Source organism: Lolium rigidum, chromosome 7, assembly GCF_022539505.1.
Source record: "Lolium rigidum isolate FL_2022 chromosome 7, APGP_CSIRO_Lrig_0.1, whole genome shotgun sequence".
NCBI classification, from domain to species: domain Eukaryota; kingdom Viridiplantae; phylum Streptophyta; class Magnoliopsida; order Poales; family Poaceae; genus Lolium; species Lolium rigidum.
The window spans coordinates 209,931,382-210,003,470 of NC_061514.1; the positions used below are offsets into that span (position 1 = coordinate 209,931,382).

The following is a 72,089-nucleotide window of genomic DNA, read 5'->3' on the forward strand; positions in this document are numbered from 1 at the left end:
GCAAAAAGTTCTACAATCAGGTTTCTATTGGCCAACCCTCTTCAAAGATGCAAGGAAGTTTATTTTATCTTGTGATGAATGTCAAAGGGTTGGTAATATCTCCAGACGCAGATCTTACAGGATACAAAATGAAGGCCTTCTACTTAAATACTTACATAAATTTTATAACAGAGTTGACACACCATGGGTACATTTGATATGGAATTCCTACTATACCAACAAAATCCCTCATACCATGGCCCCCTGTGGTTCTCCATGGTGGAGAGATATTCTTAAACTGGTTCCTATATTCAGGGGAATTGCTTGCAGCCAGATTGGAGATGGGAGAGCTACCTTATTTTGGAAGGATAAATGGTTAACCAATATCAACTCGGAAGAATTCCCACGAGCATTCTCATTCACCACCAATGAAGATATCTCAGTCAGGGACTTCCTGTCATCGAACCAGCTATCACAGAATTTCTCTCTGCCCTTGACACCACAAGCCCTTGCTGAAGTGAGATCCCTTCAACACCTCTCTAGCCACATTGATTTTTCAGGGATGAATCATGACTCATGGACTTATGAATGGGGAACAGCAAAATTTTCATCTAGCCTTTACTACAAATTCTGCTTCAAGGACATTACACCCCACATAACATTCAACTGGCTATGGAAGTCCAAATGCACTCCTAAACTGAAGTTTTTTTGGTGGCTAGTACTGGTGGATCGACTCAACACACGAAACATGCTCAGGAGAAGAAACTACTCTATTAACTCATCATATAACTGCCTCATGTGTCCATCTCCACCTGAGGAAACAATTGAGCACATGCTCTTCTTTTGCCCTTTCAGCAGGCAATGTTGGGCAAGACTTCAAATACAATGGCCAGCTACAGGAGACAGACTGAAGATTATTGAAGAACAAAAACAACAGTGGGCGCAGCCAATGTACATGGAAATTATAATACTGGGTTCTTGGAGTATTTGGAAAGAAAGAAATAATATGTTGTTCAACAACATGCAACCAGACACCCAAAGATGGCTGGCGCGCTTCAAAGAAGATTTTGCACTTTTGGTGCATAGAACCAGAGAGGGTTTACACCCTTTTATAAACAACTTTATTTCTACTTTGTAATCTTTTTAGTGAAGCCCCCTGCCCCTGATGGCAAAGTCCATGGGGTGTGTAACATTCATGTAAATCTCTTGTATATATGACCCTGCCAGGGGTCATGCTTCCTTTATTTAATATATAAAGCAGTAGGAGCCTTTCCTACTGTTAAAGGTTCAAAAAAAAAAATATCTCCAGACGCAATGAAATGCCTATGAATTATACTCTTGTTATTGAACCATTCGATTGTTGGGGATTTGACTTCATGGGTCCTTTCCCTTCTTCAGAAGGTAACACTCATATACTTGTCGCTGTTGATTATGTTACTAAATGGGTGGAAGCCATACCCACGAAAAGTGTTGATGGTGAGACCTCTTTAAGAATGCTTTTAGATATTATTTTTCCTAGGTTTGGAGTACCTAGATATATTATGACTGATGGAGGTTCTCATTTTATTCATGGTGGTTTTAGAAAAACTCTTGCTAAGTATGGTATTAATCATAGGATTGCTTCCGCTTATCATCCCCAAACTAGCGGGCAAGTAGAATTATCAAATAGAGAGATTAAATCTATCTTGGGAAAGACTGTTATAAATCTAGAAAGAACTGGGATAGTAAATTAAAGGAAGCACTATGGGCTTATAGAACTGCTTATAAAAATCCTATGGGTATGTCACCTTATAAAATGGTTTATGGGAAAGCTTGTCATTTACCTTTAGAACTAGAGCACAAAGCTTATTGGGCTGTAAGAGAACTAAATAAAGATCCTAAACTTGTCGGTAAGAAGAGATTGCTACAATTGAGTTCTCTAGATGAATGGAGAAGTGAAGGTTGTGAAAATGCTAAACTCTTTAAAGAGAAAGTTAAGAAATGGCATGATAGAAGAATTATCAAAAGATAATTTAATGTGGGAGATAAAGTCCTATTGTATCGCTCTCATCTCAGATTTTTTGCAGGGAAATTACTCTCAAAATGGGAAGGACCATATGTCATTGTGGAGGTGTATCGTTCAGGGGCAATTAAAATTAGTTCTCTGCAAGGTGATGCCACACAAGTAGTGAATGGACAAAGACTCAAGCATTATATCTCTGGTGATTCTTATAATGAAGATGTTGATGTTATCCAAGTGGTGACTCCGGAAGCTTTCATCAAAGGTCAAATTGACAGTTCTGCAGAGTTCGACTTTGAATAGGTAACAGTACTGGTAATAAAAAGTCCGCGTTTAACTTTCCGAACAATGTTTTTGCTATTTTCGGAAAATATGAAAAATTACGAGATCGAAACGGAGTGGAGGAGACGCACGAGGGCGTGCCCCAGCCTGGCCGCACCGCCCTATGAGGAGGGCCCCTCGCTGTCCCTCTCCGACTCTGGTTCGACCTGGTACTTTCCTTTTGTCGTGAAAATTTCTGCTATATAATCCCCCGGACCCTTGGAGGTCCGTATATCGTTTTCTCGTCGTGTTTTGTTTCGAGCTGTTTTCTGCCAGGATCCGTTTTTGATCTAGAAGCACCATGGTCTCCAACAACAAGGACAAGGAGCCTTTGAAGGAGGATATTCAAGACCCCGATTTGAAGGAAGAATTCAAGGAGGAAGTGAAGGAGATGTCATCAATAAAAAGGAAGCGGCAAACTGGGGAGAGTAAGCCAATCTTGGTGGGATCGGTTAACACTGGACGTTCTTTTTCTCATAACTTGCAGGAACGGACCATCACCATCATCACCGAAGGAGTAATTCATCATCGGTATTGGCATCCCCTTGGTTTGTTCCAAGCTTGGGGGAGTGCCGCGGTATCACATCATCACTATCTTTTACCTTTTTACCATCAAGTAGTGTCATATCATGAGTAGGGAAGTTATCATATAAGATAGTTTGCAGTGTGGAAGTATCTCTCTTTAGTTGGTTATCTATGTATCCCTTGGTGTGAGTTATCGTTATGGAATATTAATGAGAAGTTTTATCATTTACATATTGCACATCTTATTTTAGTTTGCATTCTCTATTATGTGATTGATCTTGTTGTTAGTATTGGTATCACTTTGGGAGCATTGAGTAAATCTATTTGGTTTTGGCAAACTTAGCATTGGTCAATAGCAACAACACTTTGAGTTTAAGTAGAGAAGAAGAAATACATGTAGATATGGTGTTTCATTATCTTTCTTTCTTGTTAGCTATGAGCTTAGTATTCTGAAGTTAAAATTGTTTGTGCTTACAAGGAAGATGCATGATTGTTTCTATCACATGTATATTTGTTTGTTTCCCTCAACTCTTATGCTTGCTAATCAACCTTGCTAGCCAAAGACCTGTACTGAGAGGGAATGCTTCTCGTGCATCAAAACCTTTAAACCAAACCTATGCCATCAGTGTCCACCATAACTACCTACTACGTGGTATTCTGCGCCACTCCAAGTAAATACTTCATGTGCTACCTTTAAACAATTCAAAAGTTATCATCCCTTATTTGTGTCAATGTTTTATAGCTCATGAGGAAGTATGTGGTGTTTTATCTTTCAATCTTGTTGGGCAGCTTTCACTAATGGACTAGTGGCTTCATCCACTTATCCTATAATTTTGCAAAAAGAGCTGGCAACGGGGTTCCCAGCCCCAATTAATTAACTCTCATTAATAATCCTCTTCACATGTTTTGCTCTGATTCATCAGTAAGCAACTTAATTTTGCAATAGACACTCCTCCATGGTATGTGAAATGTTGGAAGGCACCCGAGGATTCGGTTAGCCATGGCTTGAGAAAGCAAAGGTTGGGAGGAGTGTCATCCTTAAATAAACTAAAGTACATGTGTAAACAAAAGAGAAGAGGGATGATCTACCTTGCTGGTAGACATAACGTCCTTCATGGGAGCCGCTCTTTGGAAGTCTGTTTGGCAAGGGGGTTAGAGTACCCACTACCATTCGTTGATAACAACAAACACCTCTCAAAACTTTACTTTTATGCTCTCTATATGATTTCAAAACTTAAAAAGCTCTAGCACATGATTTAATCCCCGCTTCCCTCTGCGAAGGGCCTATCTTTTATTTTCATGTTGAGTCAGTAAACCTATTTCCCTCCATCTTAAGCAAGCAATTGAGTTGTTGTGATCCAACCATCTATATTGTGATTTATTTAATCATGCCTTTTATTCTTCCTTGTTTAATACAAGTTTTATCTGAATGAATATAGCTTTGAAGGTTATCAATGATTTTGAGGAGATTATTACGATTGAGTATGCAAGTTTTGCTATAAGCCTTAATATAAGAGCGCTGCTCGATAAATAAGTACAATCTGTTAAATGTTCTCTGACCAAGAATGAAGTTTGCCATCACCAATTATGATTTCCTATGCACCTTTATTTGTGATTTCCTTTTACTTGTTTCAAGTTGAATCATATTGGGAAGTTGTTCACTAGAATATCTTGTGTGAATTAATATGATGCTTCTTGTCCATATTTTATTTATCGACTCTTCACTCCATAAACATGTGGTCTTGTTTACCGAGTTCAGTTTCGCTTGGGGACAAGCGAAGTCTAAGCTTGGGGGGAGTTGATACGTCCATTTTGCATCACTATTTTATATCATAATCTACTGTTATTCATTGATATATTTCATATTTAGAGATGATACTTATGTTATTTCATCTATTTTGCATGTTTCATGATTATTGGAGAATCGCGCACCGGAGTCAGGATTCTGCTGGAAAAAGCACCGTCAGAATGCAATATTTCGGAAGATCAGCAATTGACGGAAATGACACGGAAAATCTTATTTTTCCAGAAGACGGAGACAACCAAAAGGAGGGACCGAGGAGGGCCGCCATGGGCCCCCCCATAGGCCGGCGCGGGCCCTGGCCTGGCCGCGCCGCCTTGTGGGGAGGGGGCCCACAGCCCCCTTCGGCCGCCTCTCCTTCGCGTACTTCTTCGCCCCAAAAACCTAAGATCTAGAGAAGAATCGCAAAGAGACAGAGCCGCCTCTGCGGGGCGTAAAACACTAGAGAGAAAAGAGCTCTCCGGCAGGCTGAAATCCGCCGGGGAAATTCCCTCCCGGAGGGGGAAATCGACGCCATCGTCACCGTCATCGAGCTGGACTTCATTGGGATCATCATCACCATCATCTCCACCATCTACACCGCCATCTCCACCGCTGCACCTCGTCACCGTGTTGCGGTCAGAAACCCACCGGCGAGCAGCGACGGGCAACACAGTAGAGCCGGGAGGCTCCCAGGACTGCGGCTGGCCCTGGTCCCTCGAGCGACGGCCCGCAAAGACTCGGCACGCACGTCCGATGCTGGTGCAAGGGCGTGCCACCTGACCTATACCTGGTCGGAAGGTGATGGATTTGCTTCGCTTAGTTTCCTGCATGGCATACACGTAAACGTTAAATACGAGCCTCGATCGGCTCTCAGGTTGTCCTGTGAATCGGCTCAAGGAGCCGATCCACCCATGATCCGTATGAGGTATACGATCACATGGTGGTCCTGCTTGATCAATATGGAGCTAAAACGACATACGACGATTTAGGGTTTTCACCACATAATCGGAACATCCTACGCGTGATTGAGCCTGGCGGCCACGCACGGTGATAATAAACCGACCCTAGACAAGGCCTAAAAACCAACATAAAGTTGATCCCCGGAACATCTTATCTAGGGTTAGCAAACTACACCCTACGTGCCACTGGATCCTTCAACCCGTTTGTAAGGCCTAACTAAGCAGATATTAAACTAATCCTTGAAGAACAAGGAACAATCATAACGGATCGGATCTACTAAATAATGATCAAGCGAGGTGCCGCCCTTACACCTAAAATAGGTGTAAAGGCGGCTAGACGTCTAAGGGTTGCACGGACGAAAGCATATGATACGATGAAACAATGCTAACCCTAACACGTCTATGATAACTACGTTGCTCGCCATCAACAAGGCTTCAGCACGAGCAACGAATGAATAGCGAATAAACATGTACTGCCTAGATCGCAAGATGCGATCTAGGCAGCATGATGCTTACCCGGAAGAAACCCTCGAAACAAGGGAGTTGGCGATGCGCCTAGATTGGTTTGTGATGAACGTGATTGTTGTTTTTCTCAATAACCCTAGATACATATTTATAGTCCGTAGAGTTTCTAACGTGGGAATAATCCCAACCGTGCACGAGCCAAATTCTATCTAACCGACACATATCCTACTATGTTTACAGATACACGGGCAAACTAGCCCAAACTTTGTATACAAGGCCGATTCATGTATTTCTTCCGTGTATATTCTTCAGGCCCATCTTAATCGCGGCCCACCTCTGATCCGGTCAAATTCTGGTGATAACACATGCCCCACTGGTTTTGGAAATGATAATTCCAAAAACACTCTGATTTTCCTTCGTCGGGTCATGTCGTTACAAAGCAAAACCGTCGCAGTATCCTTCATCATGATGTCTTGCCTTATCAACTTCTCTGCAAGATTTGATAATTCTTTGGCACCAATTCCTCGGAAACTGCTGCAACATTAACTCTCCCCAATATCCCATTATTTAAGCGCGTCGAGCAGTTCGCCCCTTCATCATCTTGCTCCGTACTAGCATCGGCAAAAAAACCCCTTCCTCTATAGCCATGTCTTCTTCCTCCTCCTCCTCCTCTGCCTCCTCAAACCTCTCCTACGTATCGTCTCCCTTCCGTGAGCCGACGCTAGAGTGGGGCTCATTGGCGGCGCACGACATCCTCGCCCCAACGACGTGGGACAAGGAGGACCACGATTCCTCCGTCTGGTCCGAGGATGACATGTCTTTGACCGACGGAGAGGACGACCTCCAATTCCTCGTCGACGGGGAGGAGGAGGCGGAGAGCGAAGACGACCGCTTTTCCTGGGACGACTTCACCTCCTCCGAGGAAGAGGAGGAAGAAGACGACGAAGATGACTCCCTCGAGGGTTACCCGCCGGCGAAACGCCTCCGCGCCTGGTGGGACGACGACGACAGCGATGATGAAGAGGAGGACGAGGCTCCCGTAGAGGGCTACGGGAGCAGCGACGAGGAGCCCGCCAGCAGCTGCGCCGGTGGCAGTGATGACGACGACGAAGGCAGCAACGGCCCTTAGATTAGGGACTACTAGCATAGGACTAGTAGTAGTAATCGGCTTTTGTTCTTTCTTCCTTGAGCCATCGGCTCCCCTCTGTAAAAGCACCTTTATTAATGAAGAAAACATCTCTAAGCCGATTCTGTCCTTTTACCAGTTTTGCCGATCGTCACAGTAAGTCAATACACCAAGAGCCAATGGCAGCGCATCGGCCCTTGCAATAAAACGCGAGCAAGGCCAGCTCTATGGTCTATTCAAATGGTAACCTGAGACTTATCCGAAAGAGCAACACTCAGATCCCCAAATCGCCGCTCAAACAGATTCAACCCACGGCCATACGAACCTCAGATGTTAATCGCGCAGGTTTGCACTTGCCATGGACCCAATGGCGGAATCATCCAATGTCAACGCTATGGTATCCGGCCTGAAGGTAATCCTTAACCGCTCCTCGCTGTCCAAACATAGCGCCAGAATCAACAATAAACATCTGAATTAATGCTTCGTTCCATCATTAGTTTCTAGGTATCAGACATTCTACTGCCCATCCTTCTCTTCCGAATTCCTCCCAACAGCTCCGGTGGTCCTCTTCTGCAACAACTCACCACCTTTGAAGAAGGTTGTGATGCCGAGCCAGCCGATGACACCTAAATCGGCTTCAAAAAGCAGAGTGTCTACTAGGTCAGCTGCCCCCCGAGCCTCAGTCAAGGCGAGAACATTTGTGAGGAAAGTAACTGCCAAGAGGACTCTGAAGCGCCAAAGCCCTACTCCATCTCAAGAAGGCTCGCACGTAAGCTTCACCCATGCTTTGACTGATTTCATCCATCCTTCTAGACTTCGCGAAGCATACTTGTATTTCTTCTACGTACCCCCTGAAGGAAACTCTAGTGAAGACACACAGTCCAGTTGAAGGGACTCGAGCTCGGGCAATTCTGAGACAACCACCACGCAGAGCCAGCCAGACTTGCCACCGTCAGCTTCCAAGAAGAGGTCAGCCCCTGAACATGCCGTTTCCCAAACTCTCATCAAAACGGGGCAGGGCAGCCTACGTATAAAGAGCCGATGAATCAAGAGAGCTCGCAAGGAGCCGCAAGCCTCTCCATTAAACCAGGAGACATCACATGTAACTCCGTCCTCTCCTCGGCTCATTTTGCATGTTGACCCCTTGTCGTTCCCATCGGCTAACTTCTCCCTTTGCAGACTAATGACACCTCCAATGGGGAAGTCGAGAAGGTACCCATGCCATCCGCCACTCTGGCCCTAACAACTTCTACGAGTGTAGTTGAGAAGGTGGCCAACTTGGCCAAACCAACAGCAGAAACACCAGAGCCGATCACCTCTTTTTCCATTGAAAGCCGATATTGCAGACAAAATGCCAACGGCTTAATGAGCAAAAGGCTGCCTTGTACGTCACAACTGACACATCTGACAGCACTGCTGAACTGGCGACCTTGCGCAAAGGGTTGGAGGTTCTCGCAGAGAAAGTTCGGGCACCAAAACAGTTCATTGAAGCCAAGGAAGCTCTCATCATTCACTCCCTCGAGGAAGCAGAAGGCCTCAAAGCTGAACTGAAGACCGTCTTGGCCGAAATCCGCGCCTTGAACACGCAGCTGGTAGATCCTGTAATTTGTACTAGAGTCGATGGCTGTGCATCGGCTTTGTTTCTTAGTTCTAAAGTCGATGTCTGTGCATCGGCTGTACATTATGAAAAAAAAATTTACTGGCCGATTTTTCTATCGGCCCCCAATATTTCACTGCACATGTATCGCACATGTTCATCTGATTAGGTGCCCCCCGAGCCGAATCTGTCAGGTAACTGCAGATATCGGCTCTGTAGTTGGCCAAGGCACTGTACTTGAACATCGGCTCCGTCAGGACCAATGTTGACTTCTTCCAGGTCATCAGCCGACGTAAACCCGTTGCCCGTTAGATCGACGTTGAATACAGGCAGAACGTATGGTGAGGATAATTTTGGCCGATTGCTGGAATCGGCCTCCATGTTGATTGAATCGCTCGATGAAGGTTTACATCTTGGTCTTGCTTTACTATAACCACGTGACATGCTTGATACCAGATTATCCCTTTTATTTTTTGGGGCCGATCACAAGGATCGGCCTTGCCACGTATGTCCATAGGTTTTGCTCTTGTTACACGGTCAGGCCGGTGGATAAAACCAGCCTAACCCCGTCCTTCGTCACGTCGATGCGCTCGCAGTCGTCCAAAGTGATGCCTGAGAGTGGCTCCTGGCCTGTCGTCTCCCAAACGTTCATGCCAGCCGTTGAAATCTCGGCTGAGTCATCTCGCTTGGACGACCTCTACTTCATCTCCATCCCACTCGTATTAAACATTGGTGCATCGTGGATGGAATGCAACAGTTGGCGTGGATCCAATCTCTCCCTAGCAGGACAGCATAAGTGCTCTTGCTATTGACAATAAAGAACGCCGTAGGGATGGTTTTTCTTCCTATGGTCAGATCCACGTTCGGAACACCTTGTGCTTCGTATGCTTGGCCGTTGAAATCGCTCGGTGTAACGTTGGTCTTGATCAGATCCGAGCTAGAGCGTCCCAACCGACGTAGCATGGAGTATGGCATAATGGTTACCGCCGCTCCGGTGTCCACCAAGCATCTTGTTGACGAGCTGCCCATTGATATAACCTCGCAAGTACAGGGCCTTCAGGTGTCTGTAGCTTCTTTCTCGTGGCTTCTCAAAGATAACTGGCCGTGGGCCGCAGTCAAGTTGTGCCACAGGTGCTTCGTCTAATCCTGGAGCACTAGACTCCACCGGAAGGGTGAACACCATGTTTGTGCCAGACGATGTCTCATCATCGGCTTTCCTTTGTCTGGGGCGCCACTCTTTCTTTTGTGGCCGACCTTCTTCGTCCAGAGTCCGATGAATTTTCGCGGCCAGATCAGGCCGCGCCTTCCTTAACGTGTGCAGGTATAACCTTTCGGCTTCCTCCAAACCACGTAGTCGCTGAACCCTACGCTTCTGGGAACGGCTGAGTCCATCAGGGCACCACCTTGGCCGGTGGTACTTATCTTCTTCTTCTTCATCATCGTCTTCTAATTCCTCGAGATCTTCCACCCGAGAGGACTCAGCGTGCTTGTTCCGAGGTGGGAGAGGCCCTAGACGTTTGAACACGGACACGTCACCTACATCCTTCCTCTTTTGTCTACATTCTGGGCAGTTGCCGATTGTAGGCAATCGGCTCATTCCTGAATCCCAGCAGTGTCTGAAGAAGGGACAGTCCCAGTGCCTATCCACGTCGTCTTGCTCTCTTGACTTCTCCTTGGCATGGCGCTCATATCTCTCCTCGTCGTGATCATGCCGACGATGTCTCCTAGCGTCCCTGCTAGCCAGACGATCTCTTTCGCCATCGTTGTCGTATCGTCGGCGTTGGTCGTACCGACTCACGTATTTGTTGAGGAGGTGATCAGAGAGAGGTCGCTGATATCTCACATTCTTCACTTCTCCCTCTGTGATGTAGCGCTTGCCATCGTGCCGGAGCCGATCGCGTGGAACGGCTTCCTCTTCGTCCTTGTTATGAGAGCAGCTGCCCTCGTCTCTCGTCCTTACCAGGGTGGTGCCCAGTGTCCTACCATGTTGATGTTGAACGAGAAACCTGGCTGGCACCTCCCAGGGTAAGTGCACTCCACCATGTTAACGGCGGGGAAGGGATGTGTGTCGACTTTCATGGCGTACTGGCTGAAAATTAGACGCCCTTGCTCTATCGCCATTTGGATCTGCTGACGCCACACCCTGCAGTCGTTGGTGGTATGGGTGAACGTGTTATGCCACTTGCAGTATGGCTTTCCGTTCAGCTCCTGCGCCGTGGGGATTTTGTGGCCTTCGGGTACCTTTAGCTGCTTCTCCTTAAGTAAGAGGTCGAAAATTTGCTCAGCCTTGGTCACGTCGAAGTCAAACCCTCTTGGAGGACCTTGTGGCTTAACCCATTTGCAGGACACGGGGCTTGCCCCCCGAGTCCATTCAGCCACTGCTACCTCTTGATCTCCCGCGGAGCCTTCATCTTCATCTGCCTCAACCAGGACCACCGCACGCTTGAATTTATCATGGTACACCTCTGGGTGGCGCTGTTCATATAACGACAGCCTTCCGCACCATATGCGCCGGTGAAGGGTAGTCTCGCTTGGGAGGCCACATCCTTGATCGGTGATGCGAGACCCACCACCGCCAACTCGATCGCTTCTTTTCGGTCACACGAGCCGAATAGCATCGGTTCCTAACGGTCCTGAAGCGCTGGATGTATTCTGACACTGTTTCTCCGCGCTTCTGTCGTACTTGTGCTAGATCGGCAATGCCAGCCTCGGAAGCCTCTGAGTGGTACTGCATGTGGAACTGTTCCTCCAACAGCTTCCAAGTCCGGATTGAGTCTGGTGGCAACGATGTGTACCACCCGAAAGCCGATCCTGTGAGGGACTGTGCGAAGAACCTCACGCGTAGTTCATCTGATGCTGAGATCGTGCCCAGCTGCGCCAAATATCGGCTCACATGTTCGATTGAGCTGGAGCCATCTGACCCACTAAACTTGGAGAATTCAGGGAGCCGATATTTGGGTGGTAGTGGGATCAAATCGTACTCGTTGGGGTACGGCTTGGAATAGCCGATTGCCCTTCTTTTCGGCACCATGCCGAACTGGTCTCTCAAGATTGTATCGATCTGATCCGCGGTGCCGGCTGCAGGAGTCGAACTCCGAAGATTCGCTAGAGTGGCATACTTAGCCAGCCACGCTTGCTTCTCAAGCTCGAGCCAACCGCAGGAGTTGAGCTCGGAGGTTCGTCGGAGTGGCATACTTAGCTAGCCACGTCTCGCTTCTCAAGTTCCGTTCCCGAAGTTCCTCCTCGCTGTTCCGGAAGTCCCCGCCGTTGCGGTCCGGTTCGTGAGTGCCCGAGCTATCGCAGCCTGGCACGTATGTGCACGTGTATCCGTGAGGGATCTCCTTAGGCGCCTCATACAAGAACTGGTAATCACTAGGGTCACCACCGATCTTGTAGACGACGTATGCCGGTGAACTCGGCACTTCTGGTGCTGCCAACGCGAACGGCAGCGGTGGTCGGGACTGGAGTGGTATCTCTCCATGGTGAGTCCCTAGAGCTGGTCCTGACGGAGAGTGCTGATGCCTCATGATTTCCTGGATCACCCGAAGGGCGACGCGCTCCAAAGTGTTCACCAGGCTCTCAGAATGGCGGTGCAGCGAATGAGCTACCATGAAATTAATCTCCTGACGCAGAGACCTGGTGCGTTCTTCTGACGGGGCAGACAGGTCCACTCCATCGAGCGCGCCTTCGGGTGAGAACCCCTTCCACCTGATGCCGTGTGAGCGGGTTCTCTGGAAAGAGCCGATGAGGTCGGCTTCGAGGATCGCTTTGACCTCGTCATACTTCTTCTTGAGCTCCTCGTCCGGTCTTCGTACGTTATCGGAGTTCCTTCCGCCATCTCGGATGTAGATGGCGATGCGCTTGATGTCGAAGATTGTCCCACCGGGCGTGCCGGAATGTGTTGCGGTCGAAACCCACCGGCGAGCAGCGACGGGCAACACAAGAGAGCCGGGAGGCTCCCGGGACCGCGGCTGGCCCCGGTCCCTCGAGCGACGGCCCGCAAAGACTCGGCACGCACGTCCGATGCCGGTGCAAGGGCGTGCCACCCGACCTATACCTGGTCAGGAAGGTGATGGATTTGCTTCGCTTAGTTTCCTGCATGGCATACACGTAAACATTAAATACGAGCCTCGATCGGCTCTCAGGTTGTCCTGTGAATCGGCTCAAGGAGCCGATCCACCCATGATCCGTATGAGGTATACGATCACATGGTGGTCCTGCTTGATCAATATGGAGCTAAAACGACCTACGACGATTTAGGGTTTTCACCACATAATCGGAACATCCTACGCGTGATTGAGCCTGGCGGCCACGCACGGTGATAATAAACCGACCCTAGACAAGGCCTAAAAACCAACATGAAGTTGATCCCCGGAACATCTTATCTAGGGCTAGCAAACTACACCCTACGTGCCACCGGATCCTTCAACCCGTTTGTAAGGCCTAACTATGCAGATATTAAACTAATCCTTGAAGAACAAGGAGCAATCATAACGGATCGGATCTACTGAATAATGATCAAGCGAGGTGCCGCCCTTACACCTAAGATAGGTGTAAGGGCGGCTAGACGTCTAAGGGTTGCATGGACGAAAGCATATGATACGATGAAACAATGCTAACCCTAACACATCTATGATAACTACGTTGCTCGCCATCAACAAGGCTTCAACGACGAGCAACGCATGAACAACGAATAAACGTGTATCGCCTAGATCGCAAGATGCGATCTAGGCAGCATTATGCTTACCCGGAAGAAACCCTCGAAACAAGGGGTTGGCGATGCGCCTAGATTGGTTTGTGATGAACGTGATTGTTGTTTTTCTCAATGACCCTAGATACATATTTATAGTCCGTAGACTTTCTAACGTGGGAATAATCCCAACCGTGCACGAGCCAAATTCTATCTAACCGACACATATCCTACTATGTTTACAGATACACGGGCAAACTAGCCCAAACTTTGTATACAAGGCCGATTCATGTATTCCTTCCATGTATATTCTTCAAGCCCATCTTAATCGCGGCCCACCTCTGATCCGGTCAAATTCTGGTGATAACACACCGCTGTAACATCTAGGGTTGAATCTTGATTGTTTGATAGGGGAAACTCTCCCGATATTGATTACTACTTGTGATGCTATTGAGTGAAACTATTGAACCAAGGTTTATGTTCAGATTGTTATTCATCATCATATCACCTCTGATCATGTTCCATATGATGTCTCGTGAGTAGTTCGTTCAGTTCTTGAGGACATGGGTGAAGTCTAAATGTTAGTAGTGAACTATGTTGATTGATATTCAATGTTATGATATTTAAGTTGTGGTGTTATTCTTCTAGTGGTGTCATGTGAACGTCGACTACATGATACTTCACCTTTATGGGCCTAGGGGAATACATCTTGTATTCGTTTGCTAATTGTGGGGTTGCCGGAGTGACAACAACCTGAACCCCCGTTGGTATATCGATGCAGGAGGGATAGCAGGATCTCAGAGTTTAAGGCTGTGGTTAGATTTATCTTAATTTCTTTCTTGTATTTGCGGATGCTTGCAAGGGGTATAATCACAAGTATGTATTAGTCCTAGGAAGGGCGGTGCATTAGCATAGGTTCACACACACAACACTTATCAAAACAATGAAGATTAATCGGCTATATGAAGCGAAAGCACTAGACTAAATTCCCGTGTGTCCTCAAGAACGTTTGGTCATTATAAGTAAACAAACCGGCTTGTTCTTTGTGCTAAAAAGGATTGGGCCACTCGCTGCAACTATTACTCTCGCATTTTATTTACTTGTACTTTATTTATCTGCTATATCAAAACCCCCTGAATACTTGTCTGTGAGCATTTACAGTGAATCATTCATCGAAACTGCTTGCCAACACCTTCTGCTCCTCGTTGGGTTCGACACTCTTATTTATCGAAAGTACTACGATACACCCCCTATACTTGTGGGTCATCAACAGCACACCATCCTCGCCCATGCCTCTCGCCGCCCGTAGCATCACTTCACCGTCTGCACCCGTGGCCTCCCGCAGCTCGAGGAGCCTATAAAAGGAGCACTCCCCCGTGCTCATTCTCCACACCATTTCACTCCCCTCCTCTCACTGATCCTCCTCAAGCACCGCCGCGTCCCAATTTAGCCCACTGAGCCCCAATTGCTGGACGGAGACCCGCCGGAGCTGGAGTTGCCGAGCACCCCCGGAGCTGCCGCGACCACCATCTGCTTCCTCTTCGTCCACAACGTTGATCGCCGCCACCCCCGACCATCGCCGGCCACCGGTGAGCCCCCCGACCCCTAGGTCCGCCGCAGTTAGGGTTGGAGCTCGCCGTCGACGACGACGAGCCTCGGCCGTCCGATCCTGTTCTAATCCAACGCTCCCTAGTTAGCGTACCGTTTCGGGTTTTAAAACCCCGCTGACAGGTGGGACCCGCTGTCAGGCCGCCCGCGTGTGCGAGAAGCGCCACTGGGCCGACCGTTAACTTTTTCTCCTGGTCCGTTTAGTTTTCCCGCCTAAGCCCATAAATTCAAAATCAGTTTATTTCTTTTTAGCCTAGACATAATATTGATGCACCGTTCAAAATTCAATAGAAAAATATCTCCTCAGCCAAATCTAGTGTTTCAAATTTCTATGAATAGCTTAGGATGTTATCTAGCCAAATAAATTGGTTGCAACCTCAGAAACTTTGTAGATCACCTACAGTAAAAATGATAGGGCAGTCACTTTGCCAATTTCAAACATTTATTAAAAATCAACCATAATGTATTTTGAGGTGATTCCACCTCTCAAAATTCACATTTCAGCTACTCTATCTGAATATGTAAAATAATAGATTTTTAATTACAGTGATCATGGGCTAGATTCAAATAATGGCTATGTGGCTATTTCTAGCCCATTTAAACTATTTTAAAAATGCTAGCCAAACACTATGAGATGTAGCATCTCATTTAAATCACTTTCCCCAAGTAATTTAATCTGAGGTGATGACTTTAGTTACATGGCCTCATATTTTATTATTTGAGGATATTAAATCTTAGTAATTTTTCAATGAGAGGAAATTACTTTTCAAAAGAAATAAATGGAAACCTAGTATTAATTCTTATGATGATAATAGATCATCTTGTGTGAGCCATTATGGCTAAATAGTCTCTTTAAGTATTGTTTGGTGATTATATACCTCGTATCCGTTTATAGACGCTAGTACCGAAGGCTACGGGGAGGAGGAGGTCTTCTACGAAGAAGAGGAGGAACATTTTGATCATTGTACCAACCAAGGCAAGCTCTACTAATGCAAGCTATACTAGTGCAAGATACCATTGCAATACTATTGTGTTTAAGGATTTGTCCAAGCCCAAGTTTTTTTTTATCTTGCACTCTTTTACTTTGGTTATCAAGGCTTATTTTTATAGTTAGCTTTGGTCTAAATATAGAGTACTACAAGAGCATCAAACTTAGACTAGAGAGCTAAAATTTAGTTAGCACCCCTCATGACTAGTTGCTAGTGCTGAAACTAAAATTGACCACTCTAGATGGGAACTTGTGAATCAAATGACTTTGAAAACCTTAGAATGATGAGTCATTCTACTGAAAGTTTTGAAGGTGAATATGATCTTTGAATGACAAGGTGAATTTGACAAAAACTGATGGTTGGGTTCGGATGTGATACCATTCCAAATTTAGAGTACCCCCACAATACCTGATAATGGGTAGAGATAAACTGGAAATTTATGTACTTTAGTATGGGTTCCCTCTGAACAAGCGTCATAGGGGTTATGCCGAGGCTGCCTCCGTGAAAAGTGGAATGACGTGAATGTCTTACCCAAGCCCTGTGCAGTTCCCAGGATGGCAGACTGCCATCGCTGGGAGGCAAAGCTCATAGGGGAGGTGCCTGTACTAGGGTATGTAAGTAAAAGGTTAATGGTTGATGATCCGCATACTGAGTATGATTATTCAGGGCTATCCTTGACAGATGTAATCAAAAGTTGTGGCACAACTGTACAACCTTTGCAGAGTGTTAAACTATTCGAATAGCCGCGTCCGCGGTCATGGACAGTTGGATGGCCATACTGTTCCGTTGTCAGATGTTTTCTAAAAATGACTGGTGACTTGAAAGATGAATTTGACTTGATCACAATAGATTTGTGGGAATGACACTGATGTTCCCACTTGAGTAATTTTAGACAAATAAAGAGTCTTTGACTATTAAGTGTTATGAAATAAAACTAGCTTTGTGCAAATAAACCTAGAAGCTTAGAACCCTTATTAGAGCTACTAGTACTTCTATTAGTGTTAGTTTCCGAGTACTTTAAAAAGTATTCATGGCTTTGTCCCTGGCTATTCAAATGGCCAGACTATGAAGAAGAGCACCAGTACCAGGAAGATGGACAACAGGATGTCTATGATAAGTAGGATCGCCTCCCAACGTCAAGCGTTGCCTGTGAAAAAGATGGACCGCTACTACGTTTCTTCCGCTATGTGTTTTATATCTAATCTTTAGATCAACTGTTGTTTTAAGAATTGGATCATGAGATCCCTTGTTGTAAGACGATTATGATTTGTAATAAATAATGTTCTGTGATATCAACTGTTATGTCTCGCAAAAAAAATCTTCCTGGGATTATGATGTATGGCATAATAGGCATTTGGAATTAAAAATCCGGGTGTTGACAGTTTGCTGTGGGCGGCGGCGGAGGGCGGGACGGAGTAGGGAGGGGTCGCTGGGTTGCCGGAGGACCCGTCCATCGTCGGGATTGCGCCGGCGGCGGCGCGGAGCCGAGGGGCGGGGGCGGGCGGCGAGGCGGAAGGGGAAAATTCAGCGCGGGGGTTTCTTCGCGCGTGGACGAGCGATGCCGCACGCTGTAGCCGACGAGTCATATATGGCGCTCCGGATTGTGCAAAACACCACGCGCCCAAAAAAATTTACAGCGCCGCGCCGTTTACCGCGCCCGAATTCCTGCCGGGCTGCATACCGATCGTTTTTTTGCAGCGGCGGCCTATATAGCGTCTGTTGAGATGCTCTTTAAGACAAGCTGTAGTACGTTTAAATAAAATTAGCTATAGTACTACTGTTTGGGAAAGAAACAAAGCAGGAAGGAAACAGAGCACAAAGATTCGCCGGTCCAATGCCCAATAAATTCAGTGTGTCCAACACCAGATCACTAGGGTCACCAAGGAGTACACGGGAAAAGGGGGTATATTTTTATATTTATAGTAACAAGGAAAAGTAGTACTACGACGGTACTCTATGGGAGTACTTTTTTAGCTCAATAATCACAGTAGTAGGAGCACTTGATGTCACTAGGTGCCTGATGACTTGTGTAATTGCCACTCAACGATGCATGTACACTGCTGCAGTATAGAGTGGCTCGGAATAATAATCACCTTTCCCCTTTCCTCCCATTGTTGTTGTTGTTGATGCCGATGGAGGAAGAGAGGCAGCAGCAGCACAGCAGGCAGAGCGGAGCGAGGCTCTGTGGCTGTGTCCCGCTCCCTCCTCCCGTGCTCTCTCCCTACCACCCAAGAAAAGCAGGCAAGCACTCACGCGCAGGGCCTGGCCTCCACCACGGCTCCACCCCACCTCGGCCGGGCCAAGAACCCCCACCCGCCTCCCAAATGCCTCCTCCCTCCCCCTCCCCTGTCTGTCGCCGCTGCCTTTTCTTCTCCCTCCTTTGGGCCTCCTTCCTCGCGCTCGGGGCCGATGGCGCCGCCGGAGGGGACGGAGATGCGTCCGCAATGCAGGCGCTGCGCCGGGGGCTTGCGCCGCCGGACTGGGCGGCCGCAGACCACTGCTCCTGGCGCGGCGTCACGTGCGCCGGTGGCGCTGTCATCGCGATCGAGCTGCCGCGCCGGGGGCTTCGCGGCGACTTCTCGGCCGCCGCCGGGCTCCGCGCGCTGGCGCGGCTCGATCTTTCCTTCAACGAGATCGCCGGCGCTGTCCCCGCGGCTGTCGGCGCGCTCGCCGGCCTCGAGCTGCTCGACCTCTCCATGAACAGGCTCTCCGGCCCCATCCCGGCAGCCCTCGGCGGCGCCGTCGCTCTCAAGTTCTTGAACCTCTCCAACAACGCGCTCTCCGGCGCCATCCCCGACGACCTCGGGAGCCTCAAGGGACTCCAGGAGCTGCAGATTTCCGGTAACAACCTCACTGGCTCCATCCCTTCCTGGCTCGCCGGGCTCCCCGGCCTCCGCGTGCTGTCCGCCTACGAGAACAAGCTCTCCGGACCGATCCCGCCAGGGCTCGGCCTCTCGTCCAAGCTCCAGGTGCTCAACCTCCACTCCAATGCCCTCGAGGGGAGCATACCCAGCAGCCTCTTCGATCTTGGCAATCTGCAGGTTCTGATCCTCACTGTCAATAGGCTCAACGGCACGATCCCGGACACAATCGGCAGGTGCCTCGGCCTTTCCAACGTCCGTATCGGCAACAATCGCCTCGCCGGCGCCATCCCGGCATCCATTGGCGACGCAACCAGCCTCACCTACTTTGAGGCCGACAGCAACGAGCTGTCCGGAGGCATCCCCGCTCAGTTTGCGCGCTGCGCTAACTTGACGCTGCTTAATTTGGCTTACAATCGCCTCGCCGGCGAGGTGCCGGACATGCTAGGGGAGCTCAGAAACCTGCAAGAGCTCATCATCTCTGGCAACGGCCTCGGTGGTGAGTTCCCGAGGTCAATTCTGCGGTGCCGGAACTTGAGCAAGCTGGACTTGAGCTACAACTCTTTCCGTGGTGGCTTGCCGGATACCATCTGCAATGGATCAAGGTTGCAGTTTCTTGTGCTCGATCACAATGACTTCTCTGGTAGCATCCCGCACGGTATAGGTGGCTGTAGCAGGCTTCTTGAGCTGCAGCTGGCTAACAACAACCTGAGTGGTGAGATACCAGCTGAAATGGGTAAGGTCAAGAGCTTACAGATTGCGCTGAACCTTAGCTCCAATCACCTTTTAGGGCCGCTGCCCCATGAGCTTGGGGGGCTTGATAAGCTCGTCGCACTGGATTTGTCAAGCAATGACATATCTGGTGAGATCCCTGGTGATATGCGAGGGATGATGAGCTTGATACTTGTCAACTTGTCGAACAATCGGCTCCGTGGCGCCATACCGGCGTTTGGGCCATTTCAGAAGAGTTCAGGGTCCAGCTTCTCTGGCAATGCCAAGCTGTGCGGGGATCCGCTGAATGTGGACTGTGGACCAATTTATGGATCCAATTATGCATCGGACCACAGGAAGATATCTTACAGGGTGGCTTTGCTAGTTGTGGGTTCCTGTGTGTTCATCTTCTCAGTCGTATCAATGGTGGTAACGTTGTTCATGTGGCGTGAAAGGCAGGAGAAAGAGTCTGATGCAAAGAAGGCTGAGGCAGGGGAGGTGGTTGTGGAAGCACCTCAGGTCATGGCTTCAAGAGTGTTCATTGAGAGCTTGCAGCAGGCCATTGATTTCCAGAGTTGTGTGAAGGCGACATTCAAGGACGCCAATGAATTGAGGAGTGGCACGTTCAGCACAACCTACAAGGCTGTCATGCCATCAGGCATGGTGGTGTGTGTCAAGAAGCTAAAGTCGGTTGACCGGGCGGTCATCCACCACCAGACTAAGATGATCCGAGAGCTCGAGCGCCTTGCGCACATAAACCATCCCAACCTTGTGCGTCCCATTGGGTATGTCATCTATGAGGATGTTGCGCTGCTGCTGCAGTATCACATGCCGAACGGAACATTGCTTCAGCTGCTGCACGATGCAAACAGCTGCGACGGTGAAAACCACAAACCTGACTGGCCAAAGCTGTTGTTAATCGCCATCAATGTTGCCGAAGGGCTGGCGTTCCTCCACCAGATTGCCACCATCCACCTCGACATTTCTTCGGGCAATGTCTTCCTTGACTCGCACTACAATGCGCTTCTTGGTGAAGTTGAGATCTCCAAGCTACTGGATCCTTCAAAGGGCACTGCAAGCATCAGTGCAGTTGCTGGCACATTTGGTTATATACCTCCAGGTCTGAACTTTTTTCCATATGTGCTCACTATTACACAAGACCTTATTATTCGTAAACATAACAAAGTCTTTCGGTTCCACTTCACGTCTTGTAGAGTATGCCTACTCAATGCAGGTTACCGTGCCAGGCAACGTATACAGCTTCGGGGTACTGCTGCTGGAAATCCTGACCTCGAAGATGCCAGTAGATGAGGACTTCGGAGAGGGTGTAGACCTTGTCAAGTGGGTGCACTCTGCACCTGAGAGGGGAGAGACGCCGGAGCAGATCATGGACCCGAGGATGAGCACCGTGTCGTTTGCGTGGCGGAGGCAGATGCTGGCCGTGCTCAAGGTGGCGATGCTATGCACGGAGCGCCCCCCCGCAAAGCGACCTAAGATGAAGAAGGCGGTGGAGATGCTGAAGGAGGCCAAGAACAGCTGACAATTAACCGCACCCTCTTGCTGAATGCTAAGATTGTTCCTTGGGTGGCGAAATGATGAGCATAAAGAATAATTCCATGCCACGGATCTGCAGTGATTAGTTGGTTGGGTATGAGCTTCAGTAGCCATTTTCTTCTTTGTATATATAGTCTTCCTTTTGCTCAAGCCGGTCGTATGCATTGTCAGATGCCGAACCTTACAGCATAAAAAAACCGTGCAATGAGCTTTGAGCACAGTGTTTTGCATTATAATTGGCAATGTGAGAATGTTTGGTAGGTTTCTGTTTGGAGGCTCAGTTAAGGAGCATACTACTTTTATCCTAAACCGAACAGAAGCTTGGAAGAATGCAGTGTAAAACGTGAGATCAGGTAGGAAATTTGCCTACTCGGATGCTTTCCGAGATAGGTTGTTGTTCTATTTATAGTAGGGCACATATGCCGGTTTATAGAGAGTTCAATACAATGACTAATACCACTACGTATATCATACGGACTATGTTGTGTAACACCCTCCTTTAATCACAACTTAGTCGAGTTTAGATTATGTCGTAAAACTCCTCTTAGGAAGTGGTTTTGTAAACCCATCTGCAATTTGATCCTTTGAAGAAATAAACCGAATTTCCAGCTTCTTGTTCAATTCTCTCTCGCGAACAAAGTGAAAATTTACGTCAATGTGTTTTGCTCTTGCATGAAACACTGGATTCTAAGCATCTTCCAATCTCTTAACAGGCCGTAGCCTGGTAGAAAATATCCTGGGCAACCATTTGAAGGCGGTTGTATCCAGAAACCATGCACTTCCGCTGGTCCTCCGGGAGCAAGAAGCGCCAAAGCTGAATCCAGTGGACCATAGTGTGAATAACTTGCAGAAAATTTGTAGAATCTTTTTTGTTTCCTGCAATTTCATAATGACCAACATAAAGCTGATACACCAATGCGAATTCTAGCTTTATCGGTTTTATCTGTTCCATTAAGCCAATTCCCAAACATATTTGTGATATTGGATGGAGGAGGAATATTATATGCAGTGAAAATTACTCGCCAAACAAGTCTAACAAATGGGCATGAAATAAATAAATGTTCGACTGTTTCCTCGGCGTCACAGAAGCAAAATTTTGTGTTTCCATGCCAATTCCTCTTTACTAGATTATCACGAGTTAACAGAACTTTTCTACTAAGGAACCACATGAAAATTTTAATTTTTAGTGGGATTTTTAATTTCCAAAGATATTTGCGTAGATATCTGGCATGATCATTTAACATATTAACATACATAGACTTTACAGTAAAAATTCCTGATGATGTTAGAACCCAAACAAAATTATCTGGTTCGTCATCTGAAGGTATATATGATGCCCCCCACGGGGGCCTCACAGCGTATCCACGTTAGCTACTAGGCACACACCGACTGGGCAGTTGCTTCGTGTGCGTCTCCACCAGTTGGTCCACGTGGTGTTGCATGATTGGTTTGGGCTAAAATATCTCTCATCCCGTCGGCCCAGTGGCCCTGCAAGAACCAACATCCCGTCCCTGTCCTGTTCTCTCCTCCCAACTCGCTCCACCTCAGCCGCCGGCCGCCGCCCGCCGCCCGGCGGCTCGCGCCGCTGCCTCGAGCCGCAACCTTGCGCCGTCCTCCTTCCATCGCGTGGCCGGCGGCCAACTTCCTTTTCCCAGCGACGGCCAATCCTGCGAATAGAAACACCCACAGGTCAAACCCTAGACGAATCCCCACCCAGCTTTGCATCTCTATTCTCCCCAATCCCTCCCCTGCTGCTCCTCCTGAATCCCCTCCCTCCACTCCAAGTCCGGCGAGCCGGCGGCGTCTGTTTTCTCTCACTCGCGCGTGTCTGCTGCCCCTGCCCGTCCTTCTCGTGCTGCCATAATCGGACGGCCAAATCCGCCGGGATCAGCCTCCTCCTCGGATGGAGACATGGAGGCGAGGCGGGAGCCGCTGCCCATGGTCGCGAGGATGACCAGCCACTCGCACCACTGCCGCTACAGGTCCCCTCTCCATCCTCATCTATGCAAGGTTCAAGGGCCACCGCTCGCGTTTCTGTGATGCTACCTCTCCCTGCTCCCTGCTGAGGCAATGGGATCTCTAACCCCTTTGTGTTGAGCATGATGACTCTGTTGTGTTGCTGCCATTTAGAAAAGGGAGGACACAGAAGCGAGGGGTCAGATCAGGCCGCCGCTCGCACCGCCGTGCACCGGGTCATTGCTGCAATGAACAACTTGTAGCCGCTGAGAATACTGCAGCTCGCTGCTCGCACCGCCACAATGTTCCGTTCTGTCGCTGGGAGGAGCTGCTGGTGGATACCACTATACCATTCAGTAGTGACATGTTTCTTTTTTCATTCAGTTAATTGCATTGGACTATTATCTTATAGTAATTTCTGCAGTTTGATAGCTTAAATCTATATCATGTAATTGCGAGGGTAGTGCATTGGCGTTCACACAAGCGTTCATTGACTAATTTTTCAATGTCACATCAACAAAAAGAATGTAGCTGGTTCGGTTTCAGTGAAACATATTTACTTTCATGAAAGAATCAGATGTTACTAATTTTTGACTTTGTAACTTTTACTGCATAATGTACAAGGACAACACTTCCTAGATTTCTACCTTTACGTAGAGGATAGGAAAATATTTCTAACTTGTAGTGAGCCTGAACACTGTATTCAATTTTAATTCGACAGGGTAAGTAGATCTCTCTTTGACTTTTTAGAAACTAACTTGGAAAGTTCAAAGTTCTGCGTGCTTGGTTATTTAAAGAATCTGCATATAGAAAGCAGAACACGCAAAGAAACTGCCCATATTTTAATTGGCGATTTCGAAGGAAATATCTGCCGTTTGATGGCTGAAGCCGTTGCGCTTAGCCATTACATCACTGTAAACTGAATCATATCTAGTCCGATCATAGCCCATTAGCTTGCATATATACTATCTGTATACCATACAATACTTTTTCTTCATATATTATATTTAGTGTTAGCTTTGTCAATTTTTGCAGCCGTTGCCGAGCTTCTTGATAATGCAAATAACAAGGTAACCACTGAGGCTTAATTAGCATCAATATATTTGCCTATAGTCTGGTCGACACCACCACCTCTCGTCGTCGACACCAGCGCCGCCGTCGCGCGAAGCAACACCATCGGCGGTCATTCGCAGGTACACGACCTCTCCCTCCTTTGGTTCTTCTCTGTCTCCTATCCATGGTCTGCAGAAGGAGCGCGGGGCAGCAGATGCGAGGGCGTTGAGAGTAGTCGCCGGCGATGGTGGTGAAGAGGAGCACGCATGGGGAAGAGGCACACTGACGCTGGCCAACCTCCGCCTCCCACCCCTCATCGTCGCGCTAGGCGGAACGATGGCAACTTCATTGATGGTCTGCAAGACCGCAGATGCGCGGTAATCCCTGGTCGATTTCAGTTTTATTTTATTTTCATGTCACCCTGCTTCATCTCGCCTCATATCCCGTCGAGCTGGCGACTTCTATTGGTTTTGCTGCTACAAAATTTTATACTTCTACCCTGTACCTAGCATCGGTAAGTATAATCACCTCGTTATCTATGGTGTTTAGCTAAACAAACGTTTTGTATCCTCTCCTCTTGACAAGGTTCCATGTGTTGTAGTTGTTTAGCTAAACAAACAGTGCGCACCAATCCAATCTCTCCTACTCTGCCTCTCATTCCCAGATTTCTCTCTCTGGATTCCCTTCTTTCTCATGAGCAAATTTGGTCAAATAATTGTGTGATTGGTCAGGAAAGGAGATGCAAGGAAGGTGTTGATTTTGCACAGATTGTCTGTGTCGTCAGGTACCCTCTATGACCACTTCATTTTCTGAAGTTGAGCTACAAAACGTGCCTTGCATGTACTATCGATTATGTGGCTTGGTCATGCAAACTATTATTGCTATACAGATGAATCATTCCTGATAAAAATATATTTGTTTTAGGTTTGAGACAGGCATCAGATGAACCATACGTCGCCGGTGCTGATGGTGGTTTATGTTTCTTGCCTACCCATACACTACAGTGCAGGTTCATACTTTTATACTTTTTTATTTGTTTGTTTATTCTATTTGCTGATTTGGTTGAGCTGATTTGGGGTTTTTCCTCTTTGTCTGTGCAGCTATAGGAGGCTTTAAAGAATTTAAATGGAGCACAACCCCACTGTCTATGTCCTGGTGTCATCGCGGCATCGCTACTGTATGCATTCAGGGTGATTTCTTTTTTATCTTTGGGTACATGGAAATGGAAGCTTGCGATATAAACTTAATATAACCATTCGCCTCGAGAATTTTATCCCTAAAACTGGCAATTTCAACATGGTTGTCAGTAACCACTTCTGTTTGATTATGAATATGGTTCATTATGTTTAGAAATAACTCCTGGATTGTAGGTGTGAGTATTACATATCAGTCTTATATATCTATTTTCCTTAATTTTCATTCAATGACGTATACTGGATGGAGTATATTTGGAGTCCGAAGGAACATTGAGGGTTGCCGTTGCAACTGCCAACTACTCTGATTTGTTTACCATTCATGTGAGGAGTCACCATGTTAATAGGGACAGGGTTGTTTTCAATGTCTTCTTTCTCACTAATGGTTTCTTAATTCATCTAATAAAAGCTTTCTTAGTTTCTGAGTTTTCATAATTTTTTGTCAATAATAAACAGAGTGCTTTATCAGAGTGTGCTAAAATCGTTTAACTATTTCACGGCATTCGGTTCTACCTGCGCTACTTCCTATTTATTTGCTTGGAACCCTGTTGTCCACCTCAACTTTTCGCGGTTGTTTTGTTCGTGCGGGAAAGCAACCTTCTACCATTGGTCAAATGAAGCTTTCTATGTGAACTTATAGTTTTTTCTTGCTTTTCTAAATTGACTTGAGCATATTCAGTTTGAGATATTAGCGATTCTCAGTATCAAAACATAATAGGTGAAAGTGTGGTTCTTTTCTTTTTTTGCAGAGCACAACATGAGCATGGAACATTGTAGCCATTTGAAGGGTTAGGTCAGAGTGAGAATGTCAAATGAAATCTTCACTCCTACCAAATACTAATAGGTGAAAGCTTGGTTCTTTTCTTTTTTAGTTGTTGTGGCTAATCTTGTGTCCATTGTCATCGAAGAGATAGATAATAAGCCTATGCCTTGCACATTCCGAGCACTCATATGCAATTTTTGTAATTGGCCTACGCCTTGCACATTCTGAGCACATTTCCACTCCTTTTCACTTCTTGCTTCTGGTTTGTTTTGGGTCACTGGTTTGTTCCATCTTCTCTATTTTTTTGATTCTCCTTTGTGTTCTCTTTGATCTCGCTGGTTCTGCTTCTTCGCCCTTTTGCTTGAAATGCTTGTTGTGACCTTCAACCTTTTGTACAGGTCATTCCATCGTAGGATGTTGCTGGCCAAGGGCTCCTGCTGGTCAATTGCAGGTCAGTGTTTTTTATGGTGAGTACTTGGTCCAGGTTGAGGTAAGAAATTTGTCTCATGTCTCTTCCTATATGAATCAAGCAATTTTCTTGAGTATTTGCAGCTGCATACATCTCAAGTTTTCCCTTTCTCATGGTAGTGTAGTTTTTATCGGTAAGACTAGAAGCTAGCATTGCTCATCAATTCGTAGTGGCTTAGGCTGGACATTTATTCCACTCAAGTACATTTCAGGTGAGACCGTGAGGTCATGCGCTGATATTTTTTGGCCATGCATGATGTTCTGGTATTTCAGCTTATATGCTTGTGCAATGCTTGCATTTTGAGCACTGGTTTGTTGCTTAATTCTTGCACATCTAATTCTATGCCTCTTAGTATTACTGTAATCTTCCCATGTATCTTTTCTACTTGTATCCGATCATCATGAGTTCAGTTTAGTACATCTATTGTGTTCACAATGCTTCGTTATTTAATGTTGAGTGCTATAAAAAAAATCTATAATGCTGCAATTACCTAGAAAAAGTTATTATAATGTTCCAAGTTTCTATCTTCAGGTAATTGACATGAGTTTTAGAGATTCAGTATATTTGGATTAAGGTGTGTTTTAAATCTTTAACATCTGATCGAAGAACTATCTGAACAGAGAATTAGTGAAGTACTGATGTAATTGTGTTCTAAGTTGTTGTGCACTACTTCCTCAAAATTAGAGAGCTTGCCATTAATGTGCATTACCCTGTATAATTCTTTTTGTTCTATTTGGCCATGAACATGAGATATTTGAGTTAAGTTCAGAGAAGACATACTTTCTCATAAATCTCTTAGTATATTTCCATATTTCCATAGTGTATTTAGCTGTTGTTATCTCAGAATCATCTACAAGTACATCTTTTAGTATATTTCCATATTTTCTCTATTGCCTGTATGTATCGCATTTCTCTGCTATACAGTTTGCTGCTCCGCTCATGATATCAAATTTGAAACTGAAATATTTGCTATCGAATTTGTCCCTATCATTATAACATCAAGTCCTACTGAGTTTTGCCAGTGTGTGTTTCTACTTAATTTTGACGGCGTCTATTTGCTTCCAAATGTGTTATCACTTCCGCTGCCTAATATGTTAGAGCATAAGATATATGGTGCGGATTGAAAATAAAATACTGAAAAAATTTGTTGCTGCAATGGCCTTGACATCAAAGATGTCATGTTATTGGTGTGTAACATATAATGTTATCAATTCCTCTAAATACCGAGATGCGATAATGCCTACAAACATTTTAACATTTCCTGCATGTTTTACCGCATCTTTGTAGGTGTGGTTCGATGTCGGGATGATGCTCAAGTGTTGCCCGTGGTTCGGGTAAAACACCACTTGCTTTGATGGAGCCATTATTAATTACACAATTTTGTTGAATAATTTCTTAGAAAAAGAAAGCTAAATTTGCATGTAGCTCCGTTGATTCGGTTTCACATGAAGGCCACAAAATTAATACGATCAATGCGCTACTAAAGAAATAGCATTTAGTTGATTCTCATACTTATTATGTATGATATTCATATTAGCATTTAGTTGCTCCAGGATTCCAGAAATAGTGGCTTGAGATCTGAGTTAGGTAGCACTGTTCAAGGTGGTATTTCAGTGTGGTAACCACTTTTGTTTGATTATGAATGTGTTGTTGTGTTTTCATCTAAGCTTGCAATGTTAATGGTTTTAAAATAATTTATGTATTCCTAATTGCATCGCTTATTGGTTAGCGAGCACATTATTGGTTAGTATATTTCTCAGTTTTCCTTTACTTTCATTTACTAACCCCATTTTTTATACTGATTGTCAGGCATAGTATCATATTGTAAAACTTCTAGATCAATGCACTTTGGTATGCTATTTATGTCCCCTCACCCATCGGTGCCCTTATTTGTTTCCCTCGTGGGCCATTTCTCCTTTTCCCTCAAATAAGCATGGCTTCTCTCAATTTTACTATCCATCTGCTCTTTCGATTCTTGCTAGGTTGGCTCAATTTCTTCGTCGTGCATCACAGAAGCCTTTGTCGTGCTTTCCGGAAGTTTTCCTAGGTCAGCTTCTATTTATCTCATCGTTGCTGGCCATATTGGTTGTTTGGTACCATGTAGAAATTTACACCTTGATCTTTTTACCAGTTATCGGTTCTTATGCATACCATAAATATATTGTACAGCTCGATGGTCTGTTGGGGAACTAGCTACCAGGAAGGTCTGGAACGCCCAGCTATCAAAACTTCATGTATGGTAAGCTAGGTTAGTTGTAGAAGAACCTAACGAATTCTTCACTCCACTGATTACCAGCACATGCAACAAGTATAGGTATGGTACTTTTCTTTTTGAAATCAGGTAGCATTCCTCATGTTTTTGTTCATGGGGTGGCTCTGAAAATTGATCCAACAAAGAGGGTGCATGATGAGCAGCTCTGCTTTGGTCATATATGTACTTTATACTGAACCAATCAATCTGTTATGAAAAGGAGGAGACCATTGTAATGTACTCTCACTCTCAGCTTCATATGTTCAAGCAAATTGTTGAACATATCCCTTAATTATCAATTGATGTGTCATGAGCCAGTCCCTTCACATTTTCTAGCTTATCTTTATTCTTTACCAATCTATCTAAGCTTAATTCCTCTTTTACCCATCGACTAAATGCGGTCAAAATATTTATCTATTATTTCGGGAAAGCCTTCTTGAGAAGGCGGGAGCGATGCCTTATGTTGAGGTTTCTAATGGAATGTATGCCTTTTCCTTGGTGGCGCAGTCCTCGGAGAAATTACATGATGGCAGTAAGTGACCCAGTCTCGACTATAAAACATCACATCTTGTGTGTTTTATGTTTTTCTGAATTTTATTTGTTTGAAGAAAAGTACATCTATATTATGTAGTATAGAAGCTTATACATGCAATATTTCGAGTTAACGTGGCCCACATCTCTTTTGTATTTAGTTGGAGATTGGGGTGTGGATAGTTTGCTTTAGCTACTTATGCACTATAAAAATAATGAATCCATTATATATCGAGGATGATGTGTAGCTCCAGTCATGTTTTTTTTAGCTGGGAAAAAGGAAATACCCATGATAGGTATTACAAAGCATTAGGTGTATGTCCTTTATGAAAGAAAAAACAATGACTATTCGGGTTAGTAATGGTTCAAAATTTTGAAACTCACTACTTCATAAAAGTGAAAGGGAAATATACAAGTCCTAACTAATGGCCTGATAAATATATTATGGGGTTATGATATTTAAGAAGAGCTCTGAATAGAGCATTCTGCATACAAAAGCCATCAATCGGTATTGGAAACCTGAAAATATGAACTAATAAAGGAATAAATTGTGTTGATTCAAAAAGGTATTTGTCTTATTCGAGAAATTGAAAACTATTACGGTTTATCCTAATACTCTTATTTAGATTCATTAGCATTTTTCCTCATTGACAAACACATTGAACAGGCTTGCCACTTTCATAACCTGTTATTTACGGGGGTACATGGCTCCTCGGTGGTAAATGGTAGATAATGTTTTCTGTCACAATTAAAATATCACTTGTGTCTATCTACATTCGTCTCGACAATTAGACCACTGCAACTCAAGAAGGTTAGAGATTGGGCTTTGGAGAACGATATAAGAAATATGTTGCTTTCTCAATTAGAAAGGTTGTGCTAGAAGAATACATGCATTTACTACCCATATTTCTGGAGACTTCAGTATATGTAACAATTATGTATGTATGGCAGTGTGCTTTGCTCTAGCTTAAGAGTACCACTGATATGTATTTCCTTGTGCTCCCTAATATGTAACTTTAATGTATGTAGGAGCAATGTGCTTTGCTCTTACTTGTCGAATGTATTTCCATGTGTTCCCTAGAGATGCATGTTTTCTATATGACATGTGAATAAATCTCAAAGATTCGCATATGCTTAAATAGTTGGTTGATCCGCCATTGATTTGCTGATTACATAGCAGGCATTTTGTATTACATGTCTTATCATGTCTGGTAGTTTCGTGTGATTTATCCCAATTTCATTTTAACGACACTGTTTTGTAAAACCTAAGAAATGGTTTGTCATATTGGTAGTTAAATTTTATTGTTGTTACATAGAATGAATATAAACATGAACTACACGGGGTCGTGCGCCAAGGCGCACATCTAAATCTAGTTTAAATTTATCTCCGTCAACCGTTGACATAAATGAACCCAGTGATCCCATCTATTACCCAACAGTTGCCTGCGAAAACCAATATTTAGCGGAACCAAACTCATAACATTTACCACCGTATCATGTTTACGATGAACTATATTATAAAGCTGTGGGTACTGGGATGCGAGGGTTTGTTCTCCGAGCCATATATCTTCCCAGAAGCGGACTCCTTCCCCGGAGCCAACTTTAAAACTCCCTCTGCTAAAGAAATCCCCTTTAACTTTCATTGATCCCTTCGAGAAAGGTGCGTCGGTTGGCTTACTTTGAACTTCAGCCAGAGTCTTCTGTGAAAGATATTTGTTTTTTAACCACTACTGCCATAACCCTTCTTCCGATAGAAGCTTATAAAGCCATTTACTAAGAAGACAAGAGTTTTTAATTTCAAGTACTTCCACGCCAAGACCACCTTGGTCCTTAGGTCTACAAATCACATTCCACCTAGTTAACCGATATTTCTTTTTATTTTCCTCACATTGTCAAAAGAAACGTGATCAAAAAAATATAATCTCGTCCTTACCCCCTTAAGTATGTCAAAGAAATATAACATGAACATTGGTAAACTAGTAAGAACGGAGTTGATCAATACGAGGCGATCCCCATATGATAACATTTTCCCGGCCCAATGTAACGACCCGGAAAAACCCAATATATTAGATTTCCTTCGTTGCGTATTTTTCCGTGTCGTTCCAAGTCATCATATCATCATGCATATTTTGTGCGCAAAATTATTTTATTAAAATATTATTTTAATGACAAAATTGTTCTCTCCTTCTTGTCCCAAAAATATATTATTTTTCTCTTGCTTTATTTTCTGGAATAAAAGCTTTTAGGAATGGTTTAAAAGAAAACAGCAAAATATGAAAAGAGAAAACAGCTTTATAAAAAAAAGGGGAGGATACCTTCCACCGGCCAGGCCTTGCACCGGCCCAACCGGCAGCCCATCCCGCAGCCACCAGCCCACCTCAGGCCCCTCCTGGCCGAAACCCTAGCCCCCTGGCATTTTTCTGTTCCTACCACCCCGCCGCCGCCATGTCCTTTTGCACAAAACCCCTCCCCTCTTTTCTTTTCGCGAATCGGTCCTCCCACCTCCTCTCTCTGCTCTCTTCCGTCCCGAGCCCGAGCTCCTCTGCTCGACCCCGAGCAACCCCGAGCAGCTCCCCTCCCCTCGTCGCCACCTCCCTGCACCTCCTATCGCGCCGCCCACTTCCGATGCGAGTGCCGCGCGCCTCCGTCTCGCTCGACCTCGTCCCCGACCGCCGACGCCAAGCTCGTCACGGCGTCCTCCCGCTCGCCTCCCGTGTCCCCTCCTCAAGCTCCTGCACCGCCCGGCATCGCAGCTCCGTCGCCATGCGCGCGGCCCCGCCTCTCCTTCCTCTACAGCACGCAGCGCTGCGAGCCCGCCATCCGCCGCCCCTAGCCACGGTTGCGCGAGCCAGCGAGATCCTCCCCGACGTCTGCTCTTGTTCCCGGTGCCGCCTGCCTCGTGCATCTCCTCTAGCCCGGCCGTCGCCTTGACCCCCTGCAGCAGCACGCTGCTCAAGTCCCCGCGCCCGTCGACCTCCCTCCGTTCGGCCGTGGTCGGTCTGCGTGCAGCCCCGACCCACGCAGCTCTTCGCGTGAAACCGTCTCCTCGTCCTTGAACCCGATCGGCCTGTGCTCCCCTACCGCTGCTCGGCCTTCTCTGCGTCCAGCTCAAGGCCTCCAAGTTCTGCTGCCTGGTGATGGGCATATCTGTGTGGTTGCATGTCAACTGTTTGACGAAATTCCTTCTCGAGATGCCCCTACGTTGTTTTGCTTCCCAAACTCAAACGTTGATCTGTCGCTGCAGCTACTCGTTTCCCGTTATGGTCCGTTGGTGTGGTGGTGCTCCTGTTGATGTTGCTGTGATGCGGCGCTGCGACCGTGTGCACATGGTGGTGCTACCTGAAGTGGCTCAAAATGTTCTTTCGAGTTCCTCAGTGCGAAACCAAGTGCGCCGTTGTCGACGCACCCAAGTTCCACTTCGAACCGGAGACCGTCGCGCCTACTCAAGTTCGCCATCAACCTCCGAAGCCGAAAACCGCAAGTTCTCCTTCACGGTTTTGAAGTCCGAGTCCCCGCTCATCTTCTTGTTCAATCCGGCGACCATCCTTTTTATGATACCGTGAGACCCCAACCCTAACCAACCTATTTTATAAATGTGCTATATAACTTGTTGCATTTATCATATCGCCATGTGTGCATCGCATATCATCCTGTGCATCGCATATGTGGTTTTGGGTTAATAGCGAAACACCTAATAATTAAATATGGAATTATGCGGGATTGTATATCTTGTCCCGGTTCCATTTAATTTTGCCGTAGCTCACTAATGCCATGTTTTGCCATGCTAATCAACATTTAATATGTGGGCTAGATAAATAACTCGAACCTAATAATTGTTTGTCCGGACTCCAATTCCGATTAATTGGATAAGTTGCATCACCGCATCATGTTTGCCATGCCATGCATATCATGATCATGCCGATTATTTTGCCGTATTAGTAAGATATGCATCCGTTGTTTGTTGTAGCATTTTTCTTCTTCCCGGATAGGATCACGAAGTGGTGATGTGAGATACGACGAGTTCTCCGGATGTTCCTCGGCAAGCTTTAACAGGCAAGCATTTCCCCTATACTCCTGTCCCTGCAGGAGTCGCTCACCTATTTTATTTTGCCTTCTCCCTCATGCTATCCTTAAGTTGCGTTCTTGTCACGTGTCCTTTCCACTTGTTACCATAAGCAGCCCATATTGCCACCATCACCTCCCACGGCTATTGTTTGGTTATCGAGTCTGCCTTGCGAGTCGTAGTGCATGCTAGTGTTGTTTTATCTCGTTACCGTTGTTGTTATCTTATCGGGTTATATGTTGGGAAGAATCATGGTTACTTTAGTTGTTGACATTTGTTTAGCGGAGGCATCGGTGGGTCAGCTGATCGTTTTGTGACGGCTCACTTGTGTTTCCTAAATATCTTAGGACCCCGAGTTCTTGTTATCTGTTCCGAGGCTGAGCGCTCTAACCACACGTGGGTATGCTTACCGGGTCTCCCCTCGACCACTGCCGGAATCTACAGCTTTGTCCAGTGGCCACAACTAGTTTGAATGTTTGTTTGTTTCTCCCGGGCGTGCAAGCATGTTTCTTTGTGGTCAGATGATATGATGTTACTTTTGGGGAAGCCATGTTTCCTTGTAACCCCGTTGCCTCTTGCACGTCCGTAGGTGCGGCACGTATTGTTAAGAGGTCATCCTCTAGTGGGCTCTGATCCTCTTAGCCGTTCTCGCAACAGCTAGGTCCACGTCAGAGTTCCGATCGGGCTCTGAAACGGGTTAACTTAGTTAGGTGGCTTCCTGGACATTGTTGTGGTGAAGGAGAGTGCGAGTCGTGATATCCACCTGTCGCAAGTGGGTTGAGCGTGCGTGTGGGCACATTTGGGCACCCCTGCAGGGTTGCAATCTTATCGATAAGCCGTGTCCGCGGTTATGGACGACTTGGAGCTGTATGACTCGACCATAGACAACTTACACCTGTTGTTTCAATACAAATAACTTGCATAGTAAGACAGAACAACTTAAATAATAATTGGTTAAAACTTGACAACCGTGTGAGTGCCTTTGCCAGTACCTCTTTGCGAAGGGGGAACACATCGGCTGTGTTATGTTTGCAGAGTATATAATTGTTAGTTTATGCGCTCTCTCATCTTCTCTGATTAGACGAATGTTGTAGAGTGTCTCTATAGGTTTTTAGTGCTTGCGCGCTGCCGCTTAACCCCACCATATTGCCTATGACGTTCCTCTTGCGTCCTCTAAGTCCCCTGCGTGCCTCAAGTACAAAGGACGACTGGTTGACGAATGCTTATACGTCTTGAAGTCTTGTTAAGTACGAACCCGTACTTATTGCTGCTTCTACGGGATATAACCGGGCAGGTATGAAGATATGTTCGATGAAGACGACGTTAGCAAGGTTACCCTTCCGGCTTGGCACAGGCGGGGTCATGGACGCCGATGGTTATCTTCGGGACTCTTAGTCCAATTTGTATCTTGTCCGTACTCGGACGTATTCGATCTTCGTATGATTCGGATCTTTGTATTGTATATTTGTATCTTGACTCGTTGGAGTCGTTGTTGTAATATATGTATCTTGTGGGCTCTATTGTAAACCTGTTGTAATGTTACTACTCGTGGTAATTCCTCTGGCATCACGTGTGTGATTCATCGTGCACGTCGTGTCGGAGGGCGTCTCTGGATCGATATCGTGCGGATTTCGGCGGGATCGCTGGAATCCCCATGGTACCGGTTCCGGGGCGTCACAAGTTGGTATCAGAGCCTCAGGTTGACGATACCCCACTAGTTCAGCCTGTAGGATAACCTTGTCAACGGACGTTGTGTCTAGTGTCAAACTATTTTCTAAAAAATCGTTGGATAGATCTGATTAGCTCTGATTTTTCTCCTTACCCCAATTCTTTCTCTTCTTACCTTTACGAGTTTTGAGTCTTCTCCCTTATCTGCTTCTCTGAGTCTTAGGTTCCGACGTGGGTTGGACGATCTATGCCTTCACCTATTAGGACCGATCTCTGAAGATTTCTGACCAAAGAACATCACTGCGGCTAACCTTGTCTTCCCCGATTGATATCATCCTTGTTTTGTGATCCCTCTTCAATCCCTTGTGCTTTGACCCAATCGAATCCTTGCTGACAATGCTTGTCGATATCGTCAATCTGAGATCCGAGAGTTGGTTACACGATTCTCCTACTTATGTTCAGGGTTAATAGTTCGGGTGCGGGATGGATTGGCCCCCATACCGACTACTCTTACTATTCGCCTTGTTACTTGGATTGGTGGATCCGTGTGACTGTTACTCCTTCCTTTGTTTCTCCGGAGTCATCCTCGTCATCGGAACAACGACTTCTTGTTGGTGGTGTCGCCGATCAAGATGGAGCAAGACTTCTTGTTAGTGGTGTCGAGAAGATCAACACTTCGCAAGAAGAAGGTTCCACGCCGGGTACATGTGAATATCAACATGATCCAAGAAGACCCGATAGTTCACCTCTCTCCCCCGTACCTTGAGGTGGAACCTCGGGGCGAGGTTCCTTGTTAGTGGTGTCGTTTGTAACGACCCGGAAAAACCCAATATATTAGATTTCCTTCGTTGCGTGTTTTTCCGTGTCGTTCCAAGTCATCATATCATCATGCATATTTTGTGCGCAAAATTATTTTATTAAAATATTATTTTAATGACAAAACTGTTCTCTCCTTCTTGTCCCAAAAATATATTCTTTTTCTCCTGCTTTATTTTCTGGAATAAAAGCTTTTAGGAATGGTTTAAAAGAAAACAACAAAATATGAAAAGAGAAAACAGCTTTATAAAAAAAAGGGGAGGATACCTCCCACCGGCCAGGCCTTGCACCGGCCCAACAGGCAGCCCATCCTGCAGCCACCAGCCCACCTCAGGCCCCTCCTGGCCGAAACCCTAGCCCCTGGCATTTTTCTGTTCCTACCCCCCCGCCGCCGCCATGTCCTTTTGCACAAAACCCCTCCCCTCTTTTCTTTTCGCGAATCGGTCCTCCCGCCTCCTCTCTCGCTCTCTCCGTCGACCGAGCTCGTCGACAGCACCCTCCCTCTCGCCACCTCCGCCTATCGCGCCGCCCACTTCCGATGCGAGTGCCGCGCGCCTCCGTCTCGCTCGACCTCGTCCCCGACCGCCGACGCCAAGCTCGTCACGGCGTCCTCCCGCTCGCCTCCCGTGTCCCCTCCTCAAGCTCCTGCACCGCCCGGCATCGCAGCTCCGTCGCCATGCGCGCGGCCCCGCCTCTCCTTCCTCTACAGCGCGCAGCGCTGCGAGCCCGCCATCCGCCGCCCCTAGCCACGGTTGCGCGAGCCAGCGAGATCCTCCCCGACGTCTGCTCTTGTTCCCGGTGCCGCCTGCCTCGTGCATCTCCTCCAGCCCGGCCGTCGCCTTGACCCCCTGCAGGCAGCACGCTGCTCAAGTCCCCGCGCCCGTCGGGCTCCCTCCGTTCGGCCGTGGTCTGCGTGCAGCCCCGACCCACGCAGCTCTCCGCGTGACACCGTCTCCTCGTCCTCGAACCCGACCGGCCTGTGCTCCCGCACCGCTGCTCGGCCTTCTCTGCGTCCAGCTCAAGTCCTCCAAGTTCTGCTGCCTGAGGATGGACATATCTGTGTGGTTGCATGTCAACTGTTTGACGAAATTCCTACTTGAGATGCTCCTACGTTGTTTTGTTTCCCAAACTCAAACGTTGATCTGTCGCTGCAGCTACTCGTTTCCCGGTGTGGTCCGTTGGTGTGGTGGTGCTCCTGTTGATGTTGCTGTGATGCGGCGCTGCGACCGTGTGCACATGGTGGTGCTACCTGAAGTGGCTCAAAATGTTCTTTCGAGTTCCTCACTGCGAAACCAAGTGCGCCGTTGTCGACGCACCCAAGTTCCACTTCGAACCGGAGACCGTCGCGCCTACTCAAGTTCGCCATCGACCTCCGAAGCCGAAAACCGCAAGTTCTCCTTCACGGTTTCGAAGTCCGAGGCCCCGCTTCATCTTCTTGTTCAATCCGGCGACCATCCTTGTTATGATACCGTGAGACCCCAACCCTAACCAACCTATTTTATAAATGTGCTATATAACTTGTTGCATTTATCATATCGCCATGTGTGCATCGCATATCATCTTGTGCATCGCATATGTGGTTTTGGGTTAATAGCGAAACACCTAATAATTAAATATGGAATTATGCGGGATTGTATATCTTGTCCCGGTTCCATTTAATTTTGCCGTAGCTCACTAATGCCATGTTTTGCCATGCTAATCAACATTTAATATGTGGGCTAGATAAATAACTCGAACCTAATAATTGTTTGTCCGGACTCCAATTCCGATTAATTGGATAAGTTGCATCACCGCATCATGTTTGCCATGCCATGCATATCATGATCATGCCGATTATTTTGCCGTATTAGTAAGATATGCATCCGTTGTTTGTTGTAGCATTTTGCTTCTTCCCGGATAGGATCACGAAGTGGTGATGTGAGATACGACGAGTTCTCCGGATGTTCCTCGGCAAGCTTTAACAGGCAAGCATTTCCCCTATACTCCTGTCCCTGCAGGAGTCGCTCACCTATTTTATTTTGCCTTCTCCCTCATGCTATCCTTAAGTTGCGGTCTTGTCACGTGTCCTTTCCACTTGTTACCATAAGCAGCCCATATTGCCACCATCACCTCCCACGGCTATTGTTTGGTTATCGAGTCTGCCTTGCGAGTCGTAGTGCATGCTAGTGCTGTTTTATCTCGTTACCGTTGTTGTTATCTTATCGGGTTATATGTTGGGAAGAATCATGGTTACTTTAGTTGTTGACATTTGTTTAGCGGAGGCATCGGTGGGTCAGCTGATCGTTTTGTGACGGCTCACTTGTGTTTCCTAAATATCTTAGGACCCCGAGTTCTTGTTATCTGTTCCGAGACTGAGCGCTCTAACCACACGTGGGTATGCTTACCGGGTCTCCCCTCGACCACTGCCGGAATCTACAGCTTTGTCCAGTGGCCACAACTAGTTTGAATGTTTGTTTGTTTCTCCCGGGCGTGCAAGCATGTTTCTTTGTGGTCAGATGATATGATGTTACTTTTGGGGAAGCCATGTTGCCTTGTAACCCCGTTGCCTCTTGCACGTCCGTAGGTGCGGCACGTATTGTTAAGAGGTCATCCTCTAGTGGGCTCTGATCCTCTTAGCCGTTCTCGCAACAGCTAGGTCCGCGTCAGAGTTCCGATCGGGCTCTGAAACGGGTTAACTTAGTTAGGTGGCTTCCTGGACATTGTTGTGGTGAAGGAGAGTGCGAGTCGTGATATCCACCTGTCGCAAGTGGGTTGAGCGTGCGTGTGGGCACATTTGGGCACCCCTGCAGGGTTACAATCTTATCGATAAGCCGTGTCCGCGGTTATGGACGACTTGGAGCTGTATGACTCGACCATAGACAACTTACACTTGTTGTTTCAATACAAATAACTTGCATAGTAAGACAGAACAACTTAAATAATAATTGGTTAAAACTTGACAACCGTGTGAGTGCCTTTGCCAGTACCTCTTTGCGAAGGGGGAACACATCGGCTGTGTTATGTTTGCAGAGTATATAATTGTTAGTTTATGCGCTCTCTCAACTTCTCTGATTAGACGAATGTTGTAGAGTGTCTCTATAGGTTTTTAGTGCTTGCGCGCTGCCGCTTAACCCCACCATATTGCCTATGACGTTCCTCTTGCGTCCTCTAAGTCCCCTGCGTGCCTCAAGTACAAAGGACGACTGGTTGACGAATGCTTATATGTCTTGAAGTCTTGTTAAGTACGAACCCGTACTTATTGCTGCTTCTACGGGATATAACCGGGCAGGTATGAAGATATGTTCGATGAAGACGACGTTAGCAAGGTTACCCTTCCGGCTTGGCCTGGGCAGGGTCATGGACGCCAGTGGTTATCTTCAGGACTCTTAGTCCAATTTGTATCTTGTCCGTACTCGGACGTATTCGATCTTCTGTATGATTCGGATCTTTGTATTGTATATTTGTATCTTGACTCGTTGGAGTCGTTGTTGTAATATATGTATCTTGTGGGCTCTATTGTAAACCTGTTGTAATGTTACTACTCGTGGTAATTCCTCTGGCATCACGTGTGTGATTCATCGCGCACGTCGTGTCGGAGGGCGTCTCTGGATCGATATCGTGCGGATTTCGGTGGGATCGCTGGAATCCCCATGGTACCGGTTCCGGGGCGTCACACCCAACATCCCAGTTTTCTTTCAAAACGACTTTCAACAGGGTTCCATTCAGAATTTTTAAGCTTTCTATAATGGATTGGTATATCTAAATACCTAACAGGCAAAGAACCGGATTCACAACCAAACAAATGTTTGTATTGTTCTTCTTCTTCCTTAGCCCTACCAAAACAGAAAATCTCGCTTTTGTGAAAATTTATTTTCAATCCTGACAATTGTTCAAAGAATCTTAATATTAGTTTCATATTAATAGCCTTTTCGACGTCATGCTCCATAAAAAGTATAGTATCATCGGCATATTGCAGTATGGAGATTCCTCCGTCAACAAGATGAGGGATTAGACCTCCGATCTGGCCATCCTCCTTTGCCCTTGCAATTAGGACAGCCAACATATCTGCAATAATGTTGAATAAGATGGGAGAAAATGGATCACCCTGTCGAAGTCCTTTCCTTGTTTGTAAGTAGTGAGCAATGGCATCATTGACCTTCACCCCTACGCTTCCGCCTCTAACGATTTTTTCGATGAGTTTGCACCATTTGGGATCAAACCCTTTCATGCACATGACTTGCTGAAGAAAAGGCCATTTGACCTTGTCATATGCTTTCTCAAAATCAATTTTAAAAATCACACCATCCATCTTCTTGCGATGAACTTCATGGATAGTTTCATGTAGGACAACTACTCCTTCAAGTATATGACGTCCTGACATGAAAGCCGACTGTGTAGGGATAATCACTGTTTCAGCAACAGTATTAACTCTTATTGTAGCAACTTTTGTGAAAATTTTAAAACTAACGTTGAGAAGACATATTGATCTGTATTGTTGTATCTGAACATCATTCTCCTTTTTGGGTAAGAGAGTAATAACACCAAAATTCAGTTTGAACAACTGCAATTCTCCTGAATGCAGTTGATAGAACATTGACATTAAATCACCCTTAATGACCTCCCAAAAAGTTTGGTAAAACTCAGCTGGAAATCCATCAGGACCCGGTGCTTTATTTAACTCCATTTGGAAAATAGCATCCTTGACCTCCTTCTCAGTGAATTCGGCAACCAGGATATTATTCTCCTCTGGGGTTAAACGTGGAATATCTTGATGGATCTCCTCACTCAGTGTGAGGGTAGAAGTAGCTGGCTCTCCAAACAACTTCTTGTAATATTCAGATATATAAACATGTAAATTATCATCACCCACTATGGTTCCTTCATCTTGTTCTAACTGATTTTTTTTTCTTTCGATGTTTCCCATTTGCGATTAAATGGAAGTACTTAGTATTATTTCCCCCATCTTGAATGTGTTTTACTTTAGCTCGTTGCACCCATTTTGATTCCTCTTCTCTACAAAGCTTTGTTAAATCTTCATTAGCCTTTCTTAATTTAGATCTCTCATCATCATTTAGAGGAATTGTCTCAGCCCGCAAATCTAAATCATCTATTAAAGATATAAGTTTTTCTTTTTCTTTCTTATATTTACCACTTAGACATTTTGCCCAACCCTTCAGGAATTGTCTGATATGTCGAATTTTGTTCTGCCATTTGGCAATAGGGGAATCTCCACGTGTCTCTGCCTCCCATTCGGCTCTCACTAATTCATAAAAACCCTCATGTTTCAACCATGATAGTTCAAAGGAAAAGTGAGCCTTATTGCCATTGTGAGCATGATTACCTGAATCAATTAAGAGAGGAGCGTGGTCTGAGCTAGACCTTGTCAGAGCTCGAACAGTAACTAGAGGAAATTTTTGTTCCCAATTAACTGTCGATAAAACTCTGTCAAGCTTCTCATAAGTTGGATTCTCTCTTCGATTAGCCCAAGTGAACTGTCTACCTGAGAGAGCAATCTCCCGCAGATTTAGACTTTCAATGATGGCATTAAAAACAAAGGGCCAATGTGGTTTAAAATTATCATTATTCTTATCCTCTTTTCTGCGCAAAATATTGAAATCTCCTCCGACGAGAGAAGGAATAGATCCTGAATCTCCCATCCTTGCTAATTCAGCTAGGAATTCTGCTTTATGAGAATCCTGACCCGCACCATATATGGGCACAAGTACCCATTCAAACCCATCATGCTTACATCTAACATGTAGTTTGACACAAAAATCCCGTGTCTCAACTAAACCAACTTGTAGTGACACATTATTGATACCAACAAGAATGCCTCCAGACCTCCCATGAGGTGGGAGGCAAAACCATGAAAAATCTAACCCATTTGCCAAATTCTTTAAAAATGGTACTGAAAAATTTGATCTGCCCGTCTCCACTAAGGCGACGAAGTCTAACTTTTCTTCCCTTAGAGTTTCTTTAACAAATAGGTGTTTTGCAATATCTCCGAACCCATCAGAATTCCAAAAAAGACCTTTGATAGTACTCATTTTAAGAAATATTTTTATTTTTGAACCTAGCACTTCTACGCACTCCTGACAAGTTGAAATCCTTCTTCTTTCTAGATTTCTTGAGATTGATAATAGGCATTAAGAGGTCATCCTTTTCTAACAACTCCTGCGCCTCTTCAATCATCAAATCTCCAGTAAGATTTGAAATTTTTGAGATTAGCAGACTACTTTGATCCTCTTCTTTCTCAATTTGTTGTTCATCACTTTTACTTAACATTATTAAAGTACGACTAACATCCACCTCCTTAATAGATTTAACTGCATTTGAGACTTCGATATTATTTTTACCCAATGAAATACCTAAACGATTAGCCTTAACAATAATATCATCATCCGATAAAGATGCTAAAGAAGGTTTTGCTTTTCCATTACCTTGAGTGGCGTAGTCATGCTTGACGTTCATGTTCTGCATGGCCCTCTCCATTTGTGAGGCGTCAACATTTGGTTGCGCACGAATCCTATCACTGGTCCGTATGTTGGACAGTAATGGGCTTGCTATATATGCCACCGAAAGCCACCACATCATGCACAGATGGCATCCTCTTTGCTTCTCCTTCCAAACCATTTGCAGTAGCCGGTGGGACACCTGTAAAATGCCTTGTTACCACTGTAGGTGACAAAGAATTTTCTGTATCAAAAACGGCTTTTATACTTGTGTTTTTATTCGGAGAAACAGCAGTGATTACAGAGTCCATAGGCACAGAAGATCCGAGCTGAAAAGTCCTTCCCATGTCCAAAAGCTGCCTGCATGATTGGCCATCAGCCCCAGGTGCTGCCGCGGTCGGCATCAGAGGGGACAGACTGCTGGGGATCGGTGCCCGCGACAGCTGCGTCCCACAGTGACCAGCAGCGGCCGTTCCCGTCTCGCCAAGTGGCGCTGGGCCAGTCCGCGCCTGCTGCACGCTCTGGCCGTCAGCAGCCAAACCCGACCCGCCTGCAGTATGCTTCTGCAGCACGCGCCCTTGGTGGCCAGCTGCAGCCAGTCTTGGCCCGCCAACTGTCGGCGTCTGCAGCTCGCGACCGTGGTGACCAACTGCGGCCAGTCCAGGCCCACCAGCTGTCGGCGACTGCGGCGCGCGACCATGATGGCCTGCTGCAGCCATTCCCGGCATGCCAGCTGTCGGTGCGCCCGCTGCTGTAGCCCCTGCTGCGCTGCATGATGCTGTCGGCCAGTAGGCCGCCGAGACGACATCTTCCCCGAGGCCGGCTCGCCCACTAGTGGCAGCAGATTAGTCGGCAGCAGCATGCCCACTGTCTGCACGGATCCCAAGGTGGATTCAGGGAGCATCTGCACCAATCCCAGCGCAATATCATCTTGGGGAATTGTGCCAGAGCTGTTTTTTTGTACCTCCACATACAATGACGAATCTAGCATACAAAAAGTACCATTTGCATCAGATTTTGAATGTGAATAAGAATAAGGTTGTAATACATTAGCTGGTACAATATTTTTATCATTTTCCATACCTTTGCTCAATACATTAGTACTAAAAGAGCCAAACAGAATTGGAGCCTTAATTTGATCATGAGCTCGATGCCCAACCGCACCTTTACCACCATTCATCTGTTGCGTCTTGCGATCCTTGTTATTGGCATTTTTTTGTTTCTAATTAATTCCAGACTTCTCAATATCCATATCATTTGGACCTTCGCTATTGTCTTCATTTGCACCATTGTCATCTCCTCCACCACCATTGCCTCCATTTCCATCATCTCCATTATTTCCAAGTTGTGTCACCACTACTGGTTCAACATTGAAAGCTAACTTAAAAAAAACCCCGTTGGATGAACACCTCCGTTGTTTCTGGTATAAGGGTGTGATCTAAGCAACCAATCCACAGCCTCAATTCTTTATGCTTCCTAGTGTGAACCATGTCAACCTCTTTTATCTTACCAAACAAAATACCCACTGCCCACAAAGACAAGAAATCAGTTCTCACATCAGCTGGGATCCCTCTCACTCTCAACTAGACTTCAGGTAGCATGTACATGGGATCTTCAGAGCTGACCAATCATTCAAAATCAAGTTTGAGGCTCTGTTTGGTACAGGATAAGTATGGAAAGCCTTCATCCTCTGTGCTTCAACTTTATTAGGGAACTTCACCCTAAAAACATTATTCTGGAAATTATATATCTCCCACTGAAAGTTCTCTACAGGCACAATTATCCTCAAATAGTCAGCAATCTCAGGAATAGACATTGGATTACCTTCTACAGTAACCTTTACAAGCTTCATATTATCCACCTTTGGCTTATAAGTGCCCCCTGTGGGTATCTCAAAAGACATCAACTGTTCAATGGCATACCCATACATAGTGACAAATGGTTTAGGAGCCTGCATCAGAGGACATGCACTTGAAATGTGATTCGTTGACTCGCAAATATCACAAACAGGTGCAGTACAAGTATCAATCTGGTGACCAGGATTCTTACAACGGAAGCAATTGTCCACTTTCTTAGCCTTCTTTGCTGGGTTGGGAACATCTGATTTTTGCACCGCAACCGTGTCCATTTGCATGGGCTGAGATTTTTTGCATACCAGGAGACACTGATTGGTTCTGTTGCGAGGTCGGCGCACCTGTATGCCCTGCCATTTGAACACCATCGAGTGCCCTCTCAGTTTTCCACCGCATGTGACAAACCATCGCCTCCCCCCTTCTGCGCTGCTGCAGTCAAGGCCGCGACTACCCCTTGCACTGCCTCCTTGAACAATTCTGGGATGATTCCCGCTAAATTATTCTCCATTTGATTGACAGAACTATTATTAACACCTCCACCATTACGGAACTGATTATAATTAGAACGCCCTCCACCATAATTCCGGCTATTTGTATTGAAATTGCTGTTCCCAAAATGCCTAGGCCGGTACTGATAAGTACCTCCACCGCGGTTGTAGTTGTTGTAGTTGGAGCCGCGATTGAAATGACCAAAATCGGCCCCAAACTCGGTTTGGAAGACCTGACCTTGTCCATCCCTCGCGTCTGCCGAGCTACTTGACTCCCCGGCCACAAAATTTCTTTGATGATTACTAGCCCCGCCAAAAAAGCGAGCATTGTAACCTCCACCTCTCCGGCCACCATTAGCAGCATGAGAACCATTGAAAGCAGCACTATTGGTGGTGGAAGAGCCATTGAAGGTGCCATTAGGAGTAGCACCTCCATAGCCTCCTCCCCGACCACGTCCTGCCAAATTATAGCCTCCCCGACCAGCACCATGGTGGGCGCCTCCGTGACCCCTGCCCGATCCAAAGCCCCGAGCAGCATCATCCCCTCCGCCATTGTTACTCATGGTAGCAGCAGAAACACCGCCGCCGCCAGAAGTCAGATGTTCTCGCCATTGTTACTCATGGTAGCAACAGAAACACGCCCGATGGCGATATTGGCCTTGCCAAGAATTCTGATGGTGTCCGATGATGCAACCTAGGCCTTGGACTTGCGAGCCTCTCTGTTCCTAGCGTTCAACAGGCTTGGTCTACCTCGAGGCTGATGATAGGGAATTATCAAATTCTTGAAAAGGCCCAGTAGCCCTTTGTTCGAATTCAGCGAATTCTGCGGATTGTACGCGAGCGTCTCCACCGTGGAGTCAGACCTCCGTTGTCGTCGCCGGACCACCGTCCACCCCTCGATATCATCCTCGGGGATAGTAAAAATCGCAGGCTTGATCGCAGGGCAATGAAAATGTTAGGCATGGGATTTAACCCTACCTGACAACGAAGATGATCGATCAAAAACGCATACCTTTTCCGATGATGATGACAGATCGAGCGCGGCCTGGCGTTGCCGACGATGTTGTTAAAGTCGCCGTTCAGCACGACGAGCTAGCCCTGAAACAGACTCCGCCTGGCCCCTCTCCTCATCCGGTGTAAGACTCCGGTGAAGGTACCTAACGCAGCGATCAGATCCCGACCCATCGGACTCCTTCTCCGACCCAGACTCCTCGTCCGACGAGGCCAGAGTTTAGAAGCGGCCCTTTGGGATGGCGTCCGGCGAGCCAGCAAGCGGAAATCCACCAGCAGCGGCTGCGAAAAGGCGAGTGTCCGCCAGATCGCCACCGGCATCGCCCTCGGTGTTGCCTGGCAGCCTAACGGTCATTTTCCCAAAATCTTTACTCCAGGTTATTCAAGTAAGGACTGTACCCAAATTACTTATGCTGTTGCATTAGCCACAGACATATATTCTGCCTTTGTGCTGGACCTGAAGACTGTAGCTTGTTTCATGGCACTCCATGAAATCAGATTAGGTCCATAGAACGAAGAAAAACCTCCAGTTGAGCGACGGTCACCCACACAGCCAGCCCAATCATCATCCAAAAAGGCACTAACAAGCGTGGAGTTTGACTTCATGAAAGTAAGACCAAAACTCAGAGTATGACTGACATATCTCAAAATGCGTTTAGCAGCAGTCCAATGTACAATAGTGGAAGCATGAAGATATTGGCAAACTTTGTTCACAGCAAAAGAAATATCTGGTCTTGTGAGAGTTAAGTATTGTAATGCACCTACCATGCTTCTGTACTTAGTAATATCCTCAGGACCCAACATATCTCCATCTTGTGCAGTTATCTTCTTAGATGATGACAAAGGTGTAGGCACACCTGTACAACCTGTCATGTTAACTCGGGCAAGGACATCCTGAGCATATTTTGCTTGATTCAGTACTATTCCATCTCTTACTTTATGCACTTCAATTCCCAGAAAATAGTGAAGATCACCAAGGTCTTTCAATGCAAACTCTTTACTCAAGTCACGTAGAAGAGCATCTATTGCACTTCGAGACGAGATGGCAACTATGATATCATCAACATAGATTATCAATTGAGAACTCAGTCTAGAGTACCATGCTTGAGTTGCCTGTTTTAGTCCATAAAGCGCCTTGTCAAGTTTGCAAACATAATTCATTTTCCCCTTGTCTTCATAGCCAGGTGGTTGTCGCATATATACTTCCTCTTCGAGAACACCATGAAGAAACGCGTTCTTGACATCTAACTGTCGCAAACTCCATCCCCTAGATACAGAGATAGCCAAAACAAGTCGAACAATTGCTATTTTAACAACATGACTGAAGGTGTCTACACAATCAATACCCTAGAGTTGCTTGAACTCCTTTGCAACGAGCCGAGCTTTGTATCTGTCAATAGAGCCATCTACCTTGCGCTTGACTTTGTATATCCAGCGACAGTCAATAACATTTGTGGCTGTATGTGGAGGAACAAGTCTCAATGTCTTATTTTTCATTAGTGCACCATACTCCTCATTCATCGCATTGGACCAATTCGGATCAATTAAGGTTGCTTGTAAGCTGGCTGGTTCTTTTGTGATAGCAGACATACCCCATCGAACCATGCCATGAGTATACTGTTTGGGATTTTTAATCCCCTTGGATGCACGAGTAACCAGGCGAAGAGATCCAGCTCCAGAAGTCGCAGAATAGGGCACATATGGAGGTGGAGCAGAAGATCCGGGTGCATGCTGATTGGGAGCAGCAACTGCAGGCGAACCTGCATCCGAAGCTGCATCTGTGTTGCCCAGGTCGAGCGACGTGTTGGGCGTGGTCCCTGTCCTCCCTGACTGGGCGGGAGACGTCACGGACGATCCCGTAGACGCGCGTGTGGCCGATGGCGCCGTCCGTGGGCTGGAGCGTGCCGCAGAGGATCCGGGGCGTGGGGACCGGGAGCTGGCAGGAGGTGGGCTGTCTCCACGTGCAGCAGCGCTTGCTGGCGTGCTGCCAGGGCTTCCAGGCGCTGGATCCGAGGCAGATCTTGCTGATCCCAATGAAGATTGCGTCATGGAATCTGTCTCGTGTTCTGAGCCATTGTCCTGTAGTGCAGAAGAATTAGAGGAGGCTGGAGTATATTCTAGAGCACCATTTTGACCAAAAATTTCAGCACGAGCTCTGGGTGTGACCTGCGGATCATGAGGAGCACTAGAAACATGATCATTAATAGGAAAATTAGCCATGTGTGAGTCATCAAAAATTGCATCTCCATGATCAGAATTTTGAAGAGATGGATCAAGAAGTAGAATTTCCTGACGAAGTAAAGCACCCGCATTTGGATGAAGGGCTTGGAAGGGAAAAACAACCTCATCAAAAACCACATCACGAGAAATATAGGCATGGCCAGAAGAAACTTCTAGGCACTTGACACCCTTGTGGCGGGTACTATATCCCAAAGTCACACATTGTGTAGAATGGAAAGCGAGCTTTCGCTTATTATAGGGACGTAGGTTAGGCCAACATCCACAGCCAAACACACGTAGAGAACTATAATCAGGTTTAGTGCCAAGAAGACGATGAACAGGAGTGTCATGGTTGATAGTTTTGCTTGGAAGCATGTTTATGAGATATGTGGCTATAAAAAAGCTCCATCCCAAAATTTGAAGGGCATGTGAGCATTAACAAGGAGTGCTATGCCTACTTCAACAATGTGTTGATGTTTTCTTTCGGCAGAGCCATTTTGTTGATGTGCATGAGGACATGAAACATGATGAGAGATGTCCTGTGCTTGAAAGAGAGAGTTAAGTTTTTCATATTCACCCCCAATCAGATTGTACTGCAAGAATCTTTCTATCAAGTTTGCGTTCAATGAGCTTTTGGAAGTTAACAAAAGCAGCAAAGGCATTAGATTTTTTCTTAAGCAAATATATCCAAGTAAACTTGCTATAATCATCGATGAAGCTAACATAGTAATCATGACGTCCAACAGAGGTGGGAGCAGGCTCCCATACATCAGAGAAAACTAATTGTATGGGTGCAGTAGATACACTGATGGACACAGGATATGGAAGTTGATGACTCTTGGGTCGTTGACATGAGTCACAAACCGACTCAATAGTGGACTCCTTAACAAAAGGTAACTTATTCTTGCTCATTATTTTTATAACAATAGATAAAGATGGGTGACCAAGACTATTATGCCACTTGGAATATGAAGGCTTGGAGACAACAAAAGCCTAAGGCTGGTTGGAGGACACCAAGAATGATATGAGTGGATAGATGAAAGGATCGTATGCCGCACCTAGAGGGGGGGTGATTAGGTGCTAACCAAGTTTTAGTTATTTTTCGATTTAGGCTTGACACAAAGGTAAATTCTCTAGATATACAACTATGTGAATTTACCTATATGACAAGATCAACTACTAAGCAAGATATAGCTAGACAAGATATAGTAGAGCTAATAAGGATAGAGGTAACCGAGAGTGGAGCACGCGGAGACACAGTGATGATTCCCATAGTACCTTCCTTTTTAGGGGAAGTACGTCTACGTTTGGAGGAGTGTGGTCGCCACGAAGGCCATACCAACGTCACAAAGGCCTCACTCAGGTCTCCTGTGAGCAACACCACAAAGGCCTAGCCCACTTCCACTAAGGGATTTCATCGAGGCGGAGATCGGGCCTTTACAAGGTTCTTGGGACACACATCCACAACCGAATTTGAGGCTCCCAATATCTGTAACAACAAAACAAAAACAAAAACAAATCAACCACAAACAACTAGGGTTTCCAAAGAGGAACACTAGCAAAGGGGCCCTCAAGCAAATGAGGGGGAAATGCAAATCGCTTCGGTTAAGATGTAGATCGGGGTCTTCTCCTTCGATTCTCCAAAGATCAAGAGCTTTGGATGGTTGGAGGAGGAGCTTTCTTGAAGTGGCTCTAATGGTGGATGAACTTGAGCAGGATTGAGGGGGTATTTATACCCCTCCCAAAATCGAGCCGTTGCTGGAATTTTGGAGGCGGATTATCCGGCATAAGTAAGGGACGGATTATCCGCCCCCCCCCCCATATTATCCGGCCTTTTTAAAATGTCCGGCCAAATATCCGACCTGGATCCAGGGGCACTGAGAGCTCGGCTGAAAAGTCCTTAGCCATTTTTCAGGGGTTGGATGTTTTGCAAATATCCGGCCCCGGATTATCCGGCATGGGAAAATTTCCCTGCTTCCTTTTCTCTTGTTTCTCAACACAAATTCAACCACATATATATTGTGCACTAAATCAATGCACATTAGTGTACCACATATATTGTCATCAAACAAACAAAACTATAATCCGAGAGATGTTCTTTCAATCTCCCCCTTTTTGGTGTTTGATGACAATATACATATTTGCAAAAATGTTACTAGAATGAACCGTCATGTTGGCAAAGGATAGAGGCACTCCCCCTACATGTGTGCATATAAGTAATTTGCATTTGAATACAAATGCACCACACATAGATACGAGATGCCTCAACACAAAAGCTATTCAACATGAACAAAACAAGGGACATACTCACATATAGTTGAGACAAAGTGATAGAGGTCATACCAATATGGTGATATAGAATACTGAATACCTTAAATCACACACCATATCATAAAATTTGGTCTCAAAATATATAATTCCCGTAATGAATTCCGAAATCCTTAACAATATGTCTCACAACCACACATAGTACATAGTTTTAAACAAACAGGCCAAATAGTTCAACCATAAGCACAAATGATAAGAAAGAGGACACAAGCAATAAAGGAATGGTAAACGCATATGCTTGTGCCCCACCCATGGTCTCAACATATAGAAGTCACATAACGAATTCCGAAATCCTTAACAATATGTCTCACAACCACACATAGAACATAGTTTTAAACAAACAAGCCAAATAGTTCAACCATAACCACAAATGATAAGAAAGAGGGCACAATCAATAAAGGAATGGTAAATGCATATGATTGTGCCCCACCCATGCAAAGCCCGTAGAAGTCCTAAATAGAAAACTTCTCCCCTTTTGCATCGAAAGGCCAAAAAGGGAAAAGAGCGATGCTACTTGTCCCATGGAGATCACTCGGAGCCTGTCTCGAACTCATACTCTTCAGCACTGTCTATAGCTGGGTGAGAGTCGCGAGAGATGTTGCTCCTCTAAAGACTCTGCTCGATGTTAGACCACCAAACTTGAGAAGAGTGCCATCCACTGTAGGCGGGGTGAACAGGAGGCTGAGGAGGAGGACCTTGCTCACCACTGAGCTTGTGTACAATAACAGCCTGAGTATGTTGTATATCTGCGCGCTGATGGCTGGCCTCGAAGTTCTCCTTGTGGATCTTGATGTTCATGCATAGGACATTGCGCTGGAACCATTTGAGTTCTTCATTTCCCTATGAGAAACTGAGCGACCGGGTGCATGGGCACTAGAGCGAGCATCTCTCATAAACGAACCAGCAACTGGGGCAGCTGGCGCAGCTGTCTTCCTCTTGATATAAGCCTTCTTGAACTTGTTATCCACAAATGGAAACTGACTCATATCTTCCACCACAGCAGTGTTATTGATAAGAAGCTGAATGTAAGGAGCATATGGCATAGAAGTCCGGGAAACCATGGCATCAAAGATCTCACGAAAGATATAATCCATGACATCAACGGTGAAATCTTTGGTCTCATCACCATCCTGTGCACACTCACAAGAGAGACGAAGAAGGTCTACGAGTACACCCCGAAGAGCATCATTATTCCCACCACTTGGAGCAATGGTGGCCCTGAAGAAGCGAAGCAGCTGACCATAAATAGGAAGCAGTCCAGTGATAGTGCCAACTGCTCCATTCTTGTCGTAGAGATCATAGAGCGCACCCTTGTCTGTGCGAGGACCATGGAGACGCTGACCACCTTCAAAGGGATAGCCAAGAAGCTGAGCAAACATGTGGAAAGATGCCTCACAGGGAGAAGAGCCAGACATCCACTGCATGGTGCAATCCTCGTCCTTCTTGAAGGCCAGAGTAGCATAGAATTGCTTAATCAGAGGAATACTGAAGTCACTGTACCTTCATGAGCTTGTGCAATCCCATCCGCTCGGTAACCCAAATGGCATCCTCAAAGTGATCATTCTGAGAGAGCAGTTCCACATAAATAGCTTGCATTGGCCTCACCTTCTTCATGGGTTCATAGATGTCCTTGTAAATTAAAATCTGCTCCATGCATCAAAAGCGAGGATCCTCAATGTCCAGTTCCCGCTCGACAGCCTCATACCAGTTCTTCTGTCCGAGGGCAGAATATGTAACAATGTCCATGTTCTTGTAATTCTCCCTTGTTTCCTTGCCTTTACGCTTCAGAGTGGAAGACTAACTGGGAGTGGTCTGTCCCACCTCATCACTTGACCGAGAAGCCCAAGGGCGACGCCTCCGAGAATCACCACCTTTGAAGTGATATAGAGGGATATCATGTAGGAGAGTAAGCTCATAAGTCATGTATTGATACAATAGTGTACTATATATGCATACTAGGAGCCGGTAAAAGTTTAGACAAGGCAGATCGAGAACGACTGCAGCAGCAACAACTCTCCATGCCGGATAATCCGGTCATCGCGAGGGGCAGAAAATCCGACACGACAAATCTGCAGCAAACTCGATCAAATCCTAGTGTAGCACCAGATCGGCTCATAGCATGTAAATGTAGTATACTACACATGATTTGGAACAACTAGACAACAACCCAACCAAGAAAATAGCACATATAAATCACCAGTCCTAGTGTTAGGGATTGTGAGTCATACCCTCATCCATTGGATGAACCACTTGGTGCAGATGAAAGCTAGGAAGGAGGAGCACCCGATCCGGCCAAAAACTTCGAGAGGGGCCGGACGGGGAAGCTCCGGCGAGGAGGAGAAGCTCTAGCGGCTGTGGGGAGGAGAGAGAGGCACGTGGGGGGAACTGGTTGTTTGGCAACCGTCCTCCCCACGGCCTCGACCCAAAATCCCCACATCCTGCCCAGGCCGGATAATCCGGACCAAAGTAGGGGCGGATAATCCGGCAGGCCAGATATTCTGGTGTCTTCAGGGGCCGGATTATCCAGTGTTCTGGAAAAATTCCAGAACACTGGAAATGGGGCCTATCTTTGTTGGGTATTTTCACATAGCCATATATGATGTAATATAATATCACACAATATATAGGATGCAAATTTACCAATAAGATGAGACAACCAAGAACATCCGACCGAAGACACTCAAACTCCATGTTTTTACCAAAACATGACTTAGGAGCAAGATGGAAATGGCTATAGATGAGTGTAGGCTTGGGTTTAGATGGCTCAAACTGTAGATGGTACATGATCACTCAAGTTTGCAAGATAAGCAAGTAAAGGACAAACAAGAGTGATTTCCCATAAGAACACATAGATGTCAAATGAAGTCCATTAAGATCCAAATAACACCAACTCTTCACAAAGAAGAGGGTGGTGGCTTAGGCCACCATGTATGAGTGTTATGGTATGGCACCACGACGATATATCTTGGGCCCAAAACCAATACTCGTCATTGAAGCTCACATATCAACACATGATATAAAGAGAATAATTTCTTACTATTGGCATTATGGGGGGAGGGACAGCTCAATAATTTAAACCGCACCCCTATCTCCATGCCCACAACTAAACCAAATAAAGTTTTGATAAGAAGGTGTGTTTGCAAGATGGTCAAGCTATACTCCTCGAATCAATGATATTTAGATCATTCCTCAAATAGAAAAACCTTGCTTCATCAAGAGGCTTCGTGAATATATCGGCAAGTTGATCTTTGGTTGGAACATAGCATAGCTCAATATCACCACGGCAAACATGATCCCTAATGAAATGATTCCGGATCTCAATATGCTTCGTTCTTGAATGTTGCATCCACTTGCGGCAGCAACATATTCGGCTTCGGCGATGGAGAGAGATATAAAATTTTGCTTCTTAGAAGACCAACATACCAAGGACCTACCAAGAAATTGGCAAGCCCCGAAAGTTGATTTCTTATCATCCTTGTCTCCCGCCCAATCCGCATCCGTGTATCCATTAAGAAAGAAACTTGAGCCTTTAGGATACCAAAGAGCAATCATGTGGCTCTCTTTAGGAGAAGCTTGATACCTTGCACACACACCAACACTCAACACTATGTCCGGTCTAGATGCAGGATCCAATCATGGAGCGATATACCTTTTGATCCACCTCTTTACCATTGGGATCTAGTGCAAGATGAAATTTGGTAACCATTGGAGTGGCTACACCCTTTATTTTCATCATCTTGAACCTCTTGAGCATGTGATACGCGTACAGCACGCGTCCGTTGGGAACCCCAAGAGGAAGATGTGATGCGTACAGCGGCAACTTTTCCCTCAGAAAGAAAACAAGGTTTATCGAACCAGGAGGAGCCAAGAAGCACGTTGAAGGTTGATGGCGGCGAGATGTAGTGCGGCGCAACACCAAGGATTCCGGCGCCAACGTGGAACCTGCACAACACAACCAAAGTACTTTGCCCCAACGAAACAGTGAGGTTGTCAATCTCACCGGCTTGCTGTAACAAAGGATTAGATGTATAGTGTGGATGATGATTGTTTGCAAAGAACAGTAAAGAACAATAGCAGCAGATTTGTATTTCAGATGTAAAGAATGGACCGGGGTCCACAGTTCACTAGAGGTGTCTCTCCCATAAGATAAATAGCATGTTGGGTGAACAAATTATTGTCGGGCAATTGACAAATAGAGAGGGCATGACCATGCACATACATGATATGATGAGTATTGTGAGATTTAATTGGGCATTACGACAAAGTACATAGACCGCTATCCAGCATGCATCTATGCCTAAAAAGTCCACTTTCAGGTTATCATCCGAACCCCTTCTAGTATTAAGTTGCAAAACAACAGACAATTGCATTAAGTATGGTGCGTAATGTAATCAATAACTACATCCTCGGACATAGCATCAATGTTTTATCCCTAGTGGCAACAGCACATCCACAACCTTAGAACTTTCTGTCACTGTCCCGCATTTAATGGAGGCATGAACCCACTATCGAGCATAAATACTCCCTCTTGGAGTTAAGAGCAAAAACTTGGCCGAGCCTCTACTAATAACGGAGAGCATGCAAGATCATAAACAACACATAGGTAATAGATTGATAATCAACATAACATAGTATTCTCTATCCATCGGATCCCGACAAACACAACATATAGAATTACAGATAGATGATCTTGATCATGTTAGGCAGCTCACAAGATCCGACAATGAAGCACATAAGGAGAAGACGACCATCTAGCTACTGCTATGGACCCATAGTCCAGGGGTGAACTACTCATTCATCACTCCGAGGCGACCATGGCGGTGAAGAGTCCTCCGGGAGATGATTCCCCTCTCCGGCGGGGTGCCGGAGGCGATCTCCAGAATCCCCCGAGATGGGATTGGCGGCGGCGGCGTCTCAGTAAGGTTTTCCGTATCGTGGCTCTCGGTACTGGGGGTTTCCCGACGAAGGCTTTAAGTAGGCGGAAGGGCAACGCGGGGAGCCACACGAGGGCCCCAACACACCAGGGCCGCGCGGCCAAGGGCCAGGCCGCGCCACCCTGTGGTGTCGGCGCCTCGTGGCCCCACTTCCTTTCCCCCTCGGTCTTCTGGAAGCTTCGTGCAAAAATAGGACCCTGGGCGTTGATTTCGTCCAATTCCGAGAATATTTCCTTTGTAGGATTTCTGAAACCAAAAACAGCGAAAACGACAAGCGGCTCTTCGGCATCTCGTTAATAGGTTAGTGCCGGAAAATGCATAAATACGACATATAATGTGTATAAAACATGTAGATATCATCAATAATGTGGCATGGAACATAAGAAATTATCGATACGTCGGAGACGTATCGGCATCCCCAAGCTTAGTTCTGCTCGTCCCGAGCAGGTAAACGATAACAAAGATAATTTCTAGAGTGACATGCCATCATAACCTTGATCATACTATTGTAAGCATATGTAATGAATGCAGCGATCAAAACAATGGTAATGACATGAGTAAACAAATGAATCATAAAGCAAAGACTTTTCATGAATAGTACTTCAAGACAAGCATCAATAAGTCTTGCATAAGAGTTAACTCATAAAGCAATAAATCAAAGTAAAGGTATTGAAGCAACACAAAGGAAGATTAAGTTTCAGCGGTTGCTTTCAACTTATAACATGTATATCTCATGGATATTGTCAACATAGAGTAATATAACAAGTGCAATATGCAAGTATGTAGGAATCAATGCACAGTTCACACAAGTGTTTGCTTCTTGAGGTGGAGAGAAATAGGTGAACTGACTCAACAATAAAAGTAAAAGAAAGGTCCTTCAAAGAGGAAAGCATCGATTGCTATATTTGTGCTAGAGCTTTTATTTTGAAAACATGAAACAATTTTGTTAACGGTAGTAATAAAGCATATGTATCATGTAAATTATATCTTACAAGTTGCAAGCCTCATGCATAGTATACTAATAGTGCCCGCACCTTGTCCTAATTAGCTCGGATTACCGGGATTATCGCAATACACATGTTTTAACCAAGTGTCGCAAAGGGGTACCTCTATGCCGCCTGTACAAAGGTCTAAGGAGAAAGCTCGCATTTGGATTTCTCGCTTTTGATTATTCTCAACTTAGACATCCATACCGGGACAACATAGACAACAAATAATGGACTCCTCTTTAATGCATAAGCATGTAGCAACAATTAATGTTCTCATATGAGATTGAGGATATATGTCCAAAACTGAAACCTCCACCATGATTCATGGCTTTAGTTAGCGGCCCAATGTTCTTCTCTAACAACATGCATGCTCTAACCATTAAAGTGGTAAATCTCCCTTACTTCAGACAAGACGGACATGCATAGCAACTCACATGATATTCAACAAAGAGTAGTTGATGGCGTCCCCAGAAAACATGGTTATCGCACAACAAGCAACTTAATAAGAGATAAAGTGCATAAGTACATATTCAATACCACAATAGTTTTTAAGCTATTTGTCCCATGAGCTATATATTGCAAAGGTAAAGAATGGAAATTTTAAAGGTAGCACTCAAGCAATTTACTTTGGAATGGCGGAGAAATACCATGTAGTAGGTAGGTATGGTGGACACAAATGGCATAGTGGTTGGCTCAAGGATTTTGGATGCATGAGAAGTATTCCCTCTCGATACAAGGTTTAGGCTAGCAAGGTTATTTGAAACAAACACAAGGATGAACCGGTGCATCAAAACTCACATAAAAGACATATTGTAAACATTATAAGACTATACACCGTCTTCCTCGTTGTTCAAAACTCAATACTAGAAATTATCTAGACTTTAGAGAGACCAAATATGCAAACCAAATTTAGCAAGCTCTAGGTGTTTCTTCATTAATAGGTGCAAAGTATATGATGCAAGAGCTTAAACATGAGCACAACAATTGCCAAGTATCAAATTATTCAAGACATTTTAGAATTACTACATGTAGCATTTCCCGATTCCAACCATATAACAATTTAACGAAGAAGATTCAACCTTCGCCATGAATACTATGAGTAAAGCCTAAGGACATATTTGTCCATATGCAACAGCGGAGCGTGTCTCTCTCCCACACAATGAATGCTAGGATCCATTTTATTCAAACAAAAACAAAAACAAAACAAAACAAACCGACGCTCCAAGCAAAGTACATAAGATGTGATGGAATGAAAATATAGTTTCAGGGGAGGAACCCGATAATGTTGTCGATGAAGAAGGGGATGCCTTGGGCATCCCCAAGCTTAGACAGCTTGAGTCTTCTTAAAATATGCAGGGGTGAACCACCGGGGCATCCCCAAGCTTAGAGCTTTCACTCTCCTTGATCATATTGTATCATCCTCCTCTCTTGATCCTTGAAAACTTCCTCCACACCAAACTCGAAACAACTCATTAGAGGGTTAGTGCACAATAAAAATTAACATGTTCAGAGGTGACATAATCATTCTTAACACTTATGGACATTGCATAAAGCTACTTGGACATTAATGGAACAAAGAAATTCATCCACCATAGCAAAAGAGGCAATGCGAAATAAAAGGCAGAATCTGTCAAAACAGAACAGTCCGTAAAGATGGATTTTATTGAGGCACCAGACTTGCTCAAATGAAAATTCCCAAATTTAATGAAAGTTGCGTACATATCTGAGGATCACGCACGTAAATTGGCATATTTTTCTGAGCTACCTATAGAGAGGCAGGTCGAAATTTGTGACAGCAAAGAAATGCATGCTATTGCGCAGCAATCCAAATCTAGTATGAACCTTACTATCAACGACTTTACTTGGCACAACAATGCACAAAACTAAGATAAGGAGAGGTTGCTACAGTAGTAAACAACTTCCAAGACTCAAATATAAAATAAAATACTGTAGTAAAAACATGGGTTGTCTCCCATAAGCGATTTTCTTTAACGCCTTTCAGCTAGGCGCAGAAAGTGTATATCAAGTATTATCAAGAGATGGAGCATTGATATCATAAGCTCCCCCATCTGTAGTGGTACTAAGGGCTTTGTCAATTTTAGGCCTATAATAATATATTTTTTGGTTTAGGCACTTTAGAGACATACATAAACTTTTGCTCTTTACCCACATAAGCTTTCTCCTTATATTTAAGAGAAGAAAAAGTTGAACCCAAGGTTCCCACAGCTTTTTCAAGTTCGCCAATCCTATTGATTTGATTATCATGGACCACACAAGTTCCTAGGACACTAATTCTTTCATCAATTCCTCCTAAGGATTTATCAAGTTCATCGGTTTTATCAAGTAACATTTCCAATTTAGTTTCAACACTTGGAAATTTTTTCTCTATGGTTTCCAATTTTTTCATGACATCTTCAAGAGAGGTTTCAATTTTAACTTCATTAACAGGTGGTGTTCCAAATAAACTCTCAATAATGCAACTAGATTCTAAAGCAGGAGCGCCTAGGAAGTTACCTCCTGCGAGACAATCAAGAACATACCTATTCCAGCTAGAGATACCAACATAAAAATTCCTGAGTAGGATAGTGGTGGAGTGTTTCTTAGTGCACCTATTATGAGCATCACTAATTCTATACCAAGCATCTTTTAAACATTCTCCCCCTTGTTGCTTAAACGAACGAACTTCAACTTCAGGATTACTCATTTTAGCAATAGTAAATAAAGCAAACTAAATAAAATAAATGCAAGTAACTAAATTTTTTTGTGTGTGTTATTGATATAGAGTGCAAGACAGTAAATATAGTAAAACTAGCAAATAATTTTTTTGTGTTTTGATATAATGCAGCAAACAAAGTAGTAAATAAAATAAAGCAAGACAAAAACAAAGTAAAGAGATTGGATTGTGGAGACTCCCCTTGCAGCGTGTCTTGATCTCCCCGGCAACGGCGCCAGAAAATATGTCTGGCGTGTAGTTGACGTGGGAGTTAGAAATCTTTGTGGTGTAGCTTTTCTTCGGTTCCCGGCAACGGCACCAGAAAATATGCTTGATACGCGTACAACACGCGTCCGTTGGGAACCCCAAGAGGAAGGTGTGATGCGTACGGCGGCAAGTTTTCCCTCAGAAAGAAACCAAGGTTTATCGAAACAGGAGGAGCCAAGAAGCACGTTGAAGGTTGATGGCGGCGAGATGTAGTGCGGCGCAACACCAGGGATTCCGGCGCCAACGTGGAACCTGCACAACACAACCAAAGTACTTTGCCCCAACGAAACAGTGAGGTTGTCAATCTCACCGGCTTGCTGTAACAAAGGATTAGATGTATAGTGTGGATGATGATTGTTTGCAAAGAACAGTAAAGAACAATAGCAGAAGATTTGTATTTCAGATGTAAAGAATGGACCGGGGTCCACAGTTCACTAGAGGTGTCTCTCCCATAAGATAAATAGCATGTTGGGTGAACAAATTACAGTCGGGCAATTGACAAATAGAGAGGGCATGACCATGCACATACATGATATGATGAGTATTGTGAGATTTAATTGGGCATTACGACAAAGTACATAGACCGCTATCCAGCATGCATCTATGCCTAAAAAGTCCACTTTCGAGGTTATCATCCGAACCCCTTCCAGTATTAAGTTCCAAAACAACGAGACAATTGCATTAAGTATGGTGCGTAATGTAATCAATAACTACATCGTCGGACATAGCATCAATGTTTTATCCCTAGTGGCAACGAGCACATCCACAACCTTAGAACTTTCTGTCATCTGTCCCAGATTTAATGGAGGCATGAACCCACTATCGAGCATAAATACTCCCTCTTGGAGTTAAGAGCAAAAACTTGGCCGAGCCTCTACTAATAACGGAGAGCATGCAAGATCATAAACAACACATAGGTAATAGATTGATAATCAACCTAACATAGTATTCTCTATCCATCGGATCCCGACAAACACAACATATAGAATTACAGATAGATGATCTTGATCATGTTAGGCAGCTCACAAGATCCGACAATGAAGCACATAAGGAGAAGACGACCAGCTAGCTACTGCTATGGACCCATAGTCCAGGGGTGAACTACTCACTCATCACTCCGGAGGCGACCATGGCGGTGAAGAGTCCTCCGGGAGATGATTCCCCTCTCCGGCAGGGTGCCGGAGGCGATCTCCAGAATCCCCCAAGATGGGATTGGCGGCGGCGGCGTCTCTATGGGTTTTCCGTATCGTGGCTCTCGGCACTGGGGGTTTCGCGACGAAGGCTTTAAGTAGGCGGAAGGGCAACGCGGGGGGCCATACGAGGGCCCCACACACCAGGGCCGCGCGGCCAAGGGCCAGGCCGCGCCGCCCTGTGGTGTCGGCGCCTCGTGGCCCCACTTCCTTTCCCCCTCGGTCTTCTGGAAGCTTCGTGCAAAAATAGGACCCTAGGCGTTGATTTCGTCCAATTCCGAGAATATTTCCTTTGTAGGATTTCTGAAACCAAAAACAGCAGAAAACAGCAAGCTGGCTCTTCGGCATCTCGTTAATAGGTTAGTGCCGGAAAATGCATAAATACGACATATAATGTGTATAAAACATGTAGATATCATCAATAATGTGGCATGGAACATAAGAAATTATCGATACGTCGGAGACGTATCAGCATGTCTTGGAGATATTTTTCTTGATTGATGAAAGTTACTTCTCTCAATTGCTTGATCTCAAAACCAAGAAAGAACCTCATCTCTCCCATCATAGACATATCAAAACTATCGGTCATAAGATTTGAAAATTCATCATTGAAAGCTTTGTTAGTAGAGCCAAATATAATATCATCAACATATAATTGGAAAACAAAAATCTCCCCATTGACCCTCTTAGTAAAAAGAGTGGGATCAATTAGCCCAACATCAAATCCACGGTCTATCAACAATTCTTTAAGGTGCTCGTACCAAGCTCTAGGAGCTTGTTTGAGACCATAAAGTGCTTTATCAAGCTTATAGACGTGGTTAGGAAAGTCGGGATCCTCAAACCCCGGGGGTTGCTTAACATAAACCTCTTCATGCAAAGGACCATTAAGAAATGCACTTTTCACATCCATTTGTTGTAACTTAAAATTATGATGTGATGCATATGCAAGAAGGATACGGATAGACTCAAGGCGAGCCACGGGAGCATAAGTTTCTCCAAAGTCAATTCCTTCAATTTGAGAGAAACCTTGAGCTACCAATCTTGCCTTGTTCCTCACAACACTTCCAAACTCATCTTGCTTGTTCTTGAATATCCATTTAGTGCCTATAACATTGCGGCACGACACTCCTTTGGCTTCTCTACTAAAGTCCATACTTTGTTGCGCTTGAAGTTGGTGAGTTCATCGTGCATAGCCTCCAACCAATCTAGATCTTCAAGAGCTTCAAATACTTTCTTTGGTTCCAATAAGGAGATATAAGCATGATGATTGATAAAGTTAGCCAATTTCCTTCTTGTGGAAACTGATGAGGGGGAACCCAGTGGATCCTCCTTGGTTGATGCCCGATCTTTCACAGCGAGAACCTGGGGTAGTAATTCCTCCCAACAACGCGATGAACGCAGCCTGGAGAAGAGGGAACGAATATAGCAAGCAACGGATCGACGAACGATATGCCTCAAACCTGAGCTAGATAATCCTTGATGAACACAAGAACCTTCGCAGCGGATAATATAAATAAACGACAACGCCGTACCCCCTGAGGGATGATACACGTGAACACACGCAATGGGGAAAACCCTAATCTTTAGTCTAAACTTGAACTATCTAAAACCCTAGCCACACATCCAATTATATGAGGGGGAGAGGTGGCCGGACAGCCCTTATTGGGTTGGGGCGCCCCACTATGGGCCTAACCCTAATTGGATTGGACAGGCCCAAATCCAACTGACACACTAATAACCCTAATTGGCCCACCACATGACCTTGCTACATTATTATTTCCTAATAACAAGACTATAATAGAATACTGGTACAACCCTAGACCTAATTATCATCTCAATGGCTGTCCTAGAGTACCAGGCCTGGATATCCATATCATCTCTCCCCTTCTTCAAGAAGCATTGTCCCCAACGCGTGAGGGTCTTCTGGAAAAAGGTGACGTGATATGAAAATGACACGTCCTCGCCGTCCTCAAGTCTTGCTTGCCCTCCACACCACATCCTCCCTCGCGGCCTTCTAGACTTGATACAACACTTGGCGCCTCCTTTCTTCTCCATATGAGCTTGACTTCGGCGCTAATTCCTTCTTCTTGCGAGGTTTTGATGGACCCTTGTGTCGCTGCACATGACCCTGCACAAGCACTAGTAGGAAAAGCCTCATCAGTGGCGCACCAAAAATGGATTATGTGGCGCATGGGAGGTGCGCCACAGAAACGTCGCCACAAAAATAAGGTTTCTGTGGCGCACCTGCCCATGCGCCGCAGAATTAAGGTTTACGTGGCGCACTTGTTCTTAGGTGCGCCACGGAAAAGCGTGCGCCACGGAATTGCTTCTTAGTGCGCCACGGAATTTGCTTGTATTATACACGATTTTGTGCTGCCTGCTATACATATACGGTTTATACACAACAATACGGATACACAATACGGATACACGGGTTATATACGAGCAACATTCAGATATAATATAAATATCATGTACATTGCACGGATATAACATAGACATCATCATCACATTACTTAGAGCCCGATCGAGATACATATATAGTGGCAAGTGTCAAATGTTTTGCATACAACTCTTAATTCATACAAAATTCACAATTTCGAGATACAAAGTAGTCTTCATCCGGTTCCTCCTTTGCTCCGTCATCTCTACCCACCGGGCTCGCTTGCATCGGGGTCCTTCCATCCAGTTCCTACTATGATGAAAATGGAAGAAAGTGAGACCAACAAGTATCCGATGCACAAGAGAAATGGAATAAATGCCTCATACATTGTTGGTCAACACAAATATTAACATTCGGGGACGGTGTAAGTGAGACCAAGTCCGATGCACAAGAGATTGATATTTGTGCTATCTTACCGAGCTCACTTACGCCGCCCCCGAGTGTACGGTGACCAAACATTTTAATCATCGGCATTTTGAAAATGTCAAAGCAAATGGAATGACAAAATGGAATAAGTGCCTCATACATTGTTGGTCAACACAAATATTAACATTTAGGGATGGCGTCGGTGAGACCAAGTCCGATGCACAAGAGATTGATATTTGTGCTATCTTACCGGGCTCACTTACGCCACCCCCAAGTGTACGGTGACCAACATTTTAATCATCGGCATTTTGAAAATACCAAAGCAAATGGAATGACAAGGGCCTCATACTTTGTTGGTCGAAACAAATATTAACATTCCGGGACGGAGTTAGCGAGCCGGGTAGGATGCACAAGAGATTGATATTTGTGCAATCACACGAGGCTCACTAACACCGCCCCGAGTGTACGGTGACCAAGCATTTTAATCATCGGCATTTTGAAAATCTCAAAGCAAATGGAATGACAAAATGGAATAAGTGCCTCATACATTGTTGGTCAACACAAATATTAACATCTAGGGATGGTGTAAGCGAGGCCGGGTCGGATGCACAAGAGATTGATATTTGTGCTATCTTACCGAGCTCACTTACGCCACCCCCGAGTGTACGGTGACCAAACATTTTAATCATCGGCATTTTGAAAATCTCAAAGCAAATGGAATGACAAAATAGAATATGTGCCTCATACATTGTTGGTCAACACAAATACTTTGCAGAAGGGCCCCCTTTCCCCGGTCGGCGTTCCGTCAACGGGTGCTTGACGACACAACAACGCCGATCTGCATCTCCGGCGCGAGAACCACGCCGGTCCCTCGCTGTCCGGTGAACGAGTCCTTGATGAAAAGACCGTGCCGGCCTGCCCAGCATTATGCCGGGCCGTGTTGCCGCGCTTCAAGCCGTGTGTCCCGCGCCCTGCACGCTGTTCGCCTTCTTGCCGGTGAACCAATAGGCTGATCGTTGGAATAAGGAAACCGATGACGGCCGGTCGCAAGATTAAATTGCGATCGGCCGTCATCGGCTTCCTTATTCCAACGATTAGTCTATTCGTTCACCGGGCAAGAAGCGAAGAGTGCAGGCGCATGATCGACACGGCCCGAAGCGCGACAACGAGGGTCGGCATGATGCTAGGGAGGCTGGCACCGTCTTGGCATTAAGGACTCGTTCACGTACTGGACGGCGAGAGAAGAAAAGTGGTGCTGCGCCGGAGAGGCATGTCGGCGTTGTTGTCTCATCAAGGACTCGTTCACGGAACGGCGGCCGAGAAAGGGGGCTCGTCTACAAAGTATATTGCGGCGTATAGGTGACCAAACATTCTAATCATCGGCACTAAAATGGAAGAAAGGCCAATGCAATTAAGAAGTAGCTAGTATGAACTAAATGGAATGCCTCATACTTTGTTGGTCGAAACAAATATGAACATCCCGGGATGGCGTTAGTGAGGCCAGGTAGGATGCACAAGAGATTGATATTTGTGCCATCACACCAGGCTCACTAGCGACACCCCGGAGTGTACGATTGACCGAACATTCTAATCATCGGCACTAAAATGGAAGAAAGAGCCAAGTGGTATCAACTAAATGGAATGCCTCATACTTTGTTGGTCGAAACAAATATTAACATCCGAGAGATGGAGTAAGTGAGGCCAGGTAGGATGCACAAGATATTGATATTTGTGCCATCACACCAAGCCTCACTTGCTCCACCCCGAGTGTACGAGTGATCGACCAACCATCTAATCATCGACAAGTAAATCACTTGGGGTAATGTTAAAATGTTTGTCTCCATATTTGGGAGACATTTTTAATATTGGAGTCTAGCTAATGGAAATCAAGAACTAGTCTTGATCTCCAAATGGTGATTAGAGGGAATTTATTCATCTTAAGCAACATTAGGGACAAATGGGATCATGCAAGGGACTTGGGTCATTTGGATCATAAGGCATCAATTAAGGAGGCAACCGGGGACAAAGGGAAACATTTGATGATCCATTATCATAGGCAACAAAGCAGCAACTTTTTCCCCTCTAATCTAGCTAGAGTCCTTAAAAGAAATCCATCATAAGCATGGTCAAATACACATATATAGCATTTGGAGAGCAAACAAGCGGTAGCCATATCACTCAATCCAATAATATAGTAATTTGGATCATAAGGCATCAATTAAGGAGGCAACCGGGGACAAATTAAGGGAAACATTTGATGATCCGAGTAAGTGCATGACACTTTGAGCTACCCAAGAATAAAGGCCAACGAGTGGATAAACATCTGCTCAACCATTTCTTGCACTAGAGGAAAAGTAACCAACATTGAAACTTGAATAGTCAAGTGACACTACAAGCGACTCACACACACATGCAAACACATGTGTTGACGATAACTAATGGATATCAAGAACTAGTCTTGATCTCCAAATGGTGATTAGAGGGAATTTATTCATCTTAATTAAGCAACATTAGGGACAAATGGGATCATGCAAGGGACTTGGATCATTTGGATCATAAGGCATCAATTAAGGAGGCAACCGGGGACAAAGGGAAACATTTGATGATCCATTATCATAGGGACATAAGTCAAGATGCTCAAACACACATAGCATGCATGGAGCGAGATGCTCCAAAGGGATTATTCATCACTTGGTATATAGACCAAGTGATGCTGGCAAAGAGAGGCCAATCAAGAACCGAGTAAATCCGGTAAGTGATAGATATGCCTAAACAAGCAACAACACATAGCATATCCCAGCTAACCGGATGAGACAAGTCTTGGTAGCCAAGCTGAATCACCTAGCACCACCTAGCCTTTTAAAACCATCGAAACAGTCCTTTTTCTTCAAAGGATACCACGGTGGCATTCATTTACATGATCCCCTACTGTGGATATCTCTATTTTCATCAAAGCCAACACAAGAAATAGAAATTTATCATTACTCGGTTGAGTTCAAAACAAAGCTGGGGTACCATAAGGGATTATTCATCACTTGGTAGTAACCATCATAAGCATTCCATTTAAATCACACATTTTAGTATATGTTCTTATCCAAGTTTTTGCCTCGGCCTTTGCATCATTGGCTGAGCTAAGACATCAAGCTTACGGCCGGGGAGCATTCTTTATTTTTAGGGAACTATATGAACTATATGCACATGATCCGAGTAAGCATCCCCACTAATCGGAGCATTATAAGCATACCATAAGCTCACAAGAATCCATCAAGTAAATCATCGGGGGTCCAAAAAACTTGGGGTCCGAGAAAACTAATCCCAACGAGAGAATTACTTGGGGTCCAGAAAACTAATCCCAGAGCCAACCAAGAGCAACTATAAATATGTATGTATACAAGCCCACCGGTAGCATTTCATGCATTTAAATTCCTATGAACCGAGTTAACCTCACTTGAGCACAACAAGCATTTAAATGAACGGTAGCATCAAATTCCTATGAACCCATCAAGAAAATTGTTAACGAGTTAACCTCACTGAGCACAACAAATGAACCAGTAGTAATAAGCCATCAAGATTAACGAGTTAACCTCACTGAGCACAACAAATGAACCGAGTAGCATCAAATGAACCAACCGAGTAGCAATGCATCACTAGCGAGCAATGCATCCAGAGCCAACAAATGAACCGGTAGCATCAAGATTAACGGCTAAGCATCACTAGCAGCAAATGCATCCAGAGCCAACCGAGCGAGCATTTCGTCGAGCACGTTGTGCTCGCGCGGGGGAGGAAGAGGGAGGGGAGGGGAGGGAGCTTACCGACGATTTGGACGGTTGTGGAGGAGCTCACCGACGACGACGGCAGGGGTGGAGGTCGCGGCGGCTCTTCCACCTTGACGCGGCGGCGGCTCCTCCACCTTGACGCCGCGCCGGCCCCTCCTCCTCCACGCCGCGGCGGCTTGTGCTGCTGGTGGCGGGGATGGGTGGAGCGTGGCGGCATCCGGCCATCGCGGAGGAAGGCGGCGGCGGCGGCGACGGCGACGGCATCGCTCGCCATGGAAGGCGGCGGCGCGGGGAGAGAGGGGAGAGAGGGAGAGGAACTTCGTGGCGAGGGAGGGGTACGGCCTTGATATAGTACACGTTATTTCGTGGCGCACCGAGACAAAGTGCGCCACGGAAAACATTATTTTTGTGGCGCACCGTCGCCGTGCGCCACGAAGAAGTAATTTCCGTGGCGCACCGAGGTTTGTGCGCCGTAGAAGTTGTAAAACCAATGGTTGGGGGTGACGGGGTGTGGGGCCCACCAAGTTTTTGTGGCGCACCGTTTAGTAGTGCGCCACAAAATTAAGCTATTTCTGTGGCGCACCGAGCTTCGTGCGCCACAAAATAAGTTTCTGTGGCGCACTCAAAACGGTGCGCCACAGAACTAAGCTTCGCCTATAAGGGTTTTCCTACTAGTGAAGATGTGTAATTCCTGGGCCACATAGATGTCTCACACGTCCATCCTTGCCTCGATGCATCCGCGGTGTCGCGGAAAACTGGACTGCAGTACTCCTAGCACGGTAGTGCCGCTGCCCATTGTCTCCACTGACGCGCTCGCCTCCCACTCCTCCCACGCGCATCTGCGCCATATGTACTGACACACCATCAGCACAAACATCATCAGTCTGTATACTGGCATCAACACAAACTGGAACTGTAGCACATGCTGCAACATCCACATCAACAACAAGTAGCTTCATCCGGCTTGTCACCAACAAGAACTGTCTTGTCATCTACATGCATGGCTGAAACATCACCAACATCAATGCTTGGGACATCATGCACCTTATGCTGCACATTAGGCTTGTGCAACATCTCGTTACGCACCACTAACTCCACATCGGACTTGATATGATCATCACCCATAGGCTTCAAAGTCCGTTGTTTGCCACCATGCATAAAAGAATATGTATTTGCTCGCCCATCATGTGTCACATTGCGATCATACTGCCAAGGACGCCCAAGTAGCAATCCGCACACCTCCAATGGCAATACATCGCACTCTATCTCATCAACATACTCATCAACTGTAAATGGCACACGCACCTTATGAGTAATCTTCAGCATACCACAACTATTCAACCACTCAAGACGTTTAGGTTCAGGAAGACGCCATGTAGACAACCCCAACGCTGCCACCGTCGCCTTGCTAATGCCATTAGTACAGCTACCACCATCAACCATCAACTTGCAAGCCTTGCCCTTGATAAAGCACACGAGTCCGAAACAAACTCCACCGCTGACCCTTGTCAACTGTCTTGCAAGCATCACCTTGTACCCTCTTGAGTTGCATATTCAGCCCGCTCAATGGTACATCCTCCTCAACAGTCACAGTAGCGCTCTTGGTATCAGAGCCACGTTTCCTCTCCTCTGAAGATATCACCTTGTCCTCAGTGACTGTTGGTAGTGGAACAACCTCCTGAATAGGAACGATGCACTTGTCCACTTCCTTCATTGCATGCACAACTTCGGACGGCTGCTCACTCTCCTCCATATACGGTAACACGAAACCATTACGAAGAAAAGTTTTGTAGTCCTCCCAAGTTTCAGCAAATTCACCTCTGTCCACCGCATCATGCCAACAACGTTCTAATGCCTCGTCCACACGCCGTAGAGCAAGATAGTATGCATAAGATCCATTGAACTTCCTATGGTATGTGCGACATCGAGCAAAACCCAACTCCATGTTCCTCTCCCAATCTTCATACTCCGGAACTGTCGCAAAACGGTGCAGATACCAACGAAGACTGGATGGCGGACGCTGTTCTCCCTTCAAGCAGTCCAGATAGTCATTGAAGACCTTACTAGATTCTTCGAAAGAGTACACCTCATGCCCAGAACATCGCCCGGAAACTCACCAACATCAACAACATCAATAGCCGAAAACGCCAAAGAAAACACCGCAACAGCACGAGAAACCCCCGGAGAATGCGCCGCAGCAGCAGAGGAGAACACCGCAGCAGCCTGGACCTGCCCGGCCCAGGGCCCGGTTGGACCGACCAGTGGACCGGCTGGGCCGGCCCAGGGCCCGGTTGGACAGGCCTGGGGACCTGCCTGGCCGGTTTGAGGCCCGGTCTGACCGGCCTGGACACCGGGAATCTGGCGGGGCGACACAGTATTGAGCCCGGTTGCAGTCAGCAAAAAGTCCGGTTTGGACCGGCCCGGCCGGCCCAGAGCCCGGTCAACCGGCCCGTGGACCGGGGCGGGTCGCGAAAGTTCGTCTTCTTCCCGATTCCAGACGCGTTTTTTCGCAATTTTGAGCTCCGAAACAGCCATGGATGACCTCCAAACTGCACCAAACAACGCCAAACTTCCTCCAACCAATCTCCTTCGACCGAGAGCCAAACTCCTCCGATCTTAGAACCAATCTTCTCCGATGCAAACCGATCCAAAGAGATCGATCCACAAAACCTCGCCGTGAGCAACCCAGTAATATGATACCAGATGTTGAGGGGGAACCCAGTGGATCCTCCTTGGTTGATGCCCGATCTTTCACAGGGAGAACCTGGGGTAGTAATTCCTCCCAACAACGTGATGAACGCAACCTGGAGAAGAGGGAACGAATCCAGCAAGCAACGGATCGACGAACGATACGCCTCAAACCTGAGCTAGATAATCCTTGATGAACACAAGAACCTTCGCAGCGGATAGTATAGATAAACTTCAACGCCGTACCCCCAGAGGGATGATACACGTGAACACACGCAATGGGGAAAACCCTAATCTTTAGTCTAAACTTGAACTATCTAAAACCCTAGCCACACCTCCAATTATATGAGGGGGAGAGGTGGCCGGCCAGCCCTTATTGGGCTGGGGCGCCCCACTATGGGCCTAACCCTAGTTGGATTGGACAGGCCCAAATCCAACTGACATACTAATAACCCTAATTGGCCCACCACATGACCTGGCTACATTATTATTTCCTAATAACAAGACTATAATAGAATACTGGTACAACCTTAGACCTAATTATCATCTCAATGGCTGTCCTAGAGTACCAGGCCTGGATATCCATATCAGAAACTCTTCCTCTTACATCACTTAGGACCTTCTCATGAGTGCGTTCGAGAATTTCCAAGTTCCTATCTCTTATTGCAAGACGATGGGCCTCGATCTCCTCCTTGGTTCTTTTAGGACTTTGAGGTATCACTTGATCAACTTGATTGTTTGGGTCCCCGTCTTGACCATCAACTTGAGATTCCTCAATTTCTTGAGTGTGCTCAAAATTATGTGCTTGATCTTGGACATTATTCGGTGAGGAGCAAATATTATATGGAAACTCATCGGAGCCATTGACATAGGCATCCCCAATGGGCCTGCCGAAGATGGTACCCGGGGTTTACTGAAGGCCCACGACCCGAAGTTTATGAAGCCCGGAAGCCCAGTCAAGAGATAGTTTGGAAAGATCGAGTTGTATTAGGAATATTGACTTGTAACTATTACGGGACGAACTCAAATAGTCTCCCGGACTTTCTAACTTGTACATCACGAAACCCTCGGCTCCGCCTCCTATATAAGGGGGAGTCGAGGGACAAAGAAAGCATCGATTTTATTGTCAACACAACCCTAGTTTCATAGCAGTCAGGTACTTTTCTGGTTGAACCTTTGAGATCTACTTGCCCTTTACTTCCCTGAAAACCCTAGTCTATAATCTGTAGGCATTGACAAGTCAGTACCTTGTCAATTGGCGCTGTCTGTGGGAATTGAAGGCGACAAGGATATGATCTCGATGGCACGCTCAACATCGTCGACGTCTTCGGTGGCAAGCAACGCAATGGACAGAGGTAAACATATCGAAACTGATCTAGTCAATTTTGTTCCTCACCCGCCTTCTCGTGTGGATGCATATGTGTATCTGGAGGAGCCTATGGAGATGACGTTCGGGAGGTTCCACTTCCGCGTTGGAAAAGAAGGGTCGCATCGTCTCGAGGTTCCGGTTTCGTCGGGATCGTCGGCGACTGACTCCGATTTTTCGGGATCATCGTCATCGTTCAAGATCGACACCGAGGAAATCTCGTCGCCGCGCTTCGCCAAGTCGGCAACAAGCGGAGAACTCGTCAAGATCTTCGGCGGCATGTCCTTCGAGTCGTCTGCGGACTCCAGTATAAGCAGCGATTCAGACAGCGTCGACATCTTCAACTTCATCGACAGATCTACTTCTGTTCGGGAGGTCTTCACCGAACTATACGACGGTGTCACCAACCCCAGCAACGGTCAAGCTTCAAAATATCATCAAGTTTATGTAGTTGGGGAGCCAAGTTGCCCACAGGAGGAGACATCAGAGGCTTTCGATAATTTGGGAAATCCATATGTCGATCCCGCTGATCTTACGCGAGGTTTGGGCACTAAATACGTCGGGCCTGCGGAACGACAGATGGTGCAACTTCCACAAGCGGCTTGGGACAGAGCCGCAAAAGCTATGGACGGTACAGAGCCGATGAATACAACTGCCACGTTCGAAGAATTGCAAGCATACCAATATAGACTCGCCCATGCTGGACGAGAACTCGAAAAGCAAACAGCTGAGCTTAATAGGAGGAAAGCCGCAGCTTCTGCGTCAAGCCGAAGAAGGGCAGAGCTCAGCTGACATTCAGGAACTTCGGAATCCAATCATGGAGCAGCCCGTAATAGGGGAAGATCTAGGCTGCTGAACATACCCGAAGCCGAGAGGGAAAACTTGATCCCGAACCTCGACATGTCCTTTATGTCAATAGACACAAGGGGGAACATTATTCCCAAAACACCGGAAGCTGGGTACATGGAGACTCAGGCCTTCATACTGGCAAATAGACCACCTCCTGGAGATCCGAGGGAAGCATTGTATAACATGGCTATGGCAGGAGTTGGAGTCATGGGAACAGCGTTCGCAAACACAGGCACACCTCCTGAAG

The 72,089-nt window shown here is 45.8% G+C and overlaps 1 protein-coding gene and 2 long non-coding RNA genes across 8 annotated transcripts; all 3 read left to right on the forward strand.

Moving 5' to 3' along the window:
• The first annotated feature begins 18,722 nt into the window (after positions 1 to 18,722).
• LOC124673806 (leucine-rich repeat receptor-like tyrosine-protein kinase PXC3) lies at positions 18,723 to 21,447 on the forward strand. Of its 2 annotated transcripts, none has more exons than XM_047209844.1 (2): positions 18,723 to 20,733; positions 20,828 to 21,447. In XM_047209844.1, the coding sequence occupies exons 1-2, from the start codon at positions 18,738 to 18,740 to the stop codon at positions 21,151 to 21,153; spliced, it is 2,322 nt and encodes a 773-aa protein (XP_047065800.1). In that variant the 5' UTR covers positions 18,723 to 18,737; the 3' UTR covers positions 21,154 to 21,447. The 2 variants fall into 2 exon arrangements, with proteins under 2 accessions (XP_047065800.1, XP_047065801.1); XM_047209845.1 differs by having other exon boundaries at positions 20,848 to 21,031.
• Positions 21,448 to 22,762: 1,315 nt separating this feature from the next.
• Positions 22,763 to 26,988, forward strand: LOC124674055. 5 transcript variants are annotated; one of them, XR_006992936.1, is made up of 7 exons: positions 22,763 to 23,457; positions 24,159 to 24,553; positions 24,908 to 24,960; positions 25,101 to 25,185; positions 25,277 to 25,353; positions 26,119 to 26,213; positions 26,531 to 26,988. It is a non-coding gene; the product is annotated as an uncharacterized LOC124674055 (long non-coding RNA). The 5 variants fall into 5 exon arrangements; XR_006992935.1 differs by having other exon boundaries at positions 22,763 to 23,149; positions 23,298 to 24,553; XR_006992933.1 differs by having other exon boundaries at positions 22,763 to 24,553.
• Positions 26,989 to 27,954: 966 nt separating this feature from the next.
• Positions 27,955 to 29,151, forward strand: LOC124675676. The gene is made up of 2 exons (XR_006993380.1): positions 27,955 to 28,648; positions 28,771 to 29,151. It is a non-coding gene; the product is annotated as an uncharacterized LOC124675676 (long non-coding RNA).
• Positions 29,152 to 72,089: the final 42,938 nt, after the last annotated feature.

Coding starts and splice junctions, on each gene's coding strand:
- LOC124673806 (XM_047209844.1), top strand. CDS start 18,738: ATGAACAGGCTCTCCGGCCCCATCCCGGCAGCCCTCGGCGGCGCCGTC. Junction 20,734..20,827: donor ATTTGGTTATATACCTCCAG/GTCTGAACTTTT, acceptor CACGTCTTGTAG/AGTATGCCTACTCAATGCAG.